Source organism: Lissotriton helveticus, chromosome 1_1 (assembly GCF_964261635.1).
Source record: "Lissotriton helveticus chromosome 1_1, aLisHel1.1, whole genome shotgun sequence".
In the NCBI taxonomy this organism is placed as follows: Eukaryota; Metazoa; Chordata; class Amphibia; order Caudata; family Salamandridae; genus Lissotriton; species Lissotriton helveticus.
In genome coordinates this window covers 2,104,562,116-2,104,634,204 of record NC_136057.1, presented here as the reverse complement: position 1 = coordinate 2,104,634,204, position 72,089 = coordinate 2,104,562,116, and positions in this window count along the sequence as shown.

The following is a 72,089-nucleotide window of genomic DNA, read 5'->3' as shown; positions in this document are numbered from 1 at the left end:
AAGCCGGGCTGAAGACGGCTGGAATGCCAGAAACCGGTCCTCGGAAGCTTGTTTCCGGTCCAGGGAAGACATGGCTTGGCAGTTCGGGCTGGACTGTTCCCATGAGGCACAGGGTCACACTGATTTGCATATAGCCATGTCTGAACTGGGGTGGCAGAGTGGGCTAAAGAACGGTGATGGATTAAACCCAGATCTTTTGACTGGGTGTGAGTGTTTGATTGATTCAGATGCTCCGTCCATCACCACCTCCCTTTTGTACCGCTTTTGGCCGCCATAAGTGTGGCAGTGTATGCTCAGACGTGAGTCCCTTGCTTACTTTGCCACTGGATTCAAGCAAGCCGGGCTGAAGACGGCTGGAATTCCAGAAACTGGTCCTCGGAAGCTTGTTTCCGGTCCAGGGAAGACATGGCTCGGCAGTTCGGGCTGGACTGTTCCCATGAGGCACAGGGTCAGACTGATTTGCATATAGCCATGTCTGAACTGGGGTGGCAGAGTGGGCCAAAGAACGGTGATGGATTAAACCCAGATCTTTTGACTGGGTGTGAGTGTTTGATTGATTCAGATGCTCCGTCGATCACCACCTCCCTTTTGTACCGCTTTTGGCCGCCATAAGTGTGGCAGGGTATGCTCAGACGTGAGTCCCTTGCTCACTTTGCCACTGGATTCAAGCAAGTCGGGCTGAAGACGGCTGGAATTCCAGAAACCGGTCCTCGGAAGCTTGTTTCCGGTCCAGGGAAGACATGGCTTGGCAGTTCGGGCTGGACTGTTCCCATGAGGCACAGGGTCAGACTGATTTGCATATAGCCATGTCTGAACTGGGGTGGCATAGTGGGCTAAAGAACGGTGATGGATTAAACCCAGATCTTTTGACTGGGTGTGAGTGTTTGATTAATTCAGATGCTCCGTCCATCACCACCTCCCTTTTGTACCGCTTTTGGCCGCCATAAGTGTGGCAGGATATGCTCAGACGTGAGTCCCTTGCTCACTTTGCCACTGGATTCAAGCAAGCCGGGCTGAAGACGGCTGGAATCCCAGAAACTGGTCCTCGGAAGCTTGTTTCCGGTCCAGGGAAGACATGGCTTGGCAGTTCGGGCTGGACTGTTCCCATGAGGCACAGGGTCAGACTGATTTGCATATAGCCATGTCTGAACTGGGGTGGCAGAGTGGGCTAAAGAACGGTGATGGATTAAACCCAGATCTTTTGACTGGGTGTGAGTGTTTGATTGATTCAGATGCTCCGTCCATCACCACCTCCCTTTTGTACCGCTTTTGGCCGCCATAAGTGTGGCAGGGTATGCTCAGATGTGAGTCCCTTGCTCACTTTGCCAGTGGATTTAAGCAAGCCGGGCTGAAGACGGCTGGAATTCCGGAAACTGGTCCTCGGAAGCTTGTTTCCGGTCCAGGGAAGACATGGCTTGGCAGTTCAGGCTGGACTGTTCCCATGAGGCACAGGGTCAGACTGATTTGCATATAGCCATGTCTGAACTGGGGTGGCAGAGTGGGCTAAAGAACGGTGATGGATTAAACCCAGATCTTTTGACTGGGTGTGAGTGTTTGATTGATTCAGATGCGCCGTCCATCACCACCTCCCTTTTGTACCGAGAGCTACGGAAAGGCACTCTGACCCCCACCAATCTCCCCCCCCTCCAAATAACCCAAAACAAAGCATCATCAAGGCTGTCGCTGTTGTCTTTGTCTATTTTCACACCTCTAAATGGACATTGCCTGCTTACTGCATTCAAAAACGTGCTGGAAATCCACCGTTTGCAGTGGTTTTCAGCTTGTTTTCCCCCCCACCGTGTGATTGCAGCTCCTCACTGGGTGACCGTGTGATGGGAGGCAAAATCATGTGACATACGGTGGCATCATGTGAGCTAGCAGGTCTGTTAGTAGTAAGTGTGGGAGTAACAAGGAGGAATGGTGGGAAAATGGACAATCAATCAAGGTTTTGCATGGTGCTGCTACTCACCCTTGAGAGTCTCAAGGCGCTGGGAGAGAGGGGCTGGCTGGTCGGACTGGGTGGAGGATCATTCGAAGAGCTAGGTCTTGAGGTTCTTCCTGAATTGGGTTAGTGACGTGGATTGCCTGAGGTGGAGGGGCAGGGTATTCCAGATCTAGGCTGCGAGGTAGGAGAACTACCTTTCACCGGTTCTGGTCTTGCAGATCCTGGGGATGGAGGCAAGGGCGAGTGAGGAGGATCAGAGTTGTTTGGTGGGTACGTGAGGTGGTGGTTCAAGTATGCTGGTCCTTCATCGTGTAGAGCTTTTTAGGCATGAGTGAGGAGCTTGAAAGTGATTCTCTTGTTCACTGGGAGCCATTGAAGTTGTAGGAGGTGTTGCATGATGTTTCTGCAGTGGGGGATGTCAAGTACCAGTCTGACATGCTGTAGGTTCTTGAGCTGTTTTTGGGTGACGCCAGTGTTAAGTGTGTGTCCGTAGTCAAGTCTGTTGGTGATAAGTGCATGGGTGACCATCTTTCTGGATCCCCTGGTGATCCATCTGAATATCTTTTGAAGCAGGCAGAGCATGTAGAAGCAGGCTGAGGAAACTGAGTTGACTTGGTGGTTCATGGTGAGCGATGAGTCCAGTATGATGCAGAGGTTGCATGCGTGGTCCGTCGGGGTGGGGGAGATCCCAGAGCGGCTGGCCACGAGGAGCAATCCCAAGCTGAAGGGGTGGGTCCCAGTATGAGTACTTCGATCTTGTCTAAGTTGAGCTTGAGGCAGCTGTCTTTAATCCAGGTAGCAACGACCTTCATTCCACTGTGGAAGTTGGTTCTGCTGGTTGTGAGTTCATTGTTGAGGGAAAGGATCAGCTGGGTGTCATCAACATATGAGACAATGTTGAGTCTGTGGCTTCTGACAATGGCTGCTAGGGTGGCCATGTAGATGTTGAAGAGGGGAGGCTCAGGGACAAACTCTGGGCCACTCTACAGCTGATCTCTGTAGGTTCTGAGAGGAATGGTGGTAGTCTGACTCACTGAGTCTGGCAGATGAGGAAGGAGTGGATCCTGTCCGGAGCCTTTTGTGTGGATGTCGGCGTCATGGAGTCTCATGATTAGAGTGCGGTGGGAGACGGTGTCGAAGGCGGCCTAGGAGTCTAGTAAGATGAGGGCTGCAGTCTCTCTCTGGTCGAGGACAAAGCGGATGTCGTCGGTGGTGGCAAGGTCATTCTCCGTGCTATGGTTGCTTCAGTTGCCGGATTGGGAGGTGTCCAGGACCGTGGTTCACTTTGATGAACTCGGACAGTTGGGTGTTAATAGCCTTCTTGATGACCTTGACTGGGAAGGGGAGGAGAGAGATGGGTCTGAAGTTCCTGAGGTCAGTCTTGTCTGAGGACCGTTTCTTCAGCAGGGGATTGATCTCAGCGTGTTCCCAGTCATTGGGGAAGGTGGCACTTTTGAATGAGCAATTGATGGTGCGGTGAATCTGGGGGGCGATGATGGCGGCTGCTCTGTGGAAGATGTGGTACGGGCAAGGAGCCGTCTGGGCTCCTGTGTGGATGCTCTTCATGGTCTTGAGCGTATCCTCTGTTGTGAGCGAGGTCCAGCAGAGCATGGTCTGTTGGGGTGCGGCTTGGTTGTGTGTAATAGTTGCTGGGGTAGTGGCCGGGTCCAGGGTATCAAAACTGTTGTAGATTTTTCAGATCTTGTAGTGCAAGAAGGTGCTGAGTTTGTTGCAGAGGTCTTGAGAGGGGGGAACGTCTGTGGTCTCGCTGTTGGGCCTCGCAAAACTCCTTGATAATGGTGAAGAGTTCATTGCTGTTGAGTGTGTTGGCGTTGATTCTGTCTTGGAGGGCGGTTTTCTTTGTGGTTTTCAGGAGGAGATGGTGTGAGTTGATTGCAGATTTGAAGGTTGTGTTGTTTTCTGGGGTTTTGTTGTTTCTCCATCTCCCTTCTTGAGTCAGTTGAAGGTGTGGCTTGACTCCTGGAGGAAGGGATTGAACCAGCTGGCCTTCTTGGCGTGTTGCTTGCCTGGTCTTGCCTCGAGGGGTGCCGGGGTGTCAGCGCAGTTGGAATCCATCGGTGAAGGGAGGGAGTTGACGAGAAGCTCTTCGGTGGCCTAGATCCAGCTGTGACAAGGGGACGATGATGATGGTGGTGTATGGTGGGCATGGCAAAGACGAGATGCACACAGTGATACCCGGTCCAGTATTGTTCCGTGGAGTGGCTGTAGCTGATGTTTCCGCTGGCGGAGAAGACGTGGTTGATAGTGTGTCTGTGTCAGTCAGTGCGGCGACAAGCTGCTTGAGGCCCATGTTGTTGAGGTTCTTCAGAAAGGAGGAGGTGTTCTGGTCACTGGGGTCATCTATATGGAAGTTGAGATCTCAGAGTAGGATGTAGTTGGTGTATGCATGAGCCTGAGGTGTGATGCGGTCTACAATGGCATCAGTGAAGGGGGTTCAGGGGCCCATGGGCCTGTAGACGAGGGTGCCATGGAGGGTGGTTCGGATCATGGTCATCGTTGGGTCATAGGAGTGCGTGGTCAGTTGAAGTGTGCTTTTGTGGACAATGGCGGTGCCTCCACCTGTGTGGTCGGGTGATCCTTGCGGGTGATTTTGTAGCCAATGGTGATGACAATCATTATTACAAAATGTCTAGGGGAAAGAGGAATTTAATGAGGAGTTTAGAGAAGGGCATGCTAATGTGCTTAAACAAAATACATACTCCCACAAGAGTATGACAATCACTATTGTCAAAATATTCTTATAAAGCCCTAATAGTCACAATAAAGGCTTAAATTTCCTCCCTGGAGCATTGGAGTAAGAATTCAATTGATTGAACTTGAGGACATGCTAGGACACAGTGGTGAACTGCATGGAATATTATTAAAAGGAGGTATTGTGCCCACACAGAGTCCGGGATTTTGATTATTTACAGGATATTTAGAGATTTACACTGAGGAAGTGCCATGTAATCGAATTTGAGCAAAAGTGCATACATAGGACATTTTGTTTGAAGTTAATGACTATAAGCATATTTGTTGGATAGCCACTCACTCTGGTATTACTTGATCAATTACCTGCTCATTGCATATGCTTTTTTCCACTTCCCACTAATTCTACTTAACAGGGATTTTTCATATTTATGAATGCTTTTCCACCAGTATACTATGAGATGTTAGAGATGCACCATTTGAAGATGGCATCCCTCCAGAAGTGCAGTTTGTTAGTCTTTTCTTTATGTTATTACCCCAGACTTTCACCCCTTAACTTTGCTGAACTCGTTTTTGTTGTCTTTAGAATACTGTACACTTTACCCTTTCTAACCAGAGCAAAAGTTATTATGCTCTCTCCTTAAAACATGGTAACATTAGCCTACACCTAATTGGCACTTTTAATTTTCTTGTAAGTACATAGAAAATGGTACTACCTGTACTCAGGGACGGTAAATTAAATGTTACTAGTGAGCAGCAGCACTGATTATGCCACTTTGTAAAGTAACCTTGTTAAACATGTCTCAGGCCTGCTACTTCACACTGTAGTGCAATTTTAGACTGCCATTTGGATCTGACAAAATTAACCCTTTTTCCAGGGCTAACCCTATCTTTTTAATACTTATAAGTCAACTCTAAGGTAGGCTCAAACTACCCCTAGGGCAGGGTGCCTAGCATTTAAAAATTAGGAAATGTGCGTTTAAGTGTTACTTACCCTGACAGTGAAAAATTGAGGAAAAGTGCTCTTCTGTTCGGCATCATTTGTACCGAGACTCCATTACTTTTTCATTGTCGTCTCGTGTCAAACACTTCCACACGACCCTCCTGGTCGTTTCTGCTGATGCCTGAGGAAAATCTAACTAACACGACAACAGCCATCTTGTAGCCTGCATTTCTACCCAGGAACTGTCGCACACACAACCCCCCCTGTTCTTGCAATTCAACAGAAAGCCATGAGACACTCACACCCTGTGTAAATGATTTGTTTTCTATCTCCTGCTCCCAGCCTGGTAAACATCCTTGACACTGTGATCAGGTTATCTGGAAAATGGTCTGACTGTTGGGCCTTGATCAGGGTGATTAGACAATGACCTGAAAGACCGGGCTTTGATCAAGGTGATTAAACAATGACCTGAAAGACTGAGCCTTGATCCAGCCGAGTGAACAATGATTTGTGTACCAAGCCTTGACCAGGTCACCATCTACAAACGTCGTCTGGATCTGGTTATCAACTGCAAACACTGCCCTGATTGAACAATGAACTAACAGCCAAAAGACTGAGATGAAAAAGTATAAAAGGCTTGTAAGCTGCGGAGTAAAGCAGCAGCCTCCTCTGTCCTGTTTCTGACGAGCTTGGGACTCTGTTCCATAGCCCGGGCTATTTGAATAAATCTGTGTTCCTCCTGCAGACGAAGGCTCCTGTGTCTCCTTTTACTATGTATGAAGGGTATGGAAGGCTTGGGAGGTTCCCCCGCCGCCGAGACCCAGTAAGTGGATTAATCCAGTTCTTCAAATGGCACCTAAACAGGGACTGCACGAGCACGAAGGTCAGGGCCGGTGGATGTGAGGAGGTGCACCGCGAGACTCGCCCGCTGTTCCTCCCCACCCGGTCTGGGCCACATGACCGCGTTCTCGCTGGAGTCCCCTAGCAAATAATTTCTAGAACAGGACACAGCCGTACATCTGCAGAAGAGAACTACCCCTGTAAGGTAAGGGTAGACTGATCACCCACCAAGTCTGTATGATTCTGTTATTGACTTTCGCAAAAGACAAGCTGTTATTGACTTTTGCCAAAGCCAAGCAAGCAGGGGGAGTTTTCAAAACCCGCTGGTGTCTGTTCTGTATGATTCTGCTGTTATTGACATTTGCAAACGCCGAGGAAACGATGTGAGTTTTAAAACCCGCTGGTGTCTGTTATCTGTTGTCAAGCATGCCAGTCAGTAGTAAGTTCAAGAGATTATGTTGTTGTATGTGTACGCAGGACTCCCAGCTGGAGGCGGCTTGTCTGCTTCCTCCAGAAGGGACCCCAGGCCATACGATGTATGTTAAAATATGGCCCTTCTGCCATAATGTTTTCCTCATTCTGGGTAAAATATACAAAACAATGTAACGCGGAATTACAGTGGCCACTTTATGGCTCCTTCAATTCCCAAGTTCTCACCAACCAAGAGGAACAATTAATGAAAAGAAGAAAGCGCCCGTCTATGTTTGAATCTGTCCGATTTTGGAGGAAAGAGATAGAGCAGAGAGCTAGAAAGCAGAAGGCTCAAGAAAGAAAACAAGAACATATGTCAATGGCCGACCACGGCAGAGAAAATTTACAAAAGCAAATGACAAAATCAGTGGAAATAGCTGATAGGGAGCATGGGGCCCGGGTACAAAAGTGTTATCCAGCTCGTGAGTAGAAAGGAAAGGGCCATATGGAAGGGGGAGAAGAAGGTGATTCCTTGCTTGATAACATGCTAGAAAGCCCTCCTGCATATGCCCCAATGTACCCTGCCCTGACGCCTCACACCCGGCATGTCCCCCTGCCACAGCCCACTCCTGCCCCCACTGCCCCTCTTACTGTTCTACCTGTCACACCATCCCTCCCGATTTTTCCTATGACACCAACCACGCCCGCTAACCCTGTCCTCACTGCGGGAATGACAACAAGTCTCCATCCACCCAACCCCTGCGGCTTTACCCCTACACGCCCTTTTCCTGCTTCCCCGTGGTCTACAGTTAAGCAGGATTTATATAAATTGTTGAATTCCCCCCGACTGGCCTCCTTGCACTCTGCGGTCAGCTTTTCGTCCCTTCGAGAAAATGACCTACAGAGGCAACAGCGTGAATGTTGGATAAATAAAGGGAATATTTATGCCTTTAAAGAAATATGGTCCACCTTTTCCCAGTGGACGATTATGGAACAGACCACCTGGGCAGAATACATGTGTACCCTGGTCATGCAAAGATTTGAGAATGCGCTTATGCAGATATCTACCGGAATAATGGACCTTAGGTCGCAAATAAAAAGAGGCGATGTAAATGTAAATTGTAAATGTGTTGTATTTGGTAAAGCGCATGGCTGCCCACGCGACGGGGCGTCCCGGCGCTGCACTCATACCGCTGTGGAACCCTTCCTGGCTTTTCAATGTGAAATGTTCACTCCTGGGCACCCCCAAGGTGAAGCCAGGCATCCGAGCACTACTGGGGCCGTTGTGGAGATTAAGCAAGCTATTGCCCAGAGTCACAGAGTGGGACCCATGATTAGACTAGGCACCGAGGCGAGAATGATCAGGTCCGGGGAGATTAGGTCCAAGAGCCGCCGAGGCGGGAATTGAACCCTGGTCCCGGGCCAGACCTCTGCATCAGGGTCTGCCGCTCTAACCACTGAGCCACAGATGTTCAGGGAGAGGGGCTGTTTGACACTATGTCTGCTTTAATGGCTTAACGTGATATGACTGCTTTTCCCAAAACCCCTCTAGAAACAGATATGCCAATGAGAGAGGCATCCCCTGTCTTTGTTAACGCACTTACCGATGCCCAAAATAATGGCCATGGGGCTGTTGAGGCGCACGGGCCCAGGCTTTGGGTTCATGTTCCTTGGAAAAAGTCAGAAGTAATGCAGTTAAAAGGACAATTACCAGATCCCCGGAAGAATCCGGCTGCCTTTTACAGCGAATTAGGTCAGATTATATCTGCAGGTACTCTCGTTCTTGAGAATATAGATTTACTTTTTGGTACAGTTGTCCCCACTGAAATTTGGGACAAAATTTGACATAATGACCATGAAGTAGCATTGGGAGGTAAATGGACTGACCTAGAGGCTATAGAAGAAGCAAGGGTAGGAGGGACTAAACCAGAAGCTGCCATCCTGACTTTGCCCGGTAAAATAATAATGTTTATGAAAACACTTTTGGCGGAAACTGTCATTAACTGGGATAAAATAAACTCCTGTAGGCAGCGAAAAGATGAGAATGTGGCTGACTTCTTTACCCGTTTTGAGACAGAATACAAGGGACATAGTGGTTTGGATCGCCGGACCCCAACTTCCGGTCCAGTATTTGTGGATAAGTTTGTCTGCAACTTGCTTCCTGAGATCTCCGCCAGGCTTAAGAAAGTGGAAAGTACGTGGTCTGCCCAAACTATGACTGGTATCTTGGCTATGGCACAATATCACGAGAATGGGGAGAATGAAGATAGAGACAAGGAAAGTAAGAAGGTTAGGGATCTTAAGACTAAGGCACTTCTGCAGCAGGCATACCCTCCCCGAAGTCCCGATGACGCGGGAATTTCAGACCTCAACCCCAACCCCCTCTGAGGTCTCGCCTGTCTACCCCCTCCAGGCCTCAACATACAGGAGCCCTCCAAACAGATCAGTGTGCTTATTGTAAGGGGTACGGCCATTGGATAGATGAGTGTCCTGTGTTAGATGAAAACATCCAATCAGGGAAGACTCGGGAGGGAGGAGAGGCCGCCTAGGGACCATGGCCCGCCCCATCCACAGGATAATGAACGCAGGCCCAGGGATGACGCTCCTATCCGGCAGCGCCCGGCCAATAGGTTTGATGGGTACGAAGCAACACACACTTATTACAATGATGATTATGATGAAGTTGATGAGACAGGGTCCTACCAAGCATAGGACAGCCAAGAAAGGGGTATTACTAGAGTGCAAATTCCATTGGATCAAAGGGGCCCGTATGTTCAAATGTCAGTTGTGGGGAACAATCAGAATTTTCTTTTGGATACTGGGGCCACCGGGTCTTCTATTGCACGTCTGTCAGTCCCGGAAGCACCCCTTTCTGGGAATATGAATGTCTCCGTGGGTTTTGCAGGAACACCTGTGACCAGCCCTGTCTCTGAACCCCTTCCTCTCGATATTGGCCCTGCACATGTTGACGCTCCCTTGGTCCTTACTACAGGTTGCAGTGAAAACTTGTTAGGCATGGATTTACTGAAAGCTCTTGATGGAGCGAGGTGGAGAAACAAAATTTTGTATACCCCTCGCGAAGTAATTTCCTCATAACTATAACCTTTATTATTTGCTCGATGTGGAAAACATTAACCAACATAGTATAAAATGCACACACAAATACACGTGGGAATACTAATCTGCTTGTATGGCGAAAATATAACTAACTAATTAATGGTATTGTCGTGATGTGAAATAATGCAAAAGCTTTGAAATAATTAAAAGCGGCATAAATGTGCTTTCTGTTCATGTATTTCGAGGCAAAAACATGAAGACAGGTGAGCATATTACGCATATGTGTTGCTTATTTTGCTAGGTAACAGCTAATAGGGAAACCTCAGTATGGGGGGAGGTAAACAGAAGGGCTATATTTCAATAATTAACATTTATTTGTGTTTGTTTCTATGATAGTTCCCATTCTGGCCTGTGAGGCCTAGTGAAAATATGGCTGCTTTATTTACTGTGAATAGAAGACGAACTGAGCATGCGCAGCCCAAGTCCAAGTTTAAATGTGAGCTGCTTGTGCATGAACGAAACCAGTTCAAGGACAACATGCCCTGGAAGTCCTGATGACTGCCAAAAAGAATGGACGTTTGAGTTACTGAACGTGTTGCTAGTTGAGGATGTGACTAGGCCAAAGACTTTCTTAAACAAAGGACTCTTTAAAATTCAGCTGACACAACGGAAATTGAATATTAGAATGATGAGGTGATGCTCATCCACCCCAAATTGTCCAATCAGAACTAGAGTTTATGCTGATAGTTACTTTTTAGATAGATAAAGTTAGTGAAAAAGGTATAAAAAGTGCTGATTTTCTTTAAGAAAAAATTCTCTTACGATTTTCTCCTGAGATGTTGTCGGTATGCTGATTTTTCCTGAGATGTAAGACTTTGAATAATTTTCTATTTTTCTTTGAATGAGAAATTAGCTTTAGATGAGGTTATTAGTTAGGGAAGTTAGGAGAAAATGAATTTTGGGAACTATCTGTCTTTTGCTAATACTTGTGTTCTGAAATCTAAATATTAATGTCTATTTTCGAACCTCTGAAAACAAAATGAATATATCTGATTGTGATACAACTTTTACTCTTTTAAAGTCATCTTTGAATAAAGAAATAAATAAAGCGAATAAACTGTTAGACATGCTAAATTTTGCTTTTAATAAAAATTAGATAAATGGAGAATTGAGCTGGTCGTGTATTTTCTTACGCCTAATTTTTACTAGCAGATTCGTCGACCATAATGGTGGTGTGTCTAAATAAAATGTTTTGTTAATAAAAGCCATGGTAAAACTCTTTAAACTGCAGGTGTAAATAGTATAGTTTTAATTTAGACACTCCGCTATGATACAGCAGCTCTCCTTTGAATCTCACCGATCCATGAAGTAAGATGGAAGTGTTTTGTGAGTAGCTCACAGTGTTATGGGCCCCACTGATGAGTAAATGCATGATTATTTGGTGATTCAGGGATAGGTGATATGATTTTAGAAATTATTTCTGGAGTAGAGCGGCATCACTCTGTATGCGACCATATCATGTAGTCCCCAAGTAGTTTCCCTAACAATTTCCCCCACCGCTGCTTCCTATATGTATCTATCAGGTCCCCTCCCACCAGAGTTGCAGTCTTTACCTTCCTCCATCTGGGCATCATCAGACACTGATGTAGGGTGTCTCAACATATCCCCTCATGTGGTACGCATCCAGCCAGGTGCACTTCTCCCCCGCCTCCGGCAGTATCGACTGCCTGCGGAAGGAGAAATGGCCCTTTTAACAATAATATCTGAATTAATGGACAAGGGCGTAGTGGAGGACACATGTGGCAATATCTGTAACAATCCCATTATTCCCGTTAACAAAGCCCTTAACAAAATAACAATCTCCCAATATCCTGTTGTCCCCGACATTACAGCCCTCTTAACGATGGTCCCTTCTGACGCCACGCACTTTTCTGTCATAGACCTGAAGAATGTTTTTTTCGGCATTCCTATGCATCCTGACAGCAGAAATTTGTTTGGTTTCTCCCTTGGTGGGCGGAGCTTTAGATTCCGCCGCGCCCCTCAAGGTTTCACTGAGAGCCCCAATATCTATAGTCAAGCCCTAAAAAGTCAACTAGATTCCTTGGAACTCCCTGATAATTGCACACTATTACAATATGTAGATGACCTCCTCATTGCTGCAAATTCTGACCCAGCATGTAAAGAAGCTACTCTCTGTTTGTTACGCCACCTTACCCTCCATAATCACAAAGTCTCTTTGAAAAAGCTTCAGTTTTGTCAAGAGAAGGTGAGCTATTTAGGTCATCTCCTCTCGAAGGAGGGAAGGCAGCTCACCGCTGATCGTGTATCCATTATCAATTGTTTGACGGCCCCACGAACACAAAAGCAGGTGTGAGCCTTCATAGTCCTAACCTCATACTGTAGACAGTGGATTTCCAATTTTTCGACCATGGTCAAACCTCTTCTTGCCCTCACCACTAAAAATAAATCAGGCAGTTTCGTTCCAGGGACTAGAGAGCATGCACAGGCCTTCCAAGATTTAAAAAAGGCTCTGTGTACTGCTCCAGTCCTCGGTACTCCTGATTATAACAAACAATTTTTTATTTTTGTACATGAGACACATGGCTGTGCATGCGCTGTCTTGACCCAGATGTTCGGTGGTCACCATCGGCCATGTGCCTATTTTTCAGCCACTTTAGATCCTGTTGCAAAGGCTCTCCCAGGATGCCTACGGGCGACCGCTGCAGCCGCCCTCATGGTCCGTCAGAGTGCAGGAATCATCATGAACATTCTGTAGATACCCTCCTTAATAACACCAAGACACAGTACCTCACTAGCGCATGACTCACAGGATATGAACTAACACTCTTTGCCAGCCACATTAACATCAAATGATGCACTGTACTAAACCCCACCACATTACTCCCACTGGATACTCAGGATGCCCGCTTAGACCCACATGACTGCATATTAAGGACAGAGGATGAGACGAAGGGATGGGTTGACTTACAGGACACCCCGATAGCAGAACCAGAAGGTACACTGTATGTGGATGGATCATGTCTCAGAGGGCCAGATGGTAACACCTCAGCCGCCTACGCCCTCACGACATTAGGGCGAGTAGTAGTAACAGCTCAGATTCTACAGTGCTCTGCTCAAGCAGCAGAATTAGTGGCCCTCACTAGAGCTTGTGAGTTAAGCAAAGGGATGGCGGTAAATATTTATACTGACACCCAATATTCCTTCGGCGTGGCCCACAACTTTGGAAGGTTTTGGAAAGAAAGGAATTTCCTTACTTCCCATGGGACCACAATTCAACATGGCCCCCTAATTCACCGAATGTTAGACTCCCTGACACACCCCAGAAAGGTGGCCATTATGAAATGTAAGGCCCATAAGAAAGTGACAGATGATGTTGGGAAAGGCAATGCCCTGGCTGACCAGACGGCCAGACAAACAGCTCTTAGGAAAAGGGAAGGAATGTATGTAGGAGGTCCCACTAGGTGGGTGGCAGACGAGGGCATAGTTGAAAACACAGTACAGAGTGTGATTGATATTCAGTCCTATACTACTCCTGAGGAACTAAGGGTGTGTAAAGGAGCAATTAGCAAAGGAGGGAATTGATGGTTGCTGGGTCTGTACGACTATGGAAAGACAATGGATGTTACCTGACAGTCACGTGCTACCAGTGGTTACGATGGACCATGGTCCAGCTCACATCAGTGCAAAAGGGATATGTAAACTGTTGGAACCTACATGGTACAACTCTAAGATACCAGCATATGCTGACAAACTGGTCAAAACATGCATGATTTGCCTAATGTATAACCCAGGAAAAGGCACAGTTACTCCTAAAGGAGGATTCTCTCCTCCTACCTTTCCTTTTGAAGTCCTCCAAATGGATTACATCCAGATGGACAGATGTAAAAATTTGAAATATGTCCTGGTAGTGGTGTGTACCTTCAGCCGATGGGTGGAGGCCTACCCGGTCAAAGACTGCACTGCTATCACTACCGCCAAAGTACTATTAAAAGAGAACCTCCCACGATTCAGTTTGCCCCGCTTGGTCTGGAGTGACAACAGGACCCACTTTACGGCTCAAATTATGGAATATGTCTGTACAGCATTGGGTATAAAGCAAAAATTTCATGCCGCTAACCACCCCAGTCAGCAGGTCTAGTGGAGGTGTACAATAGCATCCTAAAAACGAAAATTGCCAAAATAGTAGCTGAAACAGGTGTCACTTGGGTTGATGCTCTGCCCTTAGCCCTACTGTCCACAAGAACAACAGCCCACACCAGGATAGGGCTATCTCCCCATGAGATTGTGTTCGGGAGGCCTGCCAATGTATGGGGTGTCCCGTGGCCTAAGAAACTGTCTGACGTTGAATACCCTGTATTAACTGATTATCTGTACAGTCTGACTAATACCGTTCGTACTCTTTATCACCAGGTGCATGAGGCCATACCTGACAAGAGCAAGGGCCCAGGACACGTCATCCAACCTGGGGATTGGGCCTTGGTGAAAAATTTTCAACGGACTAAGAGCCTCGAGCCCCGCTGGACACAGCCCCGTCAGGTGTTACTGGCCACCCGCACCGCAGTGAAAGTAGAAGGTCAGAAGAATTGGGTGCATTCGTCGCACTGCAGGCGTGTGCCTCTGCCTTTGCCCCTCCCCTATGATCAGTGGGTGAGGGAAGGACAAGGAGACTCAGAAACAGAAACAGTCCCGACATGTGTCCCATTCAGCGATATCAAAGAAAAAAGTTTATTCCATCGACGGCCACTATTTCTTCTAACATTTAACCTGCTCCTTGGACGCTTGCATCCTTGACTATTTGACCCCCAAAACATGAATCACGGTCTAATCAGTCTGCACAAGCAGGTACGTGTGGGTTCATGTCTTTCTCACACCGAAGTAACGAGTAGTTTAAGCTCACAGAGCATTTTATAGACTCTTGTGTTTCATTTCTATTTTTATATTTTTATTTTTAGCTCAAGCTTACGTCCATAAGTTGTTTCTCCTCCATATCGTCATGTAAATGAACTACTAGCTGACCACAGGAGTATTACACCAAACGTTAGGTATGGGCAGACTTACAACCGTTATTTTCGTGGTATGTACTAATGCTGTTTGCACTTAGGACAGATTTTTTTCTTTATTTATGCAGTATTCGTACTTAACACCGATAGAAACAACACTGGCTTTATCGTTTAATCTCAGCATACAGCTATTCAGTGGACTGTGGAATCAGCCACTTCTCAGGTACTATCCTTTCTTATACATTCGGGTTAACGCTACGTTTTTTAAAGTCTCTTTTTTCATTAGGTTTATTCCCTTTTGTTCTTATTTTTTAGCACTGTCTGCCATTCGTTCGTGATTTTATTTGCACTGTTCACAATGTACAGCCTATCAACAAGTAAGTTTATCCACCAAAAATGCAGGATTTCTTTCTAGTTTAGGATCGTGCACTTGAGGTATTCAGGTATCAGCATCACTTACCATCCTATTAATGTATTAATAGAGAGGTCTAGCCTAGGGGCATTCTGGGCTTACCATGGTGCATTATTATATTTTTTTAGTTACAGGACATCAGCATATGCAGTTTATCTTGGTAGCCTTGATGTTTATAGGCTAGAATCTTTGTTTGTTTTAGATCATGGAGCAGAGTATCTTTCATACTAATGTATCCCCTTTTGACTGTCTGATTGTTTTATAAAGAAGTGTAAGATGTTCTAACAACAATATCCTGAATAGTTTTTTTTTTATATTTTAGGATGCCGCCCCTGAAGAAGGGTACCTGAGGGTCCCGAAATGCATTGGGCAACGCAGCTACAAATTACAAATTGTCTTTGTATTATAAATATACATAGCAGTGCCATGAATTTTGTTGTTGCCACAACTGATTGCAATTTTGTATAAAAACAGGGTTTCCGTTTGAAATAATATAATTTAGTCTAGCATTGTATATGAACACAAATTAGTTGTTAAATAGGTGAATAGGACTGATGTATTCATGCTTTACTAGTTGAATATATATATTTTCCATCGTGAAAACTAAAAACTTCAATGCTTAACAAAAAACTGTCAATTGTTTAGTTCTTTTTTGGAAAATTTGTTTTCACTAGGAACAGTGCTCACTTCTTGTAGATCTTCATCTACTTTTTTGATTGTCCCATTCAGCGATGCCAGACTGCATTCTACATCCATGGAAGCAGAGAGTGACAGCATACTGAATGGAAGGGTGGAACCCTCCCTTTACTCGGCTCAACACCACGAACAATTGTTTCCCGACCATACTGTCCCTACTTCCGACCGATACAACTTGCGCCCCCAAGGGAAGGCTTGACCTTGACTTCGCCAAGTACCTATAGGCTGTAGGGCTGTGATCTTTCCCGGCTGAAAGTAGTGCTGGTGTGTCAGACTAAGGTACGCTATAGGGCCCTTGGCACCTGCGCCCAGTGAAGCAACCACCAATCACAGACAGCCACTAGAGGTCCTTGGCTTAGCACATTGGCAGCCGTCCAAAACACTCGAATCCAGAAACAAGATGTCAGTCTCCGACATAGTAAATGCTTCATGGCCACCGTGATGAAGCTGTTTGCCTACAAGAAACCAATGGCTTTATGAACATTGACATTTCTTAAAGTATTTGCACTCAATGGCAAAAGGAGCGTCTGAGGAAAAGTGTTCTTCTGATCTGCATCATTTGTACTGAGACTCCATTGCTTTTTCATTGCCATCTCGTGTCAAACACTTCCACACGACCCACCTGGTCGTTTCTGCTGATGCCTGAGGAAAATCTAACTAGCAAGACAGCAGCCATCTTGCAGCCTGCATTTCTGCCCAGGAACTGTCACACATCCAACCCCCCCTGTTCTTGCAGTTCAACAAAAAGCCATGAGACACTCACACCCTGTGTAAATGATTTGTTTTCCATCTCCTGCTCCCAGCCTGGTAAACATCCTTGACACCGTAATCAGGTTATATGGACAATGGTCTGACTGCTGGGCCTTGATCAGGGTGATTAAACAATGACCTGAAAGACCGGGCTTTGATCAAGGTGATTAAACAATGACCTGAAAGACTGAGCCTTGATCAAGCCGAGTGAGCAATAATTTGTGTACCAAGCCTTGACCAGGTCACCATCTACAAACGTCGTCTGGATCTGGTTATCAACTGCAAACACTGTCCTGATTGAACAATGACCCAACAGCCAAAAGACTGAGATGAAAAAGTATAAAAGGCTTGTAAGCTGTGGAGTAAAGCAGCAGCCTCCTCTGTCTTGTTTCTGACGAGCTTGGGACTCTGTTCCATAGCCTGCGCTATTTTAATAAATCTGTGTTCCTCCTGCAGACGAAGGCTCCTGTGTCTCCTTTTACTACGTATGAAGGGTATGGAAGGCTTGGGCGGTTCCCCCGCCACCGAGACCCAGTAAGTGGGTTAATCCGGTTCTTCATGTTGTTAGGCCTTTTTCTCCCTTAGATTAATACTGGGTTACCGTATTGCATTTAACAGGTGCTAACGTCTGATTGGGAGCAGGCAGAGATATACTGTTTACACTGAAATAACTGTATTTAAAATAGGGGTGGACAGTAAACTCCACTCCCCCAGCGGAGTGTGCAGAGTTTCGCCCACTCTGTGCTCCACTTGGAGTGCAGAGTTCAGCAAAAACTCCGCCATCCACCACAGAGTGGAGTTCACCAGCACATTCACCTGAAACTGCAAACCCACTGCCCCAGTGAATTTTGGAGGTAAGATGAGCAGCACAGGGTATGAGGCACTCAAAAGTGACGCATCAAATTAGAAGACAGTAGATTCTGGTCACACTGCAGGCTGTAAGATCTACTTTTAGTGGCTGGTGCTTGTAGGTACACTGAACACCACACTTCGCTGGCTCAGCTAAAAGGGGAGTAGCTATCAGCATCTATATGTTTCTGGTGCAGTCAGCCCTGGGAAAGTCTGAGGCAAACACTGGAGATGATCAATGCCACATCTGCAGGCATAGACATTGTTCTTAAAGGGCTTTGTGTAAGCCTGGGCGGAGTTCGTGGAGTTCTTCTACCAGAACTCCCTGAAGTGCAAAAAAAACTCCGCCACGCTATGGAGAACTCCGCAAACGGCAGAGTGCATTGGATAAATGCTGTTCGCAATAATTTTCAGTGCCAGGTGCTTGTCTGCACTGTGCAATCATCACGAAGGCACCGTGCACAGCGCAAGCGGGTGCCGCTTTCTTTCTGCCACTTGAGTAGATATTTTCTCAAGCGGAAGCTTTCTCAATATGAGTGGAAGCGAGCATACGCGACCCCTCGCAATGAGAATTCTGACGGTTTGCGTTGAGAAATCTCACCGGGTTGTTGATTTTCCACACTCTCGATCACCAACTTGATGTTGACGATCGCGAACGCGGAAAAATCCCAACAGGAGGTGGATTTTCCTCGCTCGTGCTCGCCAACTTGAGATTGATGTACGGGAGCAAGTGAAAAAATTATGCTCCGCAGAGAGGAGTGGAGTTTTTCGGAACTCTGCGGGCTCTGCATAACGTGGAGCGGAGCGGAGTTCTTCTCCGAGACTTAGTTTTGCGGCTACAAACCTTTAATGGTGGTATTTCCGCTACTTTCAACTTGAGAAGAACATTTTAAAGTTGCTGGTAGTTTTCATTTATTAATTCTAGGGCGGAACCGAACTCTATTTATACAGATTTTATGCAACTCCCAAGGATTCTGCATAGTGCAATTCCATAAGCTTCGCCCATCCCTAATTTAAAATCCTCTTTGAAAAGGTCACTTTTTGAAAGCTGACATTTTCATGTCCCAAACAACTGTGCCTTTCTGCCAGTGACCTGGGTCACTTGACTGTGCATGTCTCTGCTGCTGGGGTTTGTGTATTGTTTTCAGACAGTAAGACAAAGGGTACTTAGATGTGAGGGAAGAAGGTCTCCCTGACAGAATGGCTGGGGAGCAGTATCCCTTCCCTGATTATATATCAAAGGGCCCAACTTGCAGCTACCTGACACCAGACCTGTCCTTGCTTTTGACACCTATTACAGTTTCAAACCTTGGAGGGAGGAACTCATCAGAACCAGTTTCGGGGAGTTGGTCGGGGAATTCACCAACACAAAGGCAGGCACCAGGATTAAAAATGGGACCATTGGAAAATACCATTAGAACACTCCTTTACCTGTGGAATATTGAGAAGAAAGACTGCCCTGATGCAGGAAGTACTGTGTTGCTGACTGAAGAAGGAAGATTGAAACTACTTTGATCCCAGGGTATCCAGAGTGACTCCAAGGGTCAGTTGGCTGACCTCCTATGTAAGCTACAGGTACACAACCAGCTTCCAGAGACCAGAACAGCTCAGCAGCACCAACTGGACTCGTATGGAACTGTCAGGGCCCTGCTGTTGGCCTCTTCTGGAGTGAGTCCTAATTCTCCAGACATGCCCTTCAGGGCCTGGACTCTCAGCTGGAATCAGTGAGAACTCCTTCACAAGAAAAATATATAAATCCTGAAGTTTGTGCTCCTCACGGCCGTGAAGTGACTGCTTTGTGCTGAGAATCGTCCTCCTGTGATAACCGCCAATTTTACTTCCAGCGAGACCCGCACTTCGCATCGACAGCAACTGTCCATGGTACCCAACAATTCGAGACTTGCACTTCACGCTGACAGTGGCTTTCTGTGATGATCAACCACTGAAAAGCTCCAGTGGTGACTGTCTCTTTGCGTTACAGCATAAACTGTCTGTGATGAGCGACCTGTTCCTTGTACTGAATGCTTCCTCCTGGCTGTCCCCTCCAACACAAACAGAACTCTTCCACTGGTTTTCAGAAGATAACTCTTCAGGGTGAGTAACTTGGTCCCATGTATTCGACCCACACTGTAATAAATAAAAACAAAGTTTGATAATATAGTGTTTATTTACATGTCCTTTTTCTGCAACCTTGTTCCCTTTGCTGTTATTGTGATTGCCTAGGATTGATACACTCAATTTGTATGGTGGGTGGCACCATACCCAGCCTCAAGAGCTCCTCCTAGGACAGCAGGTACAGGCTCCCAAGCGGCAGTCGAGTCTGGCAGCCCATCCTGTAGTTGGACCTCTGGTCCCGCCACGGAAGCCTCCAGGAGGCAATTACTCTCTGGCTTATTGAATTTACCATACCATAGGAATAACTGAAGAACTGTTTTTTGACCACTCACGTTTACCTATAATATAATTGATGACAGCAGCCCTGATGAATTCAGAGGTGTATACACCTAACTGATGAAACATGTGTTGGCTACAGAAGTTACCCAAAAGATTATGAAGTATATTAACCCCTTGTATGCTCACAGTGGCCGTATGGGCATGACGGCCGGGAGCCCTCCGAATCCCACCCACCGTTTATTTCACCCGCACAGTGTGGAAAGTAAACCCGCATCCAAGGGGTTAAGGACAACAATTGAAATGTGAAGAAGAAAGAAAATAAATCAACGAGTAACTTAAGAAACTTTTGTACTCATATATTGTATTTTAAAAGTATTTGATGTTCAGGGTTTGCATCTATTTAAAGTGATTGAGGTTTTCCTTAGACAAACTGAGAGTGCTGGTGGCCGCTCTTTCCCCTTGGAACACTGTGAATATTTAGATTAATTTGGAAATACTCTGGGCTTGCGCTAGTACTTAACCTTGCCACAACATTTAATTGTTTCAATTTGATGACGAGTGCATTACGACTTATCTTACTTCCATATCTGGACGGCAATTAATAATCAGGCGGGCTACCTGTGGCTTCCTATTTTAGATTTAACTGAGTAAACTCACCCTTGTTATCCTGTTTTCAGTGGCTTATAGATGAGATTTTTGATCGTACATACTTTTCCTCAGCATCATTTGTAGAACAGTTTGGCATTCATGTTTCTTTTATTTAATTAATGATGAAGCACTTCTGTGGTTTAGAGTGGTAATGTTTCCTAGTCACTTTCTTCTTCATGGGTAAGCCTCGCAGATTGAAGTGTGTAACCAAGCCGTCCTTCTCTACAGCCAAACCTGTTATCAGGAAATCTCACCATCAAAAAGAATTCATCCTAGAATATCTTTCAGCCATCATGGAGGGGGATTGTGTCTATAAAGGGCCCTCTCCTACCTCTGCGTCAGTGGTTATCTAACAAAAATCCTGTTGATCGGTCAAACGGCCAAAAAAAGACATAGAGTCTCCCTGTAAGTAACTTTCACCTTTCACTTTGGAATAAATTATGAAGAAAATTAGGGCTGTAAAACCCTTTGTTAAAGAGACTACTGATTTGCTTCACCATATTGAGAAAAAGTGATCTTCTAATGACCAACATATTTCTGCCATTGAACAACGGGTCAGTGATGCTGAAGATTCCATCCCAAATGTTTCTCACTTGGCAAAAGAAATTATACAACTTTAAAAAACACAGAGGATTTGGAAAATAAGAATTGGAGGAATAACCTCAGGTTCTATGGCATCCTGGAAAACTCAGAAGGATATAATATGATTGTTTTCTTTCAAAAGGCCGTGCCCTCAATTGTTCACTTCAAGGGCTGAGGACCTATTAGCATTCAAAGGGCACATTGTATAGGCCCCGAAACCAGCACTTTCTTCACATTCAAGACTTAGGGGGAATATCATTCTTTTTCTTGGTCAGGAAGGAGGTTCCTCTTCTCGCAAGGTGTCTTTGATGCCACTGCAGCCAGAAGAAAATGATTCCTTGAGGTTTGTCCTCAGTTCAAGTCCATGAACATTGGATATGGCTTGAGTCTTCCATGTTTCTTCAAAATTACTTATAAATCCAAACCATATATTTTCGAAGACACGGATAGTTTGCAAGATTTCCTTCATCAACATACTCAAGAGGAAATGGAGACTATGTTCTAGTTTCCCCAGTCTCCAAGTTGTTTAACTAACCAAATACTTTATTCCCTTATGTTGAAATCTCTGGGCTCTCATTGTTGACCCCTGTTGTTCTTTTTCACACATTCTGTTTCAGTGTTGGGCAGCATGTGGTATCCACACTCATTATCCGTACATCAGTCTTGACCCTTACCACCAATTTTATTTGTCAATATTATTAAGTCTACAGACCAGTTCCCTTTATTGTCATATTCCTGGTGAGATGGTCATATTTTTCTACTTTACTTCTGCACTTTCTTCATTTTCTACTGCCTCTTTTCTGTTACATTCTTTTCATAGCTGTGTCTCTGTTCTTGTCCGTTCGGAGCCAGATTTGGTGCATCTTCATTAGGGGTCGATTCCGATCCGGTAAAATGCGCTCCGAATCGTCGTACGGAGCGTTTTTCCCCGTACGAATCGTACCTGTAAACGTCCCATACGAACGACGAAGTACGATTCGTACCAGGAGCCGCACTCAGTACGAGTCGTACGAGACACGTACGACTCTAATCTCCGTACGATTCTCCCTCGGTACCCGCTGTACGCGACATCTGTACAGTTTGCGGCTGGTTTTTACGACCCAGCAAGTACGATACGTGTCGGGTACGCACCGTACGACCCTTTTTCTACGGGAGCTGAAAACAGCCTTAAAAGCAGAGTTCGCGCCGAAACAGGTACGGAACGGCCCCCCCGGGTACGGTGAGTACCCCCCATGATCGCAGGGGTACGCACCGTACCCCTGCGATCATGGGGTGTACGAGCTGTGCCCCCATTGTACGATCAGTGTACGAGCCGTACCCCATTGTACGATCGGTGTACGAGCAGTTCCCCCATTGTACGATCGGTGTACGAGCCGTACCCCCATTGTATGATGGGTGCACGAGCCGTACCCCATGTATGGTCCGTGTACGAGCCGTACACCCATTGTACGATCGGTGTACGAGCCGTACCCCCATTGTACGATGGGTGTACGGCTCGTACACCGATCGTACATGGGGTACGGCTTGTACACTGATCGTACATGGGGTACGGCTCGTACACCGATCGTACATGGGGTACGGCTCGTACACCGATCGTACATGGGGTCGGCTCGTACACCGATCGTACAATGGGGGTACGGCTCGTACACGGATCGTACATGGGGTATGACTCATACACCGATCGTACATGGGGTACGGCTCGTATACCGATCGTACAATGGGGGTACGGCTCGTACACCGATCGTACAATAGGGGTACGGCTCGTACACCGATCGTACATGGGGTACGGCTCATACACGGATCGTACAATGGGGGTACGGCTCGTACACCGATCGTACAATAGGGGTACGGCTCATACACCGATCGTACAATGGGGGTACGGCTCGTACACCGATTGTACAATAGGGGTACGGCTCGTACACCAATCGTACAATGGGGATACGGCTCGTACACCGATCGTACATGGGGTACGGCTCGTACACTGATCGTACATGGGGTACGGCTCGTACACTGATCGTACAATGGGGGTACGGCTCGTACACCGATCGTACAATAGGGGTACGGCTCGTACACCGATCGTACAATGGGGGTATGGCTCGTACACCGATCGTACAATGGGGGTACGGCTCGTACACTCCAAAACAATAGGGGAAGTACAGAGGAAATGATAGAATCACCCTCCTTAATACGGCTAGTACACCCATGATCGCAGGGGTACGCTGCGTACCCCAGCGATTATGGGGGGTACGGACCGTACGGTGTGTATGTGTTTGTGTGCTTTTTCATACGACTCGCCCTTACCTGACGTAGACCGTACGAATCGCGTCCTCATACACCGGTCCGGATCGTACTTGTCGGGTCGTATGGCATGTGTACGAGTCGTACTGTGGAGAAGTGTGGCTCAGGGGTTAGAGGCAGCAGACCCGGAAGCTGAGATCGGTCCTGGACCAGGGTTCAATTCCCCGCCTCAGCGGGTCTTGGGCTAAAATATTCCACGGACTCGCTAATTCTCGCCCCGGTGCCTCCTCGACTCACGGGTTCACACTCTGCGACTCTGGGCAATAGCTTGCTTAATCTCCACAACGGCCCCTCGCGGCGGGATGCCTGGCTTTCACCTTGTGGATACCCTGCTATCTCACAGGGGAATACCAGGACGGGTTCCCTAAGCAAGCGCCGGGAAACCCACTGCGGGTAGCTGTGCGCTATATAAGCTCAACTACATTTACATTTACAACTACATTTACATTTATGTGTACGAGTCGTACGGTTCACGGTTTCAGCCTTACAATACGTACGGATCGCGACGATTCGGACGGATTCACTGAATACGGATCGTACTTCGCGACTCGGACGGACGGGTACGATTGGTACGGAGAGGGCTCCGGATACAAATCGTACGGACGTTTTTTTTTCCCGAATCGGAATCGACCCCTAAATGTACCATACCTCCTTTATCCTTCAGGATGTTCTTATCTGTCACTACTATTTCCATGTTCCTGTATTGTCTCTTATAGTTCTGATCACCTATTGGTGGGCTTTTTCCCTACCACTTTACCTTTCAGTTGCTCGTTTCTCTTATCCCCTTGCTATTTTCTTCCTTTTCTTCTTATCTCCTGCTTAAATGTCTACTCTGTATACGTTCATGTACGTTGTTTCAACTTTTCCACGTCTGCTCTAAGAGTACATCTTAGAGATATATCATGGAATGTCCACAGTTTAAAAACCTGATTAAACATCAACGTGGCTTGTCGCGCTTATCTAAGTCGAAATGTCAAGTGGGTCTACTTCAAGAAACCCATCAAACTGAAAAATAAATTATATTAAAACAATGTTTGGTGGGTGACTTCTTCTGCTCCTCATATATTTTTTTTTAAATGGGGTGGTTATTCTCTGTTATAAACACCTCAATGTTTCCTTTATCTTTCAGGGATGAGAAACTGATGGCTGGTGGGTATTAATCAAGCTTGAGATAGATGAAATCCCTTTCAATCTTTAAAATGTATATGGCCCCACACACTCAGATCCGGGATTATGAAAATGACATAACATTACTCTGAAAATGTTATATTAGGTGGAGACTAAAATCCAGTTTTGGACCCATTTCTAGACGATTACTCTTCTACTAAGTTTATCCCACACAAAGTTCATAAATCCTGTCAGGCACCATATCTTAACACCCACTGGAGAATTTTCAATCCTTATCATAAGGAATATCACTTTTATTCCCATCCTCACAATTCTAAACCAAGATTGATTGTATTTTCTTAAGTAAGAATTTTCGTCAACACTTGACCAATTCGAAGATTTGATCAATTCTGATCTCAGACCATGCTCCATTTCTACGATCTTGTAATTCTCAGTGATCACAATCATAAATCGCGGTGGAGGTTTACAAATTCATCGCTCTCAGATAAATGTGTTCTTACTTCATATGAATCTTTTTTATGACTTTGTCAAACAGATGAAAAGGGAGACACTCCTTTTCATTTTGCATGGGATGCATTTAATGCAGCATCTAGTGGCTCAAAAATGAATGATGTCTCCTCCAGAAGGTAACTTAAGAAAAAAGAATCCACTGCCATTTTTGCTAATATCAAGCACCTAGAATATGCTTACTATGCATCCAAAAATAGTAAAGTGGATCTGTAAGGGCTAATTGCAGCCACGATACAATTTAATAGATCATCTACTGAAAAAGCTTGCGGCACGATCCTTAAAGTCAATGCTAGATTCTACTGCAGGAAAATCAGAGCGGGTGCTCTTAAAATGTAGAAAGAATAAAACAACCATTAAATCCATTACCAATACCTCAAGAACCCAACTGCTCCATGATGCTGATATAGCAGCTTGTTTTGCAGACTATTAATAACAATTATACACTCCTGAAACCAGTGTTCCTGATGACTTTATAGATTCCTACTTCTTGAATCTTAAACTTCAGAATTCCATTGTTACTAATACTTTGCTTGAATCTGCCTTAACAATAAACGAACTACAAGTGGTAGTCAAATGATTGCCAAAAGAGCTAGGTGTCCGGTCTCAATGGCTTCACTGTTGAATTTTATCACCACTTTTCTCATTTACTTTCCCTATTCTGTTTCAGCTTATCAATTATTTTCTTTCTCTAAACTTCTCCCTTGGTTCTTTCTCAGAGGCGATGATATTCATTATTCAGAAAATAGACAACAACTTCAACCTATTTAATAATTACTGTGCTATCTCTCTAACTAACACTGATTGCAAGATATTTGCTAAGGCCATTGTTCTCTGACTAATTGATCTTATTCGTTATCTCATAGCTCCAGAACAATCTGGATTAATTAAACACAGGAATGTTGCAAATAACACATGTACATTTTTTTATATTATTAGTAAAACAAATAAACTCATTTACTCTCTTTCACTAACTCTTGATGCAGAGGAAACTTTTGATAAGAGTCCATTGGCAGTTTCTCATGAAACTGCCAATGGGCTCTTAACAGAAGTACTAAGCAAATTTGTCCCTCATCTCTGCTTTTAATCATACTCGCATTAAAACCCTTAAAACCAGTCCTGGGAGCCGTTGGCTCCTGCTCCGGATGTGAAACTGGACAAAGGACATTGGAGTAACCTCCCCCTTATCCAGGCCCTCCCGTGGGAGGGTCCCCTGAATCTTTACAACCCTCTCCCATTCACTGGACTTTGTTTGGGCCTGACTCCATCTCCCTCTCAGTCTGCTGCATTGTCTGTTCCTTTGCACAATACAGGATCCATGTAGGACCTGTGGAGCATCAAAGACCACTGAAGATAATCTCCCTTGGAGTGAAGGAGTCACTCCCATGAATTCGCAGGCACGGCAACACTGATGGCGGTTCTGCTGATCCTGAGCTCCTACGGACTCCAAGGAGTCCATAAACACAGGAGGTGGGTTTCTATATTCCTTGAGACCTGAGCTGCACTCTCACCAAGTTTAAGGCCAGAATCCCTCGTGGGGGCTGCAATACCCGAACCTTGTGCACTACATACTTTTGCAAGTCCATGTGCTTGTTGGCAATTATTTAACAAGTGCATTGGGCTCTGAGTAGTCCCAACCTCGGGTGTCTTCTTCCAAAAAGATCTCCACCCACCTCGCAGCATGTGATCCGTGGCCTGTCATTTTGTGAAGCTGCCCGAGATCCTCTCGCGACTCCTGTGCATACGGCCTGTGGGTCCATTTGAGGGTCCACTTTGCTTTTCTTGGGCTCCCTGGTTGCTCCAGGCTTGCCCTGACTCCCCAGTGTGTGGTGAGTCTCTTGGACCTTGCTGGTCTAAACCGTGCACTTCCTAAACCTCCTGCGTAGGTTGCAGTTGCCAGGGCTTGTTGGAGTTCCTACCAGGCACCGACCACTCAGCACTCAACATCCTTCATGGGACAGTGTGCATCCAACTCCTAGTCATACTCAACATCGCCTAGACCCCGCAGATGCATAGTCAAGGTCACTGTCAACTATCCTGAAGCACCCAACATATGTGGGCATTCATCTACCGATGCTCTGGCCACTCGCAAGTGACCCAGACTCTGTCCTTTCTGCTTTCAGGTACTCTTTGACTAGAACCAATGTTTGGATTCCAACCAACATTTTTCTCCCTTCCAGTAGTGGCTCTTCTTCAAAGTCATACATTGGGTTTGACGGCTGTTAGACCTGGCATCTTTGGCGTGAGTCTCCCTTCCATTTTGACGGATTGCCTCCTCTGTTTTGATATGTTTTGCTGGATTTATGCTTTGGGCACTGTGCCACTGCTAATCAGTGCCACAGTACAAGTGCTCCCTATGTTAAATTTATGTACTAATAGGTTACTCCATGATTGGGTTATTTGATTTATCTGTCAGCCGCTAGTATAGTGCACCATGGGTGCCCAGGGCTTGTGAAACAAATGTTGCTGTTGGGCTTGCAACACTGGTTGTGCCACCCACAGAAGCAGCTTGTAAAGTGTGTCTCGGGCCTGCCATTGCAAGGCCTGTGTGCAGTCTAGCACTACCATGTCGACTTGGCCAAGTGCACCCACTTGCCAGTCCCTAAACCTTCCCTTTGCTTCATATTAGACACCCATGTGGTAGGCCCAAGGGCAGGGTGCATTGTAAGTATAAGGTAGGACATGCTCTGATGTATGTAGCATGTTCTAATAGTGAATTGGACCTCTCCAATCACCTCCCCTCTTTTCCCCCAAACCTCCTACACTCCTATGACACCTCACAGTCCTCCCCTCTCCTTCTTCCCCACTTTCTTGTTCCGCACCCATCTCCTCATGAACATGTCCTAAATTCCTTTCCTTCGTGCAATGCCACCAAAGACAACTCTCCCCTTACCTCTGATACTCCAACCCCGCTCTCAACCTCCACCTTTCCCCACGTTTGAACCCTATACCTCAACTCTCCTCCTGTCCTCCCACCTCTCCCTGTCTCCCTCCACCTATTTCATCCCCTCCTTTTGCCATCGAAACACCCAACCTTCCGTGCTCTGCCCTACTCTCTCTTGAAAATAAGCTATGCTCCCTTATCACCTCAATCTCCCAGCTTGTAGCTTCCATTTCACTTCTAAGCTCTAAGATTTCAACTTTCCCCTTCACCTCAACTCCTTTGGAAAACTCTCACCCTCCCACGAGATGCACCTCGCCCCCTCACCCCATCATAGCCAAGCATATCCTGTCGTCTGCAAACATCGCTCACTCACACAAGCCCTTGAACGCCACCCCTCTTCAACCAGCATCTCCGAGTAACCCAACTACCTACTCTATTCCAACCATCTCTTCTGTCAGAACCAAGGTTCCACCTAAACCCTTCCGTGCACCCTCATATAGGTATAATATCCCTGTCACCCTTCTTAGCCCCAGTGCCCCCGTCACCAAAATAGTCTCGACAGAACTTCGCTGCCTACTCCAAAACTGCAGATCTGCAATAAAACACAAACTCGAAATCTCTGATACCATCACCCTTCACAATATTGACCTGTTATTCCTAACAGAGACCTGGTTCAACGATACCTCTCACTCTATGTTTGATCTCCTTCTACCCACAAGCTACTCTATTTTCAGGAATGACAGACCTATCAAAGTTGGGGGAGGTGTTGCAGTCATCTTTAGAAACTCCCTTCAACTCAAGGCTTTTCCCATCAGTGCCTTCGGCACTTTTGAATGTCTATCTCTTGAGCTTCAAATACACCACCGCTCACCCCTCAGATTCCATGTCATATACCGCCCACCTGGCAGCGGCCCTTCGTTTATGGAGGAACTCACGGACTTCATCAGCGACCAATACGCACAAAGTGACAATCAGACCTTCGTGGGTGACTTCAATCTCAACTGGGGCTCCCTGCATGACTCTTCTGCGAACTTGCTGGCCACCTTCCTCTCTACAAACGATCTTATCCAACACTGCACAGAATCAACACACTCTAAGGGCTCAATCCTGGACCTTGTTATTTCTAAAGCAGGCATGCTTTCTATCGCTACCCCTATTCACCTAGACTGGTCTGACCACCTCCTCATCCCATTCTCTCTTCACCTAGCTCACTCTATAACTCTTGGCCAACCTAAGAGGGCTACCTCCTGGTTCCGTGACGCTAAAAATATTGACACTGTTTCCCTCTGTGAATCAGCTTTGCTGTCACTTCCAAGGCTAGACCCGAACCTAGATGTTGACGATCTCACCTCACAATGCCTCTCAGTCCTTGCAGTCGAAATCAATAATGTTGCTCCTCTCCAAAGCAAAAAGAAAAGGCCCATTCCCTCAGCACCCTGGTTCAACAAATCCCTATATGAAGAGAGGAAGCACCTAAGACTCCTGGAGAAACAATGGAGGCGAGCACCCTCCACCGATAATTTGGCTACGCTTCGTTCAGCAAGATCCAAATACCACAAGCACATCTTCCTGGGGAAAGCATCACACTTCAGAACCCTCCTTGACTCAGCCAAAAATAGACCCAAAAAACTATTTGATCTCATCAAGAATACCAACTTCGCTCCCCCAACCTCCAAATTGGAGGAATCTACAAAGAAAGCTGAGGATTTTGCTGTATTTTTTGACGAAAAAGTGAAATCACTTGTGGCTCAGGTCGCTCATCCTACCCCTCCAGAGGAGTGCAAATCACTAGGCATTTGGCAGAACTTCGACCCCATCTCTGAAGATGTCCTCCTCAAGTGCATCCTCGAAACTAAGCCCTCCAACCACTCGCTCGACCCCATCCCTAGTGCCATTGCCATTGACTTCTATACCCATTCTCTTCCCTATTGGACCACTCTGGTCAACCTCTCACTCTGTCAAGGCTCCCTTCCTGTTCCCTTCAAAACTGGGCAGGTCACCCCTCTGCTTAAAAAACCCACTGCGGATGCGAATGACCTCAACAACTTCCGCCCTATCACTAACCTACCCTTTCTTGCGAACATCACAGAAAGATGTGTTGCGAAACAACTCTCTCGTCATATCAAGGACAATGATCTTCTTGACAATTTTCAGTCCGGCTTCATCCAAAACTGCAGCACTGAAACTGCCCTGCTGCAAGTGATCGATGACGCGCTGCGAATACTAGACTCGGGGGGGTCTTGTCTTCTAATTCTCCTCGACCTTTCGGCAGCCTTTGACACTGTCAATCCCAACACCCTCCTCAACACTCTTCAACAGAGAATGGGCATGGAGGGCACTGTGCTGAAATGGTTTGCTTCTTTCCTCTCTGATAGATCCCAAATGATCAAAATAGCGGACAGTCTTTCATCTCCCTCGGCGGTGGGCCAAGGTGTTCCCCAAGGCTCTATTCTTGCACCCACATTGTTCAATCTCTACTTGGAACCTCTGGGAAATCTCCTATGTAAATCTGGGGTCAACTATCATCTCTACGCAGACGACACTCAAATCTACCTCAAGGTTGCCTCCACTCACGATCTCTCCATCCTTAGCTCTACCCTCGACTCCATTCAAAACTGGATGTCAACACATCAACTGATTCTGAATCCCTCCAAAACTGAATTCCTCCTCCTCTCCTCCTCACTTTCTCCTCCCCCGGTTCAATCATGGATGGACCAGATGAATCTGCTGAACAATAAACCCATCATTGTTGACAGCGCAAAATCCCTTGGTGTCATACTCGACTCAAAACTCAATCTACTTTCCCATATTAATTCAATTGCAAAGACTCCCCGATACCAACTGCACCTTCTTTGGGGGATTCGTCGCTTCTTCCCGGAGCATGACCTTAAAACCCTGGTCCAATCGCTGGTCCTCTCCAGACTGGACTACTGCAATTCTCTTCTGACTGGCCTCCCCAAATCCCACCTGTCCCCCCTTAAGTCTGTTCTCCATTCAGCAGCTCGTTTAATTTTTGGGGCCAAAAGAAGCGACCACATCACTCCCATGCTATCCACCCTCTGCTGGCTTCCCATCGAGGCTAGAGCTATCTACAAGACTGCCTGCATCACCCACAAAGCCTTGCACTCCTCCTCCCCGCGCTACCTGGCGAAGAAGCTGAAACTCTCTGGAGGCTCTAGACCATCACGAAATGCGGAAAATCTACTGCTTGAACCTCCCACTTTCAAGAAGGAAAGATCGATGGCCCAATCCTTTTCCGGCGGCGCAGTGAGAATCTGGAACTCACTTCCGCCTCAGCTCCGGACCACCACCTCCTCCCAGGCCTTCAAATCTGACCTCAAAGTTCTCCTCCTTCAAAGACACTTCCAAATGTAATCCTTGCCCTCTCTATTATCTGAAGAATACCCTTCCATTTAGTTAATCTACTAACTTGACTATGGAAGTGTCTTCCCAGTGTGTTCATGTGGTCTGAGAGTTCGCCATTTTTTGCAGTATTATCCTTCTACCCATGTTTTGTACTCGTGTGTAACATGCACCCGTCACTTTCTCTTGTAACACACTGTTTTCTACCTCTTACATTTGGTTGTTTTCGATACCTGCACAAGTGCCACCAGTGCCTACGTAACGTTTGTTCTTGAATTTGAATTTAAAAAGCTTGTATAGCGCATCATACACCATAACGGTTTCTTGGCGCTTTTAGCGGCATGCAGAGCAAGAATGAGGGGGATCGTTAGTGTGGGAAGGCCTGAACAAACAAGAAGGTTTTCAGGCCCTTGCGGAAAAGGGAGTATTGTTTTATCGCTCGTAGGTGGTCAGGAAGGGAGTTCCAAAATACGGGGGCCAAGACTGAGAAATTGGAACCTCCCCATTTTTTCCTGGTGTAGCGAGGAACCTGCAAAAGGGACTGAGAGGAAGATCGAAGCTGTCTAATGGGAACATAATCTGTTAAGGGGGAAGAGATGAAAGCAGGAGCCGTTCCCTGTCGTGCTTGAAAAACCATGCACCCAATCTTGAAGAGAGATCGTTGCAGAACAGGCAACCAGTGCAGCGCTTTCAGCAGTGGTGTAGAGTGATAGAAGCGGGGAAGGCCATACACCAGCCGGGTTGCTTGGTTCTGCACAAGCTGGAGTTTGCGGAGGCTGTATGCCGGGATGCCGTTATACAGGGCATTGGCATAATCTAGCCGGGAGATCACCAAGGCAGACATGATAAGTTTAAGTGCCAAAGGGGAAAAAAAACGGGAAACAGTGCGGATAGTGCGGAGCATCAGAAAACAAGAAGAAACAACAGAACTGATTTGTGAGTGGAGGGTAAGCTGGTTGTTGATTTTCAGGCCAAGAGTCTTGACCGTGGAAGAGGGAGCAGGAGGGGAACCAAGAGTGGAGGGCCAGAAGGAAGAGTTCCAGGGACTGGAGGAGCCACCAGTGAGCACCAGTTCAGTTTTATCTGGGTTCAGCTTCAGATGGTTGTGGCTCATCCAATCCCTGATAAAAATCATAATAGTTTGAAAATTAGAAATAGCGTGAGGGGAAGAAGAAAGGTTAAAGACAAGCTGGAGGTCATCCGCATAGTTATAAACAGTGACCTCCAGCTGCTGAAGTGCAAAGATAAGAGGATAGATATAAAGATTAAACAATAAGGGAGACAGAGAGGAACCCTGGGGAACACCACAAGTGATCTTCAAAGGGGCTGCCGTGAACTCTCCCAGCCGGACCGCCTGTGTGCGATCCAGCAGGAAGGACGAGACCCAGACTAGTGCTGAGCCCCCGATTCCCGCCGCTCTGATACGTGAAAGCAAGATGGAGTGATCCACCGTATCAAAAGCGGCGGAGAGATCGAGGAGCACCAGGGCTTGGTGTTTGTTTTGGTCCAGGCCCTCCCTGAGGTTGTTCAGGACCGACACCACAACGGACTCAGTGGAGTGCTTGGGGCGGAAACCCGCTTGGCAGGTCGACAAGCCTCCCGTAGCCTCTACATGGGCACTGAGCACCGCGGCGACATGGCGCTCGAGCACCTTGCCCAGGTATGGCAGCAGAGAGATGGGCCGATAGTTGGTTAAGATAGCTGGATCGGCACCTGGTTTTTTCAGGATGGGCACGATGGTGGCAACTTTGAGGGCCGGGGTCACAACCCCTTGTGAGAGGGAGCTGTTAAGAAAGGTGATCGGGGGCTGTATGCAAACTGAGTAAATGTGTTGTAAAATGCGTGCCGGGCAAATATCAGCAGGAGAACCTGACTTGACTTTGAGTAGTAATTCCCGGAACCCTACTTCCGTGATGAGGGGGAGTGAGGTTAAACAAGGCGGCAGGGTTGGCGGGCAGGGGTCAACATAAAAAGCAGAAGGAGGGGGAATGTTATTCTTGATATTAGAGATTTTGTCAGGAAAATAAGCATTCAAAGAATCACAGAGGGATTGAGTGGGAGGGGGTTTGGACATGCTTCTTTCTGAAAAAGCGAACTCATGAACAATAGAAAAAATTTCTCGCGATTGATTTTCTGCTGTTAAGATTTTGGCTGAGAAATAGGTGGTTTTAGTTTCTATGATAGCTTTTTTGTATTCCTGCCGTAATGTTAGATAACAGGTTTTCAGAAGGGGGCAGTATTCCCTCCTCCATAGTCTTTCGGCACGCCGGAGAAACAATTTCTTTTCCTTTAAATTTGAGTCGAACCAACGATTCGCCTCCTTAGCTCTTTTGATTGATATCCGGCGTAGGGGGGCTGCAACATTGCAGCTTCCCGCAAGCCAGGTGTCAATCCCAGTGGCTTGTGCTGACGATGGTAAGCCAGCTAAGTCAGGTGCAGAGACTAGGTGGGAAGATGACAGTGAGGTCAGATCGACCCGGCTCCAGTTCCGAGCCCAGATGTTTTTTTCCCGCAAGGTCTTAACTGGTAGACTAGGGTGAAGAGTGAAAAGAATAAAAGCATGGTCAGACCATGAACAAGGGGACACTGATACGGAGGAGATAGAGTAATTAAGGGACCAGACTTGGTCTAACACGTGTCCACCAGTATGTGTGGGGACATGAATGCGTGAGATAAAATTTAACGAGTGGAGCAAATCGGTAAATTGCTTTGAAGCCTGGCATTCTGACGGATCGTTGTGCCAATAGTTGAAGTCACCCAATATAAGGATAGAGGCATGATTGACTGCCAGCGTTGCCACTAGGTCCTGAAATGCTGATGTGAAGTGAGGAGTATTCTGGGGTGGAAGATAAGTAAGTAGACAGATAAGTGGAGGGGAAAAAGTTACAGAGCGAGCCACAAGGTACTCAACAGATTCAATAGGAATGGAAGGGAGAAGTTGAAAATTGTACTCTGTTCTGGCGATGAGTGCCACGCCTCCTCCTCTTTTTCCTGCCGGGCGATCGACCCGAAGGGCCGCGTAGGCAGGGGGGAGAGCCGCTAAAAGAGAGGGCAAGGACGACTCGCCGAACCACGTCTCCGTTAGACACAGTATATCTGGCTTCTGGGAGTCAAGCAAGATAAATATGTCCTGGTGGTGTTTCACGGCTGATCTAGTATTCAATAAAATGAAGGACAGGGAAGAAGGGGGAGAAGGAAGGGGGGGGCGAGACACCGAGGTAGGAGGGCTGAGGCCGAGGGCAGAGATGTTACTGCTAATGGCAAGCGGAAGCGGCCAATTACCTTGTAGATGTTTCAGACTCTCCGAGGAGTAGGTGATAAAAGGGGCAGAGTGACGTGCCCCTGGCCCCGGCCAGCCGCGGACGGGCGCAGACGGGCTTAACTCAGGCGCAACTCCGGCGCGCCACCGTCGCGCCCGCTGCGCTCGTCCGCTGCGCTGACGCATGGGGGACGTATATATAGGCTGGTGACCAGGGTGGGCGGGATCAGCAGGGCGGGTTGGGAGGGGTTTTAAAAATAATGTGGCGTTCGGCGCTAGTAGTCAGCAGAAACAAGAAGCTGGTTAGCTAGTAGTCAGCCAAAGAGCAAAAGGTAAATGATTTAAAAATGCGAGTGCCGCCAACGAGCGAGTCCACTGCCACTGGACTGCTCGAGTACAGCGAGGAAAAGAGGGCGGAGCCTAAATAGGCTGGTGACCAGGGTGGGCGGGATCAGCAGGGCGGGTTGGGAGGGGTTTTAAAAATAATGTTCTTGTGCTTGAGTGTCCTCCTTATATTGCAGTATTATACCTTTATGTTTATCTTGTACGCTTTTGTAACCGGCACACGTCACTTTTTCCTCCTGTAATGCACCGTTTGCTACCTCTTGTATTTTGTTGGCTCACGATTGTCACTTTTGTAATGCACCGTTTGCTACCTCTTGTATTTTGTTGGCTCACGATTGTCACTTTTGTGATGCACCGTTTGCTACCTCTTGTATTTTGTTGGCACACGATTGTCATTTACCTCTTGTATTTTGCTGGCTCACAATTGTCAATTTTGCTTCATTTAATGTAACGTTTGCTTTTGTATTTTGTTCACATGGAATTTTCTCATGTATCAGTTCTGTTTCTATTGTAAAGCGCTCTGACACCTTCGGGTAAAGTCCGCGCTATATAAAAATGCATAAATAAATAAATAAATAAATAAAAATTACAGCCAATTTCGTTTTTCACTGTTGAAGGCTACCTGTTCTCATAGGCCAGAATGAGCAGCTAGATTATTACATGCTTAGAATCCTAACTGACTCAGGGAACACAGTAGAAATTCTAATTTAGTTTGCCTGAACTCAGTAGAATAAAATACATCTTTTAGTAAAGTTTATTTTAATATTCTGTGTTTGCAAATACCTCTTTTAGAAAGTAGGTATTTGCTTGCCTAACCATCTGAGCCTGCCTCTGCTGGGTTGTGGATTCCTTGTCTGGGTTTGTGGGTGACAGGGCTGGGGAGTTCCAGGAGACAGGCTGGGGCAGCCCAGTGGTGAACTGAGAGATCTGCATCTAGATGGGAGGGAGGAGTTGCACCTGGGACCTGAAAAGGCTGGTCCTTCCCTCTACAATGCTGGCTCCACCCCCTGTGGCTTGTCTGATGTCTCTGCCCTGCACTGTGAAAGTAGAGGAAGAATTATGTCAACAGAGTACTCTAGAGCTGTATATTCCCTCCCCTGTGCTGGCTCCACCTCCTGTTGGGCGGCTGATGTCTCTGCCCTGCACAGTGAAAGGAAGAAGAGAGTCATGTAAACAAAGTGCTCAGGAACTGGTTTGGACTAGGCAGAGGCCTCTCTGCCTTCAGAGAACTAAGGATTTTGGGGTATAAATATTGGGGCCCTGATCCCAAGAAATGAGATCACTTCTGGACAAGAAACCTTTCTGCCAAGGAAAAGAACCAAGGAAGCTGCAGGAGTTGTACTGCCCCTCTGCCAGTGTGCTGTTTGCTGGGTTGGTCTGCAGTGGTTGCTTCATTGCTAAGGGAAAGGAGAAGGAACTTTGTAAGGACTTTCATCTACAGAATATTCTCCAAGGGCTTGAACTGTGCTTGCCTCCTGCTAAAGTCTCAGGGACAAAAGACTCTACCTCCAGCTCACTCCTGAAATTCCTTGCTGGGAATTCTGACTCCAGTCACTTGCATGCAGCTAGGAGCTAGAAGCGCGACACATCGAGAAGAAGCGTGTCGCCGCCGCAGCTGAAATAATCGCAACGCCGGAGAAGCGAGCCTTCGTTGTATCTCCCTGGAAGCGTCTGTTCAACAAAGCTGCCTGCTGTCGCATCACCGGAGAAGTGTGACGCCATCGAGAGAGTCGCCATTGCATCACCAGAGAAACGTGTCGCAGGGCCTGTCGCAGCTCCAAAGTACAGATTCGTCGCATCATCATTGCATCACCGCATCAAGGGCGGCATCTTCTCGCATCGCAACCGGATCGTTGCATTGCATCAAGGCGCCATTTTGCGCACCGCAAAGGGCACGCAGGCCAAGAATCTACGCATCACCTCTGCACCGGTAGGTTCACGACGAGTCCACTACTCTGCGCAAGCATTGACGAAGGACGCAACCGTTCCCCCGGGTCACGGAACCGACGCATCTCCACTTTTGCAAGCCTTTCGTTCTTGAGAACTTTGTTGCATTTACCAAACGCTTGAACTAAGAGACTTTAATCATCTTTTAGGTAATCTTAAGTGCAGTATTATGGTTTTATGTCATTTGTGGTCTTGTGTAGTGTTATCACTGTATTACTGTGTATATTCACAAATGCTTAACACACTGCCTCTGAGATAAGCCTGTCTGCTCGTGCCAAGGTACCAAGGGGGTGACCAGGAGTTATTAAGGAGTGTAATACCCTTATCCTGACTTAGAAATAAGGGTCCCTATTTGTACAAAGGTGAATACCATTGCCAACTAGAGACCCCCATATCTAACAACGGCGGGTTCTGATACTGCTTCTCACCTATAAACCCGGATTCCCTGGGTTATGTAACATGGATACTTCGGTATCCACGGGTGGGGTGGCTCTTCAACCTTCTGTCTCCCACAGGGTTTCTTCGTCGTCACTGGGAAGGGTCTTTAATCTCTAAAATTCTGACCACGATTTATACATAGTGTTGCACTGAGCACGAACTTGTGTTCCCGCACTGCACACACACTCCATGGGGTCTCTATCTTCTCACCTTGGGTGGTTCCTTGGGATCTCAATGATTCTATGTCCTCTCGACAATGTCTTTACTCGAGTCGTGGTACTTATACAACTTTCTTAGTATATGGTTTGGCTCCCCCCCCCCGGGCCTACTGTGTATTAGTGCTATTTACTGTCATCTCCTTCCTGAAGTATTGTGTGCTTTGTATTTAACTCTGTGTAGGAGATACTTTAACGTACTAGATAGCGTTATATAATAAATACATTTTTGTTTACAACTATTGTGTGGTTCTCATTTCATTTAATCTATATTATGAGATTACATTCTGGTAAAACAAGCTGCTTTACACTCCTTCAAGACTAAGCCTGAAGGCTGCTCTCCACAGCTACCACTTGGGTAGCTTTCTAAGGTTATCTCAGAACTCTTAAATCACCATAAGGGTTGTCTGGACTGATGCAGGGTTTAATTAATGGACAGCATATGTCAAGCCAGCCTCTCACAAGAAGCTTCTCATGTGGAGAAGCTGGATTGATAGAGGTCTTTTTACTGTGTCACAACTTATTTATAATAGTTCAATAATTCATTTTGAATATCTCTCTCTCTCTCTCATTTATGTAAACATCTCTTTAAGTCAGTTTTTGCCCATCTACAATTTAATTTTATTCAAGCCCCCTCCAAATCATCAACCCCTGCTTTTTCCTGCATAGGGCAGAGGAATAATGGGGGAGCCATATATAATTTGGCCTCTACATCCTATCTGAGATTTTCTTTAACAAAAAAACATACTCCTGTCATCCACCCCTATCACTCTCTGTGCCCTCCACCCCCTCTGGTTCAGAAGCTCTGCTCCCTGTTTTCCAGCGTTTGTCTGGCAGGGTCTCACAGACCCCAGCCACAGCTGCCTGGAATTCCTTTGTGACATAGCATAATTCACAGCAGTGAAATATCACATTTAGAATGTGACATTCACGCTAATAGCTTTTAGTGAGAGCCATACATAACAAAGATATCAGAGATAGGCTTGCATACAGAGATTGCAAAATCCCATGTATTATTTATAGAATTATAGATGGGTAAGAGTGAATTACGGGGATGTTTTTCTCCAAAGGTTTCTGAGTGACACCAAACAGACCAAATAGACGGCAAGAATAAAGGTCGAGTTGACTATTATGTCACTCATAACCCCGAGGTGAAAAACATCCCTGCAATTCACTTTTTACCCACTTATAATTGTAGGTTATGTAAGGCCTGCAAAACTTCTTTACCTGCTTTCAACAGCTATGCAGGGACAGAGAGGTAATAGGGGAGCCAAGCATAACCTAGCATCTTCCTGCCCTCCTTCTCCCTCCTGCAGCTGTTCTTTCTGCTTTCAGTCATAGCAGGCAAACAGCACTGCACTGACAGTCTCTCAGGGACTGTCAACCTGACCTGGAAGGCCTTAATGACCTGTAAACAGTGGGTAACAAATTGTGTTATCAACTGGTTCTACGTCATAACAGTAAGTTACCAACTTTAGAATCTAGTGTAAAGGATATTGGAAGCCATGCATAACAAAGAAATGATAGATAGGTTTTTATACAGAGGTTGCAGAATCCCTTGTATTATATGTCATTATAGACAATATTTCCATCACCAAGCAAATATACCTGTGTTGTTCTTTGGAATTTACATTTTTTTAAAGTATATTAATAACAAATTATCCATTTATGTGTGTTACAATCGAAATTAGCCTTAGTACGACTACTGCATCCACTGTACAGAAACAAGTACATTTTAGACCTAGCCACAGACCAAGTAGGACAGCACAAGACGTTTTCCATCTTTTCTTAAAATGACAGCTTAGTTTACAGCCAGTTTTAGGACAAAATGATACTATTACCCTTCTGACTCCTCTAACAAGCACAAATATTTGTACAACAGAACCAATAGCAGCGGGCCCTTTTGTTCCCTTAACTTATTAAGGCCTGATACCCGTTTAAAAAGGCAGTTTGCAAGAAACAACACAACATCCTCAAGAAGATGATGATTGGTGAGTATTTGCCCCTCATTTAGTTTTAGAGTACCCAACGCAAACTATTAAGACTTTTACATACATACATTGAGGACACAGAAGTTCAGTGGTAACATAGACTTGCCTAGTTCCATGTGTTTCATTTCAATATACAAAGCTGACGTAGCCTTCACAGCGCGATTCAGGTGTTTGTGTATACTTAGTATGTTTTGGGGCATTGGTCTGAATTCCTTTTGTCCTAAATGTTTGGTTGTATGGAACAATTTGCATTATCAATGAAAGATTCTTAGAAGATGGTTTGTTCACTTTTTTAGTTTTCAGCTGTTTTATATAGAATGAACTAGAACTCATAAGGTAACAGGGAGAGGTGTGGCGCCGCGGCCAGGGCGACTGACGCTGGAATCTGGGGACCACGGTTCGATCCCCGGCTCCGGTGGCAGGTTAGCCCAGCACCATGTGACTCTGGGCAATAGCTCGCTTAATCTTCCCGACGGCCCCCAGCGCCTAGAGACCCTTACGGGTGATTGTGCGCTTTACAAATGTGGACTTTACTTTACTTACAGAGTGCTTTATAGATGGCGATGGTGTGCAGTCATAATATCGAGTTTTTTATTTCGACTGGACAGAATATAGAGTAAAAAATATAGAATGGACATAATATCGACTAGACATAATATAGACAACAAAAATTTTGACTAGAAAAATTTAATATCGAATAGAATGGACATAATATCGGATCAAAAATATAGAATGGACATAATATCGACTAGACATAATGTAGACAACAAACATATGGAATTTAAGGTAAGTATATATTATTTATTATTTTTTGTATAATATAATTCTGTAGTGGGTTGTGGGTTTTTAGGGGAATAGGGTGGGAACTAATTTAATTATAATTAATTAAATATATTAATTTATTTATTGATATTTATTTAGAATTAATTGTTAATTAGTTATTAATTGGTTATTTAATTAAAATATAATTAGTAATTAATTATAATTGATTAATTGATAAATATTTTAATTTAAGTAATTTATTTTCTGTAGCGGGTTGTGGGTTTATAGGGGAATAGGGTGGGAAGTAATTTAATTATAATTAATTAAATTTGTTAATTTATTTATTGATATTTATTTAGAATTATTGATAATTAATTATTAATTGGTAATTAATTAAAATATAATTGGTAAATAATTATAATTGATTAATTTATAAATATGTTAATTTTATTAAATTATTTTCTGTAGCGGGTTGTGGGTTTATAGGGGAATAGGGTGGGAAGTAATATAATTATAATTAATTACATATGTTAATTTATTTATTGTTAATTATTTTTAATTGATTGTTAATTAAATAATAATTGGTAATTAATTAAAATATAATTGGTAAATAATTTTAATTGATTAATTGATAAATATGTTAATTTCATTAAATTATTTTCTGTAGCAGGTTGTGGGTTTATAGGGGAATAGGGTGGTAAGTATTTTAATTATAATTAATTAAATATGTCATTTAATTTATTGGTATTTATTTAGAATAGTTGTTAATTCATTTTTTATAGGTAATTAATTAAAATATAATTGGTAATTAAAATTAATTGATTAATTTTTAAATTGTAAATTAATTTATTGTTAATAGGTAATTATTTAGTATTAGTAGGCAATTTTTATAATTAAATAATTTAAATTTGTATTTATAAATAATTATTTAATATATTTATACAATTGAAAAATATTTTAATTATTTTGTAATTGGTATTACTATTTATGTTATTTATATTAATATATGAAGTATTTACTTTCCCTACTATTGCACTCACTGGAGTTGGAATAGTAAATGTTACCCCTACACTATCCAACACTTTCCCTACTGTTGCACTCTCTGGAGTTGGAATAGTAATTTTAACCCCTACGCTATCCAACTCTTTCTCTACTGTTGCACTCTCTGGAGTTGGAATAGTAATTTTAACCCCTACGCTATCCAACTCTTTCCCTACTGTTGCACTCTCTGGAGTGGGAATAGTAATTTTTACCCCTAAGCTATCCAACGCTTTCCCTACTGTTGCACTCTCTGGAGTGGGAATAGTAATTTTTACCCCTACGCTATCCAACGCTTTCCCTACTGTTGCACTCTCTGGAGTGGGAATATTAATTTTTACCCCCACGCTATCCAATGCTTTCCCTACTGTTGCACTCGCTGGAGTGGGAATAGTAATTTTTACCCCTACGCTATCCAACTCTTTCCCTACTGTTGCACTCTCTGGAGTGGGAATAGTAACTTTACCTCTACGCTATCCAACTCTTTCCCTACTGTTGCACTCTCTGGAGTGGGAATAGTAACTTTAACCTCTACGCTATCCAACGCTTTCCCTACTGTTGCACTCTCTGGAGTGGGAATAGTAATTTTTACCCCTACACTATCCAACGATTTCCCTACTGTTGCACTCTCTGGAGTGGGAATAGTAATTTTTACCCCTACGCTATCCAACGTTTTCCCTACTGTTGCACTCTCTGGAGTGGGAATATTAATTTTTACCCCTACGCTATCCAACTCTTTCCCTACTGTTGCACTCTCTGGAGTGGGAATAGTAACTTTAACCTCTACGCTATCCAACGCTTTCCCTACTGTTGCACTCTCTGGAGTGGGAATAGTAATTTTAACCCCTACGCTATCCAACTCTTTCCCTACTGTTGCACTCATTGGAGATGGAATAGTAATTTTAACCCCTACACTATCCAACGGTTTCCCTACTGTTGCACTCTCTGGAGTGTGAATAGTAAATTTTTACCCCAACGCTATCCTACGCTTTCCCTACTGTTGCACTCTCTGGAGTGGGAATAGTATTTTTTACCCCTATGCTATCCAATGCTTTCCATACTCTTGCACTCTCTGGAGTGGGAATAGTAATTCTTACCCCTACGCTATCCAACGCTTTCCCTACTGTTGCACTCGCTGGAGTGGGAATAGTAATTTTTACCCCTACGCTATCCAACTCTTTCCCTACTGTTGCACTCTCTGGAGTTGGAATAGTAATTTTAACCCCTACGCTATCCAACGCTTACCCTACTGTTGCACTCTCTGGAGTGGGAATAGTAATTTGTATCTCTACGCTATCCTACGCTTTCCCTACTGTTGCACTCTCTGGAGTGGGAATAGTAATTGTTACCTCTAGGCTATCCAACGTTTTCCCTACTGTTGCACTCTCTGGAGTGGGAATAGTAATTTTTACCCCTACGCTATCCAACACTTTCCATACTGTTGCACTCTCTGGAGTGGTAATAGTTATTTGTACCCCTACTCTATCCAACGATTTCCCTACTGTTGCACTCGCTGGAGTGGGAATAGTAATTTTTACCCCTACGCTATCCAACGCTTTCCCTACTGTTGCACTCTCTGGAGTGGGAATAGTAATTTTTACCCCTACGCTATCCAACGCTTTCCCTACGGTTGCACTCTCTGGAGTGGGAATAGTAATTTTTACCTCTACGCTATCCAATGCTTTCCCTACTGTTGCACTCTCTGGAGTGGGAATAGTTATTTTTACCCCTACGCTATCCAACGCTTTCCCTTCTGTTGCACTCACTGGAGTCGTTACAGTAAATTTAAACCTCTTGCTATCCTACGGTAAAAATATTGTATATGTTTTGTTAATAATATGTATATATATATATATGTATTAAAAATATATATTTTTTTAAGTTATATTAATTATTTTTAATGTTACGTTTATTTAAGTATTTTAAATAAGTTAAAAATAATTTTATTCATTATTATATTACTTTTAAATTACTTTTAAGACATTTAAAAAAATAGATATTTTGACAGTCTATATTTTTTACACTCGATATTTTTTGAGTCGATATTTTTGTACTTACCTGGTTGAAGATAGGAAGTCGATATTTTGTAGTCGATATTTTGACCTCGATATTTTGTCATCTCGATATTGTGACTGTCGATATTCTGTCAGTGATCCGATAGCCATATTGTGGGAAACGAGGCAAGTAAATGGAAACTGATAAAAACAGGTATTGGCCAAACAATCTCACTTTGAAGCAAGATATAGAAGGTGAGGGGAGTTATGAATGTGGAAGAGGGCAGGGAGAGAATGGAGTGGGAAGGCACAATGGATGTTGAGGCAGGTGGAGGTGAAACTAGAGCAGGTAGGTGCTGTTTGGTGGAGAGGAGAGTGAAGGAGAGGTGGATCAATGGCCGGCTCCTATGCAATAGTGGAGGAGTGTCCGCCCACTGGCTCAGAGCGAGCAGCTGAAAAATGAAACAATATTTTATCATTGTTTTATTTTTCAGCCGCTGGCTCAGCCAGCAAATGTAGGAAGGGGTGGGGCCGGGGCCATGGGAGAAAGACTGGTTGGTGCACTTCAAAGTGTGCATGTGTGTGATAGCTCACTTTTCCTTTTAAAAAAAAATGATTTTATTGTTAATCCATGATCGTACAGAGAAAAATCACATTAGAATACATCAGCCAGCGGTTCAAAATACATAATTTCCTAGTTAATACTCAACCTAAATCGAAGTACACAAAAACGAAGTAAAAAAGACATACAGTTTATTCACCCATATAAGTGACCACTGGACCCCAAATTTCGCGACCTAGTTTCTTTTTCCGTTTGCCTTTCAAAGCATGTAAACAATATTCAATATTAAAGGATGTTAGAAATCTGGCCCTCCACAATTCAAAAGATGGTGTATCCTTCCATAGCCACATTGAGGCAATACATAATCTTATTACTGCGGTTGCCATAAATATCAGGTACCGGTATTTATACATCACTTGGTCCCAACATCTCCGCTAAGAATTTCTCAATGTGCCCAAAAAGATTATTTAAATGCGTGCATGGGTAAAAAATCTGCACTATATCAGCCTCATCTGACCCACAATTAAAGCATTTCCCATCATTAGTCCCCCATTTAAACAGTTTAGCGGGAGTGTAATACAAATTAAAGACGGTCTTGTAATATTGTGCACGTAAATTAGCTGCCATAAATAATCTCCCTGCCATGTCGATAGAAGTTTCGACCCGAGTGCCAACGCACCCAAGCCGGCTGTCCCATTTTAAATTATGAGTCTCTAAATCATTGCCCTTAGTGTTTAACAATAGGGAATAGAAATGGCCAATACGAGCTTTCTTCCTCACAGCTTCAATAACAGGGTTTTGTTCTATATTCCAGCGATGTTTAAGCAGATAATCACGGACTTGCAGATATTTGAAAAAATCGGAGCGTCCAATTTGAAATTTCTCAACTAACATTTCAAAAGACATCAGATCCCCATTAATGTATACATCTCCTATTTTTGTAACCCCTTTAATTCGCCAGTTGTCTACTATTCGATCCCAAAATATCGGTGGGAGAAGCACAGAAGTGGTTAAACGGGTATACCCAGATATCTTTCCAATACTATAGTATTTTTTTACTGCCCTCCACACCTTATAGGTCGCTATCAAAACCTTAAACCGCGTTCTCTTATAGTAGTCCACATTAATAAACAAGCGGTTTTTAGCACCACTGCCAAGCAACATTTGGTAAATGGAGGGAGCTTCAGCTACACTGCACGGTTCTGTCCCTGTTATTAAAATGTTCATGTTCTGTAAGATGCATGCAAAATAGTATAAAGTAAAATCCAGGACAGCCAACCACCTTGTTCACGCGTCAAAATCATAAATCACATAGCTCTCCGCGATTTCCCCTGTGCCCATACAAATCTAGCACACAAAGATTGTAACAGAGCAAGATTAGCAGGAGAAATCTCAAGTGGGACAGATCTCAGAAAATATAGAATTTTGGGCAGGACCAACATTTTCAGGACATTATATCGCCCTACCATAGACAAATGTAAACATTCGTATCGGTCCTATTGCTTCCTCACATCCCTTAAAAGAGATTGCCAATTAACCTATGCCAGTGCATTTAAGCAAGTCCGCAACTTAATCCCCAATGATTGCGTGGCTTTCCTGTGACGTGAGTTTCACTCTGCACTCACCCCTCCTTTACAACTTTCTCACGTTTACACACCCGCTGCTTCTACCAATCCTAGCACGGCTCTTTATGACATCAGTGCAGCACCCGGGACTGACTCCCTCCTTTGCAAGGTAATACAACAACTCAATTTCTTTCAAATTTCAATTACACATTTCATTATTTGACAACATGAAAATATTCGCTACTGTGCCTGATTGACTAAATTCAAAAGAAAAGACAATTTCTTTCACGAGTACACCTAGTTCCGTCTACTCTTCATGCACTGCGAGTAAAACAATCTTATGTTTACTCTTCACTGACGCAAAAAAGATCCTGCTACTCTTTCAGAAATACCTTTTCTAGGTGATATAAGACCACAGTTTAGCCAGAAAACTCCTTTGCTATCAATCGCTCTCACTTTTATACTCGGAAACAATCCCTAACTAGTGCTTCAAGTTTTACCTAACTTCCCGCACCTATTCCATCTAGGCAAGTAACCTCACAGCAGCGTGGCTTCTATTTACCAACCGCTTTCAGTATCCTGGGATATTCCAAACAACATTTAACAATACATGCGGATATTGGTTAATACATCAAATCAATAAAATCAATAAACAATCAATAATCAATATGCAACTAACTACCTATTCTTAGCTAATCCCTAACCATCAATCTGCTACCAGAAAAGTATACTGATAGGGCATGCAAAACCACTAGCTCAATTTCACCATACTCACCTGGGCCCATAAAATATTCACACTTTGAACTAGTAGTCCTGCTTCATTTTATTATTATTAGTCTATCAGTACTTTGAGTCCTTTTAGGACTTATACCTGTAAACCATGACTTACCAATACTTGTTATCTTTACTAGAAGTCCCAGGGATCGAAAAAGGAGTTAGAATAAATAAGTAGCTTCAAACAATTTTACCTTTCCTGTAATAGCCACCGACTCGGGGGAAGTTTTAAAAGCTTTATCTATGCAAGTTTAAGTGAGTTTTCATCCAAATTACACAGTAACACCTTTAGACATTGGTACCTGGGAATGGGGAGAAAGGGAAATAGCACAAGGACATACCACATGGATTATATTTACCTAGAATGGTGCAAGGACAAATCCTGGCCAAGGGTTGGGGCAAAAGAAAGGGCTCCCGACTAATCAGGTGTCCATGGGACAAGACAGGTGGAGTTCAGGACAGGTGACCTCCGCTAAGTGCAACGCCAGCATCACACCCCTCTCTCTAGGCCAAATTTGATACCCGACTGGGCAATCGATAATTTCCCACAAACACCTCCGTTCTTCTGACTGAGTGCTCTGCCAGCACCTCTGCTCTCGATCTCCTATAGCATGCGTTGGGCCAGTGACAGGTCAGCTACTCGGACAAGTCGGACAATTTCTCTAACTAAACCTACCTTAGTTATACCATTTCGAGGGCAATGTACCACCCCTAAATGTTGCAAATCTATTTGTTCCCCTTCAGTGATTGGTTGGAAAGATGAGGAGAGGTCATCACACCATATTAAGATGAGGTCATTTCAATTGACTTATATTGATCAAGTTCCTGCCCATAATTTATTTTCTCATGCTTTTTATTCCACCCAGCAATATTGGTATACAATTTTAATACATTGTATTTGAAACAGTCCGTCTGTTTCCTCTTTAGAGGTCAGATGAGCAGGTTCCCAGGAACATTGTTGGTAAGAAGGGTGTTGGCAGCCATTCAATGACAGTGGTTGCATGACTTTCAGGGATTCTCTGTGCAGGTGCAGCTTTTTCAATATGGAGTTTTGTGTCACTTTCAGGCCCAAATGTAAAAGTAACAAAGTCAAAGAGAAACATATTAGGATACAAAAATAAATGAAGGCACTGTAGACCACTTATCTCTACTCTAACCCATTACTTTATTTATACTATAGCAGTAATGGTTAAGCAGAAAGAACAAAGTTTAGTGCAAGCAGCAGCATGTGCTAAAACGTGTGAGACATAAAGCGGCCATCTTGGCACTAGTGCGCAGAAGCAAGAGTTTCCCACCAAAGCAGAGGTACGTCACACCATGTAGATATGGCGGACGCATGTGCAGTAAAGTACCCGCGTTTTCGGTGGCCATATTAGGACACTGGGATACTGTTAGTAAAAGCACATATGCAAGCTTCCCCAACTTACTAGATATGTCGTGTAGTGTAAATATTAGTAGACAAAACATGTTGATGAATTAATTACAAGTTATTTCGAGAGGGTTGAATACAAGTAAGTTTCTGTACTTGTGAAACCTTGCTCCATCATGTGTTTGGCCGGCTGTCCTAGGCCAGGCAAACACACATGCGTACCTAGGTTTCTCCAACCCAGCGGTATTGCACAGTTGGGTTGGAGAAACAGCACAGGCACCCTGTGCCTGAGCCAGCCTGCTGAGGCCAATCCCCTAGCTATGTTCATAGCATGAGAGTCCAAGAGCCGGGAGTGAAGGGAAGCAAAAGTAGTATGATTGCGAATGAGTTTATGGCCAAGAACCAGGTGGCTGAGTCAGTAACTCCAATCGGCAACCAAGAGGTCTTAGTATGCTGGTACGCGTATGAGCGTCTGGAGAGCAGCAAGTTCAGTACCGGTGTTTACAGTGACTCATACTACTTTTGCTTCCCTTCACTCCCAGGTCTTGGACCTGTTGCCATAATGCCTCACCTATAACTTTTCAGGAAAATTTCCTCTCAGAGACGCATTTGCTTTTATGGCCAGCTCGATCATTTCATTTTTTCCTTGGGTTGCAACATGGAAATTGCCAACCAGCTCGGTACTGCATTGTTCTGACAGGACTTTTAGCCTTGTAAAAGTCCAAAGGAAAAATAGTTGTCAGCTGCTTCTGTTGTTTGTATAAATCAAGACTTGGAAATGTTCAAAGAATAAAACCCCATATGAAAAAATAAGAATTGTAATGGACAATACCCTTTCATTCATTTTGGATTACCTGTAGTAATTTATCCTTATTATAAGGACAGCTATTGTGTGCATCTGTAATTATGTTTGTATAATTTTGGTACAAGAGTTTTTCTCTAAGCAGTTGTGCACCCCAGTTGGCTGGGTGGCCAGTACTACGATAGCACCACCAGTTCAGATTATTCATTTTTGAGTTATTACTATATCCCGGACTTCAGTCAACTGTTGTGCAATTTTTGCTTGGCAGAGCCACTTAATGTTTGTGTCTCTACTTTCATCCAGTTGGCAACGCTCATAATGCACCCGCAGAAGTTGGCCCTCGTGGTGGTAGGCTCTTCTGATAGCGAGAAGATGAACTGGGTGCCTACGATGTAGGAAAGGATGTTCTGTCCATGTTAAAGCATTAGTTACAGTAGGTCCTTAACAAACAAGTAAATGTGTCTATAGCTACCCTTCAATGATAGGTGTAAACTGCTGGAGGAAATCGCAATAGTGATAGATTTATTTAAAATGTACTTCCTTTCATTGATACTGAGACACAAGTTTCAGATCACATTCAACCCAGTACAATTAACATGTACGTATTTTTGCAACAACAACAACACAAATTAAAACGCAGCATTCATCTTAGTCTAGTATGCAAGAACATCATCCACAGTTTGTAGCATGGCAGACTCCATGCTGCCACCCTCCTGGAAACCAAATTGGCACTCATCTCTATGGTCATTGCCAACAATTGGTGAAATGAGATGTTACATAGCATTGTCAGATTTCACTAAGCACAGTAGATTGGAATGACCTGGCCTAATTTAGACTGTCCAGGAACCTGCCTTAATGTGGCAAGGCAGGTTCCTGGAGGAGGAGCTGATATTTGTAAAGTTAGTCATTTTAATGGATTCTGAGAAGTGGGATGCTGGGCTTATTTTGGCATTTCAGTATTTCAGTTGATGTAACGCCTCGAAGGGTGGCCAAGTCCAAGTTAGGTTTCTGAACATGTCCTTGTCTATAACTTGTTTGCTCTTCTGATAGGCAGATGAGAGAGAAAGTTCAATCTTTGTAACTTTTCCTTCAAAAATTATGAAAAATTAATTTTTTGTAGCATTCATTTTGAATGTTGAACATATTCATATAGAAAATCTATTTATTTGTGACCTTGGTTCCAATATCTTTTGGGTGCTAATTAGATCCCTTAATATGTAATCTGACACATATTTCTTTTGTATGGTTTCCTCGCTATCCATATTTTCCCAGATTCCATGATGAGAGGTTTTACCATCACAATCGAAAGTCAGTTGATTATTTATTGAGGTCCCTGACATGCTGCTTAGGTTTTTCTAGGTGGTCTTTTGTCAAGACTTTGGAAGATAGAAATGAAGGGAACCATTTGGACCTGTCTACTTTACTTGCATCTCTTTTTTAGTCACCCTATCTGGTGCAACATAGAGATCAAAAATTTGAGGTAGGGGTGTAACCCCCTTACAAATCACAAACCAAAACTCTTGGCAGTAGTGTCCTGTAAGGTTCCGTTATTTCTCTACTAATAGTTAACATCTACATGCTCCCCCTGAATCGACTTCTAACCCAAGCAGGAGCTAAATTCTATGTGTCAGAGGATGATAAACAGCTGATCTTTGGGTTGAAATGAGATGATTCCTCTAACCCATTTTTCATAACACCTTGCACCTGACACTTTGGTGAATGCCAAAAAACCTTCTAAAGTTAAATACAGCTAAGACAAAATAGCTGCTTTCGCGAGGTAAAGCAGATACCATTGAGATCTTATATTGGTCTTAGTTAAAGAGTCCATGCCCAAGTCAGTATAGCATTCCAGAATCTGAGCATCCTCTTGGGTTCTAATTTTCCTTTCGCCTTCATGCAAGCAAAAGTAACAGCACTTGCTTCTTCTACCTAAAAACAAATCTCAGTATCCCCCATAAGTGGATAAATCCTTTAGTTGGCAGAGGTATGCACCCTAACCATGTAACGACCCACACTCTAGTCACGGTAAGTGTAATACACACTAAAGGTTTATCTGTGCTCACCCTCTGGTAGCTTGGCACAGAGCAGTCAGGCTAAACTAAAGAGGAAATGTGTAAAATAGTTGTGCATATACACACAGTAATACAGTGAAAACACCACACAAGTACATCACACAAGTTTAGAAAAATAGCCAATATTTACCTGAGTAAAACAACAACCTAAATGACAAAAACGCAGCATACAAAAGTCAAGATATGAATTTTTAAAAATAAAAAAATGCAGTGCTAGAAATCTATAGCTCCCACGGGTGCTATCTGGTCTCGCTTCAGTACCTTGGCTGCATTAGAAAACAAAGACATGGCATCAGAAACCAAGACGTTGTGTCGCGCAGTGGAGGAGAGGCAGAATGATGTGCTGATGACATTAATGTTTTTAGGTTTAAATCTTTTTTATTGAAACATTGCATAAGAAATCGAGACAATCCCAACATGTGCTATACAGTCAGGTGCTGATAGAAGGCAACCAGACCCATGAAAGGCCCGACGCCACAAGCAAAGGTCAACCTGAGCAGGAGAGCATATTGATATGCAAAAACACAGTTTGCAACAACCCCCAAAGGAACCTCCCCCCCACCCCCTTTCATCCATTCCCCCAACCACCCCCCTCCCGGTCCAGTGCTCGTAACCACCCCCTGCCAACCCGCCCCTCCCGCACCACGAGGTCTCTCCAGCTATGATTACTCTAAGAGTCTGTGTCCGATGGCTCTGTGAGCCTCAGCAGTCGAAGGTATGATGGACAGGTGATTTCTCTGAATTCTGTGAGTAGCGAAGAACGGAATGGTGCCAGAGCTCCTCATACTTATTCCTGTCTCCAGCCATGGTGAGTTTTTCCATACCTAGCACATGCCACATCCGATGTAGCCAGCCTGTAGTAGAGGGGACAGTGGCGGTGCGCCAATGTGCAAGAATGTTCTGCACCGCGGAACTTAGTGCAATGGCTATTTGGCGTCCCCTGCGGGAGCGTAAGGGGTATGTCAGTGGATTAGGAAGCCCTAGTAGGACATATGCGGGGAAACGTGGCAATTCTGTTTGGAAGTGTTTGTCCTCATCGTCAAGCACTTGTGTCCAGTACGGTTGGAGATTGACGCAGTCCCATAACAGGTGTGTTAGGTTGCTCACTTGGCCACAGCCTCTCCAGCAGAACCTGTCTTTACTGCGGTCCATCTCATGAAACCGCTCCGGAGTGACATTAATGTTTTTAAAGATAACATCTGTATATTGCTTCATAATTTTACAACTTTTTGCTTTTTCACACATATAACATGAAAAGTTATTTGTGGCTCTTCATAACGGAATGCTGTCTTCTGTGGCGGATATGCACTTCTCCTTCCTTTGGAATAATATATGTATGCCATAATTGACTCTACATTGGTGCATGCTGTGGATACCCTTTAAAATTGACAAGACTTTGCTCTTTGCTTTTGTCGTTTAAAATCAATATTTCCCTCTGCTCATGATCAAGAAAATAGCCTCTGTTAAAAAACAGCTTTAACATCAATACAGGAAAAACGGGAGTTGCCAATAAAGTTTTTGCCTCTGTGGAAAAAGAAGAAAATAATCGAAAATAGAAAAGGGCCTATGCAACCTGGACGTAGATGTTTTATCATACAGGTTGAACCGGATACCATTTGTGGTCTGGAATTGGTTGGAGCAACAACGCCGCGAAAGAACTCAATCAATCAATCAATCAGTCATTTGTAGAGCGCACTACATACCTGCGAGGGTCTCAAGGCGCTGGGAGGGGTGGGTGCTACTGATCGAACAGCCAGGTCTTGAGTAGCCTCCTGAAGGTCAGCAGGTCTTGAGTCTTTCGTAGGTTCAGTGGGAGGGTGTTCCAGGTCTTGGCGGCGAGGTGGAAGAAGGCTCTCCCACCCATGGTTGTTCTTCTAATGCGCGGGACGGTGGCGAGTGCGAGGTCGGCGGAGTGGAGCTGGTGGTTGGGGATGTGGAAGGAGAGTCGTATGTTGAGGTAGGCTGGGTTGGTCTTGTGGAGTGCCTTGTGTGCATAGATGAGGAGCTTGAAGGATATCCTCTTGTTGCTGGTGATGTAGTGCAGGTTTCTCAGGTGTGGGGTAATGTGGCTGTGGCTTGGTACGTCGAGGATCAGTTGTGCCGAGGCGATTTGGATGCATTGCAGTTGTTTGATGAGCTTGGTCGGGGCTCCCGCGTATAGGGCATTTCCGTAGTCGAGTCTGCAGCTGGTGAGGGCCTGGGTGACTGTTCTTCTTGTATCTGTCGGGATCCACCTGTAGATCTTGCGGAGCATGCAGAGGGTGTTGAAGCAAGAGGAGGAGACGGCTTTTACTTGCTTGGTCATGGAGAGCGTTGAGTCAAGGATGATCCCCAGGTTGCGTGCATGGTCGGTGGGTGTCGGGGCAGCCTCCAGGAGTTGTCCCAGGCTGAAAGGTTGGAGCCAAGGATGCGGACCTCCGTTTTGTCTGTGTTCAGCTTCAGTCGGCTGATCTTCATCCAGTCGGCGACGGCCTTCATTCCTTTGTGGAGGTTGGCTTTGGCGGTGATGGGGTCCTTGGTGAGGGAGAGGATGGGTTGAGTGTCGATCACCGCAGGAGATTATGTTGAGGTCGTGCTGTCAGGCGACGTGTGCGAGCGGGGCCATGTAAATGTTGACCAGTGTCGGGCTGGGGGAAGATCCCTGGGGTACGTCGCAGATGATCTCGGAGGCTTCTGATCGGAATGGGGGAGGCGGATGCTCTGGGTTCTGCTCGAGAGGATGAAGGTGGTCTATTCCAGAGCCTTGTCTCTGATTCCTACAGCGTGGAGGCGTGCGTTTAGTGTGTGGTGGCAGACGGTGTTGAAGGTGGCTGAGAGGTCCAGGAGGATGAGGGCGGCGGTCTCACCATTGTCCAACAGGGTCTTGATGTCGTCAGTGGAGGCGATGAGGGCAGTCTTGGTGCTGTGGTTGCTGCGGATCGTGACTGGGAAGGGTCCACGATTCTGTTTTCTTCGAGGTAATGGGTTAGCTGCCTGTTGATGATCTTCTCGATGACCTTGGCTGGGAACGGGAGCAGAGAGATGGGTTGGAAGTTCTTGAGGTCTCTTGGGTCTGCCTGGGTTTTTTGAGTAGCGCGTTGAACTCGACGTGTTTCCAGCTCTCTGGGACGGTCGCTGTCTCGAGGGAGAGATTGATGACGTTACGCAGGTGGGGTGCATTGGAGCTGCTGGCTTTGTTGAAGATGTTGTGCTGGAATGGGTCTAACAGGGAGCCTTAGTGCATCGTGCTAATGGTCTTGATGGTGTCATCAATGCTCACGCTGGCCGAGGCTAGCAGGGGGTCGTGGTCAATGGTGTGTGGAAAGTCTGTTGTGTTGATGTCTGTTGGGGCTGTCTGGGTGTAGAAGCTGTCGTGGATGTCTGCTATCTTGCAGTGGAAGAAAGTGACGAGGGAGTCGCACAGGGCTTACGACGGCAGGATGTAGTTGGTGTTGGAGCTGGGGTTGGACAGTTCCTTCATGATGTTGAAGAGCTCCTTGCTGTTGTGTGCGTTGTTGTCGAGGCAGTCTTTGAATGAGGTCCTCTTGGCAGTCCTGATGAGGTGATGGTGGTTGTGGATGGCGTCCTTGTAGGCTGCGTGGCTCAGCAGAAACCAGCAAGTTGATTTTGCGTTAGTCTTCCTTTAAAAAAATCTTTGCATCACACGAGAGCGCATTAATAATTAAATTCTTGACATGTCAACCAGCCTGACCACCAGTGTAAACCCAGTCGGGGATGATTTATGCACACCGCTTCTTATATTTTTTCAATTAATGAGCCTATCTATCAACATTTAAATGTCTCACACACAAACCGGGCTAAAAACCAGTTTTAATGCTGTCCGGGACTAGCCATGCACCATCTCTTTTGTGTATCTTTTATTAACAAGCCCACCCTGTAAAGATGAGCTTTCCTATAGAGCATTAAAAATGTCTGAGAACAGTCCTGCACGACCACTTTCCACACTTTTCCTGTTTATGAGCCCATCTTTGAAGGATAAGCTTGCCTATTGAGCCGTAAAAACATTTAGTGGCACTTTAACCAGCTAATGGACTACTTCAAGCAACATGAGGGGAATCTCACTGCTATGTATTGTGCAGCTTGAGCGTTTGGACTTACCCATGTTGGTGTTTCATGTTTCTCAACAAGCAATTAACACTCTGCTTTTTGTCCACAGACCAACTATGGTGAACAACATGTTTCACACAAAATAAGGCAAAATTGAGATCGCAGCACCCAGTACATAAGTAAGCATTCATTTTACACTGATTATTTTGATTATTTTTACTGACATGATGTAATATTAATAATAGCCTTTGGATATTGTTTGTTTAGGGTTGCCTTCAATGACTAGTTTCACTGGACAGTGAACAAGGAGATTTAAGCCTGATATAAAGAGATTGAGGTAAAGGGAATGATTGGACAGAGAGTTGTTTGAATGTGATTTTCGGAACCTGGAAATGACAGTATATTCTTTACTTTTCTGTTTCTTTAGCTCTTGTTGTTCTGCGTCCTGAAGAGAACCCAACAACTAATCTTAGTGGGTTTGAAATGCGTCAACTGGTCTTATCTTTAACCAAATAGGTGCCCACAAGGATGGGATACCACTTTTTGCTCAACACTTTGTGTGCACGCTGTTATGAATATGAAGTGAGCAGAGAAGGTCCACCATTTGGTTCTTGGCCTAAGAATAAAAACTAAAACTGTAACACTACAGAAAAATTATCAGAGGCACTGTTTATTTACAAAATTATGGTTCAGAAACCTGACAGAACCAGAGCAAAAAATTTACTGTTTTTGTCTATAAATGTATTGTGAACCTTTTTCTATACCTTTTACAATTGTGTGCTATTTTTGTTTAATGTTGTTGTGTCTTCAGTGCATGTCAATTTTTGTAATTGTTTATGTTGAAACTTTAAGAAAAGAATCTTCATCTTAATAATATGATGAAAAGATAAAAATTAACTGAAAGAAGACCAGACTGTTTAGGTCTTCTGGCTCTTGGTATGAATGGTTTTCCTGAATGAAAATAAGTATTGGCACTTTTTGTGGTTTTTCCTAGTATATTGGTCCAGCCTTACTGATTAGGGGCCAAACCCTTTCTTGTTATTACAGTGGAGGTGAGGCATGGCAGCTGTAGCTGAGGTGTCGATTCCTTAAAGTGGTATAGGTTCATTGAAGCTTTTGCTGCTCTGGGATGATGCATTGCACAAAGGAGGTGGTGCATTGGTTGTGGGGGTGAGACCTCAGTTCCAGTGACACCAGGTGACACCTCCGTAGGCAGGTGGTATCAATGTCGAGAGCACGGGGTGTCGATTCCTCAGCATTGAAGTTGAACCTCAGATCCAACATAATGCGTCGATTGGGAGTCACGCAGGGCCAGGAATGTGGCGGAGTTGGAACATGGCACCATCGATGTCAGTGGCATGGTGTGAAACTCACACTGCTGCAGTTATTCAGAGGTGCTGCAGCAAGGTTGGGCTGTGTTATAGTCGAGGTCGTAGCATCGCACACCAGACGAGCGGTGTCCACGGCTTCGTTGCAGGCAGCAGCTTTGGGTTAATTTCACAGAAAGCGCTGGTTTTGACTGACCTTCGGTGCTGAAGTGGAAATCTTCTTGGTTGCAGCTCCAAATTCATTTCCAAGGGCCCAGGACTGGGTTCGGGACTCACAGCAGAGTAGAAGCACAGCTGCTGGTTGCAAGAGGCAGGTGAAGTCTTTGATGTCCTTGAAACTTCTACAACATCTCAGTTGAGCCCTTAAAGTTCCTTTAGAAAGCAAGACACACAGACTAAAGTCCAATCCTCTCACTCGAAGGCAAGAAGCAGCAGGCCAACACAGCAAAGCAAACAGCAAAGAGGCAGTCCCTCCTGGCAGCAAAACAGCTCTTCTTCCTGACAGAATGCCCTCAGTCTAGAAGTGCTCTGAGTATATGGTGTCAGTGGTCCAGTACATATACCCATTTTAGCCTTTGAAGTAGGGCGAATTCAAAGAACGGATGCTGTAGTGCACAAGACCCTGACCTTTCCTGGTGCTGGCTCCAGACACACTACAGAGAGTAGTCAGCGCTTTGTGTGGGGTTAGACACAGCCCTATTCAGCTGCAAGTGTTAACTCCTCCCACCACTCTAGCTCAAGAAGACTCATCAGCCTGGTGATAGGCCATCAGGATATGCCATCAGGGCTTTACTTATCTCTCTTTGCGTGTGACTGTCTGCAGTGAATTCACAAAGCCTAACTGTCACCCACCCTGGAAGTGTATTTGAGGGGTAGGTAGAGGTAGAGAATGGTTAAGTAATAAAATGCCAACGTTCTAAAAGTTTAAATAAGCAAACAGGATGTTTGGGGGGGTTATTTTGATAGAGTTGTGATAAACCTTAGACCATTAATTCCAAAGTTTTCAAGCTTTCTTTCGCTTATTTTTTGATATTTCAACAAAGGCATTCATAAATCAATAGAGCATGTATTTTCAAAGAAACACCACATTAGTAAATCACACAATTCAAAAACGTTTGAAATAGAACTATATACAACATTTACATAGTACAAAAAAATATATATGGAACGTTTTCGCAAACAAATAATAACAACAAATCAGATTCAACAAATGCCATCACATTGTTTAGTCAGTGGAATCATCCAATTGCACATATATTTCTACAAGGCTATCTTTCTACAGCTGCTGCCAAAACTATCAATAATTTACAGCTAATTCAAAATGCTGCTGTATGATTGAACAGTGGTGACTCCAGAACTCACCTCATGAGTCCTACATTGACTCAATGGCACTGGATTCAGGTATAAAAAGAATCTATTTTGAAACAATCAATTTTGTTCATCATGGTATATGCCAATCTGTACCCATTAACAGGACCAGAAAAGAAAGGGTTGCTGAAAAATAACTTAAAAGGAAAAAGTCTTGTTTTATATTACTTATTTGAATGAGAACTAATAGAAATATTTTCTTCATTAGATGGAACAATTTCAAAGGCTGCACAATTAGTCATGTAATGGGCCATGGAGGAATTGTATTCATGCACAGCTACTTAAAGTTATGTAGAATTCACGCGCCTGCTCCACTTCTGTCAGTTTCCCAACAATGTACTTTTGTGGAGTACAAAGTAAAGCAAGTTGGTAAACATAGCCCTATCTGAGCTGAGCACTAAAAACAATAGTACCGACTCTTCAACCAGCACCAACTTTCCTAGTGGAGTGCAAACTCTGCATCGACGATATAGTTAAATGTTTTCCTCTGAGGCAGGAATTATGTTGACAAAGTGATCATCCTGCTCTGCAAGTTTGACACAGCAGATGAAGTCGAGGCTACTCCTTTTACAGCAGTAAGACTGTCAGAAAAAGCTATGCCAAACTTAAGGAAGGACATTAGTTATCCCGTGGAGGCCTGGGGATAGACAACATGTGCACTGTATTTTGCCGAATAGATCAGGTGGGTAGGCAATTTCTTATATCATGTGCAAATTTTTCCAGACCCTGAATGGCACAATAGCTGACCAACAGGCGAAGTCGGCTGTCCTATGAACCTCAGCTGTATGTGAATTACAAACGGACACGCCAATGGGTAAAGTACTCTGACCCCATGGAATTTGGCCCCACTCTTAAAAAAAAGGTAGCCTAGTGGGACTTCTCTCCTGCTCAAGAATCGAGCTTCCAGCTACAAACCTCAAGCAGGAATCTATAACATAGGGTCACAATTGGAAAGCTCCACTTATCAGTGATGCCTCTCATGTAAAGGCTGCTGACTGGATGAAGCATAAAGCCCCCGAGCAGCCATGTTTTCCCTACACTGGAGGTGTGACAGGACCTTGTTCGGCTGCTCTGTAGGCCCCCACCATGGAAGGAAAGAAAGTAACATTACTTAAATTCCACCTTAGGAGGGTCGACCCATGCCAGGATTTGCTAGCATGAATCCTTTTGAGAGAGGCATCACTGGAAAGAGAATCAATTCCACATCAGCCCCCAGCATTAAAGGAATAAGAGGAAAGGTCCAGTCCAAGCGCCGGAGATTCTGCTGCAGGTCCCCAGAGGGTGAGAGATTCATGTGTTCCACATTACAGAAGTGACTCACATAATTTGCTGTAGCATACTTACGTGGGATTACAGCTAAATTATGCAAGATTATGAGGAATTAAACAAGGAGCATAACTATGCATTTAGTGCTATTTTCTGAGCTCAAAGTTCACCCTTGTGTCCAAAATGGACCCGAAGATGCATTTTTGCAGTATGAAAATAATGCTAAATGCAACAGCACACGACCAGCAGCAGCCAGTAGCTTCTTGTACTCAATAACAGTAGCAGCCCATGTAGGTAAGCGTGGTGGGGCAGGGTAGCGGTGGGACAGGGGTTGGGGGGCTGAAAGTGACAAATGAAGGGATAGGGAATGTAAAATAAATACATCTTAAAAAACACTCACCTTGCGCTTGTCTCATCGCGAACTCGGCGATGCGGCAAGCGTAAGGAAAGTGCTTTTATTTATTTATTTATTTTGAATTCCCCATCCCATCATTTCTCAAGTTCACCCCACCGCCCTTGCCCTGCCCCCCTCCCCACCGAGCTTACCTACACGGGCTGCCACTGCTCCCTAAATGTATTGTTCCTGTCCCCCGTAGTGGCGTTTTTCCCCAAATTACTCTTAATTACAGAAGCGGCCTTAATTGTGTAATTTTCGGAAATTCTGCATTACAAGAGTAACACTGGAATGCCAAAATTACTCTGATTACTCCATCATAATTAAAATTGCTCCCAAGCCTACTTCTCAACTAGGAGGTTGAGTTTAAGTATAGCTAATCGATACATTTGTTTTCAGTATCTTAGATATAATGCAGTAGCGGCTGGCATGTACCAAGGGTGGTGACCAACAGGAAGCATAAAAATATATATAATAAACAAAATAGACTTACCTTCCTGGCTTGCAGCACGAACTTCCTCCTCCCTCGAGTGTCTTCTAAAAGCTCTGGACCCAGGAAACTGCACTACCCTATCCTGATGCTGCTCTCACAGCATGAGAGAAGCTCCAGGATTGGAGGAGCAGCCTGACTCAGAGCCCTCAAGAGCAATGGAAGCCTGCGGCCCTTCTCTAACCCAGCTGCCTAATACAGCTAGGTTAGAGAAGTTTAATATGTGCATGTCTGACTGGCCGGTCTAATTCGGACCAGCCATAGAGACATGCACATTTTAAAGTGCACAGCTCCCTGCTGCTGCCAATCTGCAGCACTAGCCCCGCCCAGTCTTGACACTAAGGGGGTCATTAGGATGTAGGGCAGTTCGCCACTCCCCGCATGGCGGCGGCGATCCACCCTACATCCTTCCCAGCCCACCATCCATTTACCCCCCACCACATTAGTATGGCGGGGGTACCGTGGCGGACGCGAAGACCATCTGCCATTTTTCCGCAGGTTTTAATATGGTGGCGGTGTCTGCTAGACACCGCCAGCCATATTAGTGTGGGGGCGGAAACAGGGCTTTCCGTGGCGGTAACGGCAAGCAGAGTTCTCTTACGGGGGCCTGTTGCAGGCCCCCAGGGAATCTGAGGGGTGGGGGGTGCACATGGGGGGTACCTATGGTGCATGCCTGCATTGTCATGGACATGGTGGCAGGCACCAAATAACATGGTAATAGATAACTTTAAAGCCATTTATTATTCAGCCAGGGACTTGTTGGGCGACGCTGCTCCGCTCAAATGGAGGATCTGCCCTTCACTACGTGCTGTTAATATTTTGAGATACAACCATTTTGAGGGAGAAAATTCCAGTTTTAAAAACACAAGCATAACACCACCACCATGGACTCCAAGCTGTTGCTGGATGCCCAAGTGGACAAACTAGCAAGATCAAGCTTTATCACTATAAAAACCCTGCGACAAATTTTCCCTCATTTGGGATTTCCACACAAGGTCCAAGCTACCATCTCCCTTGTTCTGTCCAAACTCGATTACGCCAATAGCCTCTACCACGGATCACCTTCAACGACCATGAAAAGATTACAACAGATTCAGAACTCGGCTGCCAGACTACTCTTGCATATCAAACCGCGAGACCACATCTCCCCTGCCTTGAAAGCCCTGCATTGGTTACCGGTTGCTAGGAGATCCACGCTCAAGCTGCTTTGTATCACCCACAAAGCAATACATGAAATGGGACCGCTCTTCATCAGGAATAAAATCACCAAACACATTCAACAAAGGAACCTCCTCTCTAAAAGTGCATCTTGCCTCAAAATCACAAGATACAAGAAAAAAACCCTGGGTGGCACATCCTTCTCTGTTTAAGCAGCCAAACTATGGAACTCTTTATCTCCCAACATAAGGTCTACCGACAACCACCTTATCTTCAGAAAACTACTCAAGAGTTGGTTCTTCCCCACATAAGCACTATACGCAAACAGAAATTTACAGCATATCCCTCTGCATGTAAGCATTTGTTTTCCCTATAGATATGTACCTATCTTTGTGTATTGCTTTGTATAAACATGTAAAACATTTAGCTTGTTGAGAGGAAAAAGAAGAAAAAAAGTATATTAATAATAAATAAATAAATAAATAAGAATCATCTTCGGTCTACATGTACATACTTCCATTGTGCATCCATGTACCTTCCATGTACTTGGATCTGTGTGTCTGTCCTATCCCTCTGTATGTAAGCATTTGTTTTCCCTATGGATATGTACCTATCTTTGTGTATTGCTTTGTATAAACATGTAAAATAATTATGTTGTTGAGAGGAAAAAGAAGAAAAATAAAATTATATTAATAATAAATAAATAAATAAGAATCATCGTTGGTCTACATGTACATACTTCCATTGTGCATCCATGTACCTTCCATGTACTTGGATCTGTGTGTCTGTCCTATCCCTCTGTATGTAAGCATTTGTTTTCCCTATGGATATGTACCTATCTTTGTGTATTGCTTTGTATAAACATGTAAAATAATTATGTTGTTGAGAGGAAAAAGAAGAAAAATAAAATTATATTAATAATAAATAAATAAATAAGAATCATCGTTGGTCTACATGTACATACTTCCATTGTGCATCCATGTACCTTCCATGTACTTGGATCTGTGTGTCTGTAACTTTGCTCCTGAAAAAATACCCAATGCACTACCCTATTTCTCATCCTGTGCCTCTATCAATATCTTTAATCTACATATACTTACCTCCTTCATGCATCTATATACTTTCAATGTACTTATGAAGCTATATATTTATCACTTTTTTCCTAATTTAGCATTTCCAATGCACTGACCTATTTCTCAGCCTATACTTCTCTCAATATATCTTCTAGCCCAACCTTCTGACTCATCTCAAACTTCTTTGTACCACTCTTTCCAATGCACTACCCTATCTCTCATCCTATACATCTATCAATATATCCTCTATATCCACTCTCTCATTGATCCCAAACCCCATATCACTACTATGATCCCCAAAAAACCTTTCTAGACTCTCTCCTACTCTACCCCTCCTTGCATCATCTGACACCTTTTTTACTATACCGATCCCCTAAAACAAACCTTTCTTAACTCTTTCCTCTGACTCCTCCCCTCCAAAACTCCTTTTTACTCATCCAAAATCCTCCGCCTACTGCTAAGACCTACAAAAAATAATACTTCTCTCTTTTATCCCTCAACTATCCTTTTCAATCCAAATTAACAGACTAACATGTACACTTCTCAAATTCCATATTCAAATATACTAATTCACCACTAATCATTTATGGATTACAGAGTAGTGTGCTACTCACCAATAAAGTGCTTCAACACCCCATCAGGGTTACAAGCTCTATTGAAATGCAAACCTTTTCCCTTTTCTACCCCTCCCCAACCCTTCTCAATCAAAATAACTGACTAACATATATACCGCTAAAATTACTTTCATGTTTCACCATACTAATTCAACACTAATCTTTATGGGTTCCAGAGTAGCATGCTACTTGCGCTTCAAAACCTCATCAGGGGAGGAAGCGGTTTATAAATACAAACCTCTTTCCCCCTTCTATCCCGCCACCTACCCTTCTCTACCCAAATAACTGAAAAACCTATCCACTACTCAAATTACTTCGCATTTTACTATACTAATTTTAAACACTAATCCTTTATGGGTTCCGGAGTGGCATGCTACTCGCCAGAAAAGTGCTTCAACATTCATCTGGGGTAACAAGTGCTATATGAATGCAGACCTTTCTTCCCCTTTTATCCCTCCGCTATCCTTCTCACGCCAAATAACAGACTAATATCCACCACTGAAATTACTTTCATATTTCACCATAATAATTCACCACTAATACTTTATGGGCTTCCTGAATAGCGTACTTCAACACCCCATCAGGGGTAACAAGCGCTTTCCTTCTCTATCCTTCTGCTATCATTCCAAATCCAAATAACTGACGAACCTATCCACCACTTAAAATGTACTTGCATGTTTCACTATACTAATTCAACACTAATCCTCTATGGGTCCCAGAGTAGCATGCTACTCGCCGAAAAAGTGCTTTGACGCCTCGTCAGGGTTAGTAAGCTCTATATAAATGCAATTACAATACAATACAATACAATAAAATTAATGAATCATCTAACAGACAGAAGCATCTCTGCATGCAATGACGCATCCTTCAGATTTACATGTGTGCCTTTGTAATAGACAGGAGTGGATGCTGCCCAGAACCCACCGCCGATATATACACCATTTCTCTTTGGTGTTTTCTTTAAATCACACACCATTACAATAAGTTGTTTCATGCTTAAATGACATTCAAAACCTTAAAATAAAGCACGAATCGAAAAAACGTGGATAAGTCGCCTGGGCTACTAAAGGAATTTAGAGAGCATTTAAATTTGTCAATAAAACATAGAAAGAGAAAAAAACGACAGAAAAATAGTTAGACCGATGAATGGTTATATATCCTTTACTGTGTTTCAACTTTTGTTATAAACGTGTTTGCAGAAAAGTGCCCGATGAGGTCATTTTCAGATGCTATTTGTAGTGATGTATCCATCATAAACCTGCCTCCTCACCTGGGAAGTTCTTGGCAAGGAATGTAAAATATATGGCTTATAAACTAATAATCTTCTCTGATTAGGGCCAGGTTTACCGTCAGCAGAGGACACTACATGGCACTATTAAGGATAACAAGGGGAAGAATTCTCTGCTGGGAACTGTAATAAATGTAGGAGCATGCTGTAATAAAGAGCACTGGAAAATGGATGAGGTATAACAAAATTATTCATAAAGAGAAATGGAAAAGGATGTCATGCTGAGTGGTTACATGCAGTTATATGGAGCACTAACGAGGTTATCAAAGGAACCTGAGTGCTAGTGCACTCGCATGTGTTTTGCAACTAGCACAAAGAAGAAAGTGTTTCAGTCTTGGAGAACCGGAAAGCATGGAATTAGTGGGTGCTAAATCTTGCTGTAGGTTTAAATTATTCAGGCCTCAGTTGCAAAAAGAAGTGTTCTGATGTAGGTCAATAGAATGGAAAAGACTGTTCGAGTTACTTTGGCAGGGTGTTTGTGTGCTGGAATGCTCAATGTTAGGCTGCACAGCGGCAGCCTTCAGGGGGTTGTGTGATCTGATGCTGTCCTACACACACATTTAACTCGAATGCAATTATACAGCACGTACATATAAAAAAATGCAAAATATTGGAGCATAAAACTTTCCTTGTGTAGAACTCCGTAATAGCCAATCACAGTAAGCAATCTACCATCACATATTTTTTATGAGCAAAATTCCTTAGGGTTGGGTTTAAAGCTCGGGTTAAACCGCACACCATAAGCATTCACACATAAAGGTCCTGATTCAGAAAGCCCTAAGTTCAAAGTTGGTGTTTCTACGTTATGATTACTCCTACATTTTTATAGGTACAGGTAGCTTTTTTTGCATGGGTGAAATCTCATGAAGGTCAAGAATTTTGTCTTGCGGAAGTTTCACACAATTTCTTGTAATTTCACAGTAGTACAGCTGCACACAATTTTCAACGTGTTGCAGAAACAGTAAAACCACAGGTGAGAGAGATTTGTTTTCTATAACCCATCTCCTGCTCTCATGTAACTTTTGTACCGGACGAGTCTTTGGCCCAGATTCTCAAAGGTTTAGCGTCAGGTTAGCATTACTTTTTAAACACAAAGACAACGCTAAACTTGTTTGGGGGTTGATTTATCAATGCGAATTGGTATTTGCATTAGTTTATATAGAAAAGTAACACAAAGCAGCGTGAAACGCACCTTGCATTACTTTGCAAACACAAGAAGATGATGGACAGAGCGCTGAAACTTTTCAGACACTCACTCCAAGTCACATATCTGGGTTGAATCCATCATCATTCTTTGGCTCCCTTCACCACCTCAGTTCTGACCCAGCTAAATGCAAATCAGTCTTGACCCTGTACCTCATGGGAGTTCAATGCTATTCATGCCTTGTCTGTAGAATCTTACTGTGATGACATGTTATAGAATGTTGTGGGTCAAATAGTCACAGTTGACTGGGCTGAGCAGCATGCTGGCTGCTCCTGGTAGGGTCTATTGTACCATCTTGAATAAAGCTACCTGAAACTCATCACTTTTACCTGACTCAATCACTACAAGTTTTGGCGTTTGGCGACGGTCTTCAAAAGAACCTGCTTGTCACCTCATCAAATCTCAAGTAACATATCAATTTAACTTAATCTAAGGCAACTGGCATCCTGACCCCACCAGTGACCTCCCATCGGTCGCCCACAGCAGTCTCCAGTTGTGAACGTTCCTGTGCATCTGGGGAAGTGCTACTTCAGGAGCTGCCCTTTCAGTTTTGGGCATCTACTCCCCATTATCACTACGCATTTGTGCTGCGCCTTCACTGAGGGTAAGCCTGCCTCTCATCAAAGCTCATGTCTTATGCTGTGCCTTCAGTGATGGTAAGCCTACTCTATGCTGTCTGGAAGAAGTGTGTTTCTTGCTCAAAGCTACGTAGCCTGCCATTTATCATCATCTGCACGCTAGGGAGGTATATTACCATCATGGCAACAGGCCCCCACCGCCCTTTTCATGCATCCCGCAAATAAATACACTCCACACAAGTGTTAACTTGGGAAAAACTGCTGCAGGTTTATTACATACAACATTATGTAATCATTGTGGGGTAGCTTACGGGCGATCCAAGGGCAGGCAGCATTCTCGCCACCTGCCCGCCTGATGAGCCAAGCAGCACTGTGGTGAATCACCAATGTACTGCCCCTTCTGATAATCCCTTCCAGGATCACCTGACCATTGGTCCCTTGTACTCACACCCCTTTCGGGGTGGAGCGTAGCTAGGCAAGCCCCTGGTTGTTCAGGCCCACAACCGCCCAAAGGTCCAACGGGGCGCCGACACGGTTTCCAGGAACCTGCCATGAGGCTCCTGGGCTCTGGCTCTGGAACCCCTATGTGCCGTGCTGAGGTACCCTTATGTACCCATATGCTTCCAGATCACCCTGTAACTCCTCCACAGCCCTGGGGGCAGCCACCATTGCCGCCAGGGTCCCCCACTAACCATTCTTGTCCTTTCCTGAACCCCTTCTGCGCTAAAGATTCCTGTAAGGCTAACAGGAATGTCCATCACTAGGCATATGAAACCATGAGCAAGGCTGCCCTCGGGCATTTGCCCAGCAACCCTTATTCGTTAAGGGAATTTCACCCGCTCAGCTCCCTCTGGTGAAGCCCACTAGGCATACCAGCTTAGAGAATTTGTCTGATACGATACAGGGCACACCGTCTGTAATATGGTGCCTGACATTTGATGTGGGGGATGCCCCTCACCGCCTAGGTCATCTGAACCTCAAGGAGCGCACCATTTTCCTCCAGGCGTACCTCTAAATGGGACTGGCTTCACCCCGCTGTAACACTCCTAATGGGTAAATACGACCCAGGATGACTTTAAACCAACAGCTTGGTGTGCCCATTGTGCTTGGCGCCTTGTTACCCCATTATTGGGATGGCAGCACACTAGGTTGGCTGACCGCATCCCCACCAAGCATGGTCAGTGTCGGAAACCCATGTTCCCAGTTCCATGCTAGCTGAAGCACACTTCCCGTGTGTCCACCGGGAGGTACCACAAACCCCATTGGTCATGAGCACATAAGAAGCACCCTAGTCTCGCCTGGGCATGGCTCTAAATAGTAGTGGCTTCACACAGCTGTAAAGCCAGAGACCCACCTCTTAGATCTATTAGCTGATTCCTGCTACTGGGCACCCTAGTGGTTGAAGCTCTGTGATTGAGCAGAGCTTCTGAAGAGCTGAAGTCTGTTACCAACTTGCTGGTACTTATCTACTGCTAACTGCCATTACTTGGATAGAAAGAATGCTGGGAGCTTCTTAAGGGCTGTAGACTTAATGCTCCCACCTTTTTTAACCCCATTGCTTGGGGAAGACCCAGGTAGTAATCAGGCACTTCATGGTACAGCTACCCCATCGAAGACTATCACTGTATTAGGGACACCAAGCCCCTTCAAGTCACAAGCTCTAACCCATAGAAGTAAAACCCAGGGGGCAGGCCAGTCTGTGGGAACCAGATGTGAACTTCCAGTGCAAATCCCTGCCCCTTTATGGATTTGAAAATGCCGAAGTCAATAATACCCTGTCGCCACATGGCTCTAACGTTGTGTTACCAAACTTAAATGGACCGCTGCACACCTGTTTAGATGACACCTACACCACCCGCCTGCTGCCCTGACTAAAGCGCGGGTGAATAAGTCTTAACTGCAGCGGCCTGAAACCTTCCCTTGGGGCAGAGGGATGCCCCCCAGTGTATATCTGGACATGTCTCTATATGGTGCCAGCCGATGTACCTCATAAAGGCCCTTGTAGACAATAGTCCTATGCAGTCACAGCCTTTTGCAGGGCCTCATTGTGCATATGATTCTAGGGTGACTACGTCCTAACGGGCCCCCCTTACCTGGATGATCCCCAGTACCAGGGTACCGACTGATGGCCAAATGCTGCGATAGCCAATGAACATGGTGCAATTTACACTATCTCATGCCCTGCAAGGCCGCTCGGTGTGCCACTTTGCCTAAACCAAGGCATGGGTGGATCACCCCCTCCTTATAGCCTGCAAACCCATTCGTCATCTGCACTGACGGATGCTGTGTCGGCGCCTCCTGGATCCATGGTCAATGCATATGTATGTAGGCGACCCATACGCTGGCATTTTGCCTAAGCTTAGTGTGCCATCGGCTGAATGCTCCCTTCTATAATGGTGGGTCTGTCACTCTTACTGTGTTAACCATTGAATACAATGTCTCAAATCACTTGAAAGCAAGTTGAACCACAAATGAGATCATTACCAATAAGCAACCTCACATCATGAATCAACTGAGGTCCTGTACCGCCCCATGAAGAAGCTAAATGTGTGTAAAACCAAGCGTCGCCAAACAAAACCTCTAGAAGCAGTGTATCAGGGAATCGTAGAGACCACTGGAGTCCCTCCGGAACCTCGGTACTTCCGCAATAGCCAGACAGGTCACCTGCGTGCATGCCAGGAGCCGAAACCATAATGCGGTAGCAGGTTTGAAAATATAATGGCAGAGCACAAACTCGCCTAGGAGACAAAATTGGCTTGTGCCGGCATCCGCCCCACAATAGGCTATCTCTTTTATTCAAACATGGTGCTTACAATGAACTGGAAAATCATGGCGGAAGCTACATCTATCCTTAACCTTGCAATTCTCAGCGGCACCACATAGCTCGGTACCCGAGATGCAGAAGTCAACAACCCTGGAGCTCCAAGGCCCAAACTGGTAAAACCAGGCGCACAAACTTCCCTCAATTACCCAGACAAATGATTCTGTACATGTTATGCTTCTGGCGGGAAACACACAAACCCCACTTTGCAGCACCCGGCAGTGGACTTGCAGCAATCTAGTGATACTTACTTGCTGTGTTGCTGAGGGCCGGGCACTGCTCCGCTCCATCTCCTTGGCCGGGCTTGGCTCCGCCGAGCCCCTGCACCCCTGTCTTTGCACCTGTGGGCCGGGCTTTGCTCCGCTCGTTTCTCTGGCCGGGCTTGGCTCCGCCGGGCCCCCTTTGCCTACACTTCCCAGCAGCCCCATCGCGGCAAGGATGCTGCTGACGTTATTCGGAAGCGCCAGGAGGCGCATAAAGGCTCCCTTGGTGCCGAGGCCGGGGGGAGCCTTACTTGCTGTGTTGCTGAGGGCCGGGCACTGCTCTGCTCCATCTCCTTGGCCGGGCTTGGCTCCGCCGAGCCCCTGCACCCCTGTCTTTGCACCTGTGGGCCGGGCTTTGCTCCGCTCGTTTCTCTGGCCGGGCTTGGCTCCGCCGGGCACCCTTTGGCTACACTTCCCAGCAGGCCCATCGCGGCAAGGACGCCGCTGACGTCATTCGGAAACGCCAGGAGGCGAATAAAGGCTCCCTTGGAACCTCGTCCCGCGGGACGCGCGCGGGAGCGCGCCGGGAGAAGCCCGGGACAAGGTCGGGACTATCTGCGACCATCAGCGGCCAGAAGAGGCTGGGCTGGGCCACCCCCCTGTGACTGTTTCAAAGGTACTTTATCATTAAATCCCTCTCATTAGCACAAAACTCTGACGCCCTCCCAACCTCGAACTGATTGTAAACAGAAAGACAGTACAAACAGTGGACTCCAAAAAACCATTTTGCAACTGTGGGAGGGGAAGGTGATAGTTCTTATATTGTGTTGTAAGTAAGGAGGATTCACTCACCAGCTTACTAGACAAGGAGGGAGTGTATTGGTGGGTAGGTAATAGTGTACGTTCCTACACCTTCCTCTCTTCCAGTCTAGTCATGTCTAACAGAACGAAAACACGCTTCCACAGGCAAAGCACTTTCGTCTCGCACTCTGAAACCTCTAGGGCTTGAATCAAATGTTGTGTTACAACCCACCGCAATTGACCTGATGTTGAGAAAAGTCAATAGGGAGATTGAGCGCACAGAGAGAAGTCTGTCTATCCCTGATACACCTACACAACCCATTGATTTAAACACATCAGCAATTTCTCACAACAACACTTTAGAAAACTCCACGGAAAGCATCCCTTGTGCGCAGGTGGTAGAGGAACCAGTTACAGACACAAATAAAAATAGAAATAATGCTAAAAGCAGATAATCAAAACAAGGGGGCTGTAGGAAGGGCCAACCTCGGATAAATAAACAAAGTAAGGTCACACATGGTCCAAAAGATAGGGAGGTAGCGGTTACAGAAGGGGCAGCGGTACGTCACAAAACTCCACCAGGATGGATGGACGAAGTAATAGGAGACCTCCAAAAGTGCCTGGAAATGTTTATTATGAGTCAGTTAAAACCAATAATCAGCAGGCTAGATAAAGTAATAAACGAACTGACAAAGCAGGGAAGGTCAAAGGGCCCTATAGACTGTAATTTTACAGCAAATCGCGCCTCAGCAGGTACCACGCCAGCTGAACATGCAGTTGGCAGTAATAACTGTGTGAGCAACGAGCAATGTACAATTATACACGTCCATGAACTACCTAAAGCTTCAGCCCAGGTATGGAGGGGAAACATTCAGAAGGGGGGTGACAAAGGACATTGATAAGGCCCAACAACGAACAAACACGCTGTTAGCACAAATAGAAAACCCAACAACTAATGTTTCCACTGAGACAAACCCGAGAGGCCATGTGCCGAATGATAGATTTGATCACCCTCTACCACCACATATTAATCGGCCCCCTGAAGCATGCCCTTATGTTGTTGTCTTTACCGGGGTACCCGAACTCGGGGAAGAGGAGAAAGAGTCTCACATGGAATTAAAAAATAAGATAATTAAGTGGTTGAACATACACAGGCCCCTGCAAGGAGGAGAATGTGGGGAGATTCTTCACGTGAGAAGAGTGAACTGGATAGGCAGTAGGAAGAAAGATATCACAGGGGATTGCATTGTGGTAAATTTCAGAAACACCGATTTAGTGAAATACATACTAGGTAGCTTTAATAAAAATCATACTAGCACCATATGTTCCTTACCATTAGGATATTTCTACCCAAGGAGACGTGTTGTATACACCCTGAACCACGCGGATCTCAGAACAGGAAGTGCACCTGCAAGACACTGTGCCAGAATGTAAGAGCAGAGAGGACAGGGTTACACTCAGTGGGCAAATAGATTCAGCCCGCTATTGTCCCTCGATGAAAACGACTGACTATCCCAAACTGGGAAATGTCACGAAAAGATGGCTGTAAGGGAGGGAGACAAACGAAGTACATATGGGGCCACAGAAAGCTACCAAGCAAAGAGGGTGAATGAAACCCGAGTAACGGGAGGTGAGGGAGGTCGGGGGGTTACGCTGAGTAGGAAGGATGAGCCCAGGACACACAACCAGGGTGGGAAGGTTGGAAAAGTACCGAGTGAAGGTCTGATTTTAATGTCCTGGAATAATGCAGTCCTGGCGGGGAAATTTGAAAATGGAGATTGGAGGAAATACCTCCGCGGCTGCCATATATTAGCATTCCAGGAGACATGGGCAGCAGAATCCTCCCCTTATCAAATAGAGGGTTTTAAGTGTTTTTTCGTACCAGCTCAAGAAGGCAGATCAGGCAGAGCTAAGGGAGGGCTAGCACTGTATGTTGATCTGGACGTAGAAGGTTCATGGTCACAACCCTCTTGGACGTCGCATACCCTCCAGGCAGTTGTATTTCAAGGACAAGGGCTGAGATTACTGATATTTAATATCTATAACTCAGGGCCAGCGGATGGGAATAACTCAGTAATCCAGGAACTAGATTACAGAATCAATCATGAGATTAAGCAGAGGAAAGGGGGAGGAGAACCTACTGTCCTGATAATGGGTGATTTAAACTGCCATCTTTGCCCAAAATTGTTCCCTGTAAGTGCAGATTGGTCATCGTGTCCGGCAGAGAGTGGGCCACACTTTGAGCATAACAAGGAGGGAACAACATTAATGAAGTTATTAGGTACTTATGCTCTAACACACACAATAGATTTGGTGGCTCCGGGTAGGGAAGGTACTCTTACACCAACATTCAAAGGCAGGGGATGCCACTCCATCATAGATTATATGATGATATCTACTTTTTGCAAAGGACCGGGTTAAAGAGGTGAGAATAGACTGGAGTCCCTTTAGTGACCATAACCCACTGATCCTGGAATTAATATATAGTGGTCGCTCCATCAGAAGTTTATCGACAGACACTGAGCTGTGCCCAGTGGACCAGGGGAGGCGACTAAGATGGTCAAAAATTAATGCCCAGAAGTTCTATGGAACCCTAGTAGAAAAAGGCAAAAAACAGATCCACGATTGACTTGAACCTTCAGTAGAGGGAGGTGCGCTGGTCTCAGTCTTCGAGTCTTTAACTAACTTGGTTTACGAACTACTGAAACTAAAAGGTACAAAAATGAATGGAACACAACCACGATGGTTTGATACCGAATGTTCTCGAGCACTGAGAGATTTAAAATCATGCCTTAAAATCCAACCCAGGGATAAGCAGAAAGTAGCCCTCTGCAGAAATATATATAAAACAAAGATAAAACAGAGGAAGACCAGGCTTCAAGCGGA